This window comes from Hypanus sabinus, chromosome 3 (assembly GCF_030144855.1).
Source record: "Hypanus sabinus isolate sHypSab1 chromosome 3, sHypSab1.hap1, whole genome shotgun sequence".
Classification (NCBI taxonomy): Eukaryota; Metazoa; Chordata; class Chondrichthyes; order Myliobatiformes; family Dasyatidae; genus Hypanus; species Hypanus sabinus.
In genome coordinates this window covers 4,259,581-4,330,563 of record NC_082708.1, presented here as the reverse complement: position 1 = coordinate 4,330,563, position 70,983 = coordinate 4,259,581, and the positions used below count along the sequence as shown (strand labels likewise).

The window sequence follows — 70,983 nt, the reverse complement described above, 5'->3', positions numbered from 1 at the left end:
ATATCGGAAGATCCCCACATGCTCCATGGAGTTCATAATAGCTTTAGTAGATATATTTATTTCTTTCCCCAAATAACCAATAATATTATCTTCGGAGCACCTATATATTTAATCCTATCTTTTGTAAAGAAGGGCGCCAAATTTTCAGAAATATTTCTTATTTATCTCTTAAATTATAAGTAATTTTTTCAAATGGAATGCAGCTAAAAGCTATATCTATTTTCATTTTCTTAATGTATGTTAAAATTCTTTTTCTTTTCACCGGTCCATTAAGCCCATTAACATTAAAACTTTAAAAATTCAGTAAATTAGACATTATTTTTAACAGGGTTACTCCAGTCTATAGTAATACCTAACTTTTCAACTTTCGTAGTACCTTGGGGAATCTTTTTAAAATTCTCTGTGTTGCTATGTGTCTTCCCCCCCCCACCCCCCTGATTGTCCAGGCAAAGAAAGAAAGATTGAAGAAAAATAGATTATAAAGAAAAAAAATAACAAAATACCCCCCTACTAATGTTGTGAATAAAAAAAACACAACATTACCCCCCTCTGTTGTATGGGTCTTGGCAATCGCCATGATTATACACGTGAGTCCTGTAGCAATCGCTCCAAAGTTCCCCAGCTCCCCTGTAACATAAAATATAAGAGAAGAAAAAATAGTATCACTACTCTTGATTAATATTTCTCAAATTTTTACCTTTCTCCCCCTGTATCATATAATTAAGAATATATTTAAATATTCTTCTGTCCTTAAACATCCATCAACTCCATTCACTGTCCCTGTTTTCATCTTTAATCCGTTTCACTTTTAAATCTTTGGCTGTGGTTAGCGAATATTTGTGAGTTCTTGTGCAAATTCTTCCCTATTCCGATAATCAATAAAAGATCTTCTTTTTCCGTCATCCAAAAAAATTATCAGGGTTGCCGGGTGGCGCAATATAAATTTATAACCCTTTTCCCATAAAACTTTTTTCGCTGGGTTAAATTCCTTCTTTCTCTTCAAAAGGTCATAACTTATATCAGGGTAGAAAAGAACTGTTTTCCCTTCTATCATCAATGGCCCATTTCTCTTTCTGGCATGTTGGGCAGCCATCTTCAGGATCTTTTCTTTATCTTGATATCTTAAGCATTTTATCAAGATTGATCGTGGGTTTTGATCAACTTGAGGTCTTGATCTTAAGGCTCCGTGAGCCCTTTCAATTTCAATTAACTGGGTTCCTTCTTCCATCTCCAAAATTTCCAGAATCCATTTTTGAAAAAAATTTATTGGATCCTCTCCCTCTATACCTTCTTTAAGTCCAACAATCTTAATATTATCTCGTCTGTTAAAATTTTCAAGTACATCTACTTTTTCCAACAACCATTTTCTTTCTGATGTCCAGGCAGAAATAGTATCTTCCATTTTATTCACTCTATCAATGGTGTCTCCCGTTGTTTCTTCCAAGTTTTTAATTTTCTTGTCCATTTTGTCCTGTCTTTTCATCATTTTATCAAACATAATCTTCATATTTTTATTATCTTTTTTATTATTTTTAATGCTTTTAATTCATGCATTATTTGCACCAAAGATTTTTTTATGTCTCCAATATCACCTCCAACCTCTTCCTGTTGCTCTTCTTTGTTTCTTCATCTTCGTCTGATTTATCCAGAGAATCTGATTCCACCTCATTTTCACTTTCACTTTCAGTTCCAATCATAGCTGGGAATTGTAGTTTGGGTTGCTCGTGTTTGCGCATGCCCCTTCCTTCACGCATGCGCAATTCCTATTGCTCTTTTTTTTTGGAAACGGTTGATGTTGCCGCGGTTTCCTGTTCTGTATCGCCGGAGGTAAAATGCACTTGAGCCCGAGGCTCTTTCATGGCTGCCGGCCTTGATTCTTTTCCAACCTGTGTTGTCTTCAAAGTAGTAGTTTTCTTCTGCTTCTGTTTAGGAGACATATCTTAAGACAATCCTGAGTAGTTTATAAGTAATTTTTAAAAAGTATTTACTAACTTTTCTTCACTTAAACACTATTTTACTGTTTTTTTACGGGAGAGCTGGATTTCCACATCTCGATCCTACGTCATCACGTGATGTTCCCCTGATGGTGGGATCCTTAATGATGAATGCTGCTTTCTTGTGACTGTGTTCGGTATGGATGTGCTCAGTGGTGAGGAGGGTATTGTCTGTGGTGGCTGAGGCTGTATCCACCACTTTTTCTGTTCCTGGGTATTGGCATTTTCACACCAGGCCGTGATATAACTATTAGTATACTCTCCCTTGTATATCGTTTTCCATACCAGGCCATGAAACAACCAGTTAGTAGGTACTCTCGCTTGATCATCTTTTGAAGTTTTTCAAAGGTTTGGTGACATGCCGATATACCCAAACTTCTAAGGAAGTAGAGGCACTGCCATACCTTCTTAGTAATGGCATTTAAGTGCTCACCCAGGACAGATCTTCTGAATAATACCAAGGAATTTAAAAACACTGACCCTCTGCTCCTCTGATTCCCTTATCAGGACTGGCTCATTGACCTCAGTTTCTTCCTCCTGAAGTCAATAATCAGTTGCTTGGGCTTTTGGACATTGAGTGTGACACCACTCAGCCAGATTTTCAGTCTCCCTGCTATATGCTGATTTGTTACCACCCTTGATTCGGACTACAGACCCCCCCCCCCCCCCCCCACCGACCCTCAATAGCCACTGAGACATTGAGGAACAGACGTACGGGAGAGTAAGGAAAGATGTAAAAACAATAAGGTTGTTGTCATGGTGGACTTCCGTTTTCCTAATATTAACTGGAATTTCCTGTGTACAAGAGGTTTAGATGGAGCAGAGTTTGTTAGGTGGTTCCAGAAAGGTTTCCTAAATCAATAAGTAGATAGTCTAACAAGAGTAGAAGCCATGTTAGACCTGGTCTTGGGTAATGAGCTTGGCCAGGTGACTGACCTTTCAATGGGAGGTCTCAGGGAACAGAGACAACCTCTCCTTAAGTTTTAAGACAGCTGTCGTTAACTTGGGCCTCGTGGGTGAGTACTACATTAGAACAGGCTGAACTATGAGAGCATTGAAAAGAAACTAGGGAGAGTTAATTGGGAGCAAGTTTTGGGCAAGTCCACATCTGACCCGTGGAGGGTGTTTAAAGACCAACTACACAGAGTGCAGGACAGGTATGTTCCAGTCAGAGAGAAGGAAGAGGATGGCAAAGTCAGGGAACCCTGGATGTTGAGAGAGGCGGTGAAGTTAGTCAAGAAGAAAATGGAAATGTGCGCTGTTTAGGAGGCTAAGATCAAACAGACCTCGGGGATTATAAAAAGCTAGAAAGGAATCAGGAAAGCCAGAAGAGGCATTGAACAGTCACCGGCAAGTAGGGTTAAAGTGAATTCCAAGGCATTCAATACATACATCAAGAGCAAGAGGATTGGTGAGGAATTCAAAGGTCATGGGACAAAGACTGAGGCAGGGGTTGAGATGGGCATTCAATCAGCTGTGATGGAATGCTGGAGTAGATTTGATGGGCTGAATGGCCTAATTCTGCTCCTGTGTCGTTTGTTTTTTTACAAGTTTTTTACACGGATGTCTTGTGGAATTTGCTGCCAGGGCTGGAGGTGGAGGCAAATATGACAAGATGTTCAAGAGACTCTGAGATAGGCACATGATGTGGAGAGGATGTTTCCTATAGTGAGTGAGCCTCGGACCAGAGGACACAGCCTCAGAATAAAGGGACATCCATTTAGAACAGAGATAAGAAAGAATTTATTTATCCAGAGGGAAGTAAACTTGTGGAATTCATTTCTGCAGCTGGCTGTGGAGGCTAAGTCACTGGGTTTATTTAAAGCAGAGGCTGCTAGGTTCTAAATCAGAAAGGCATCAAAGATTATAGGGAGAAGGCAGGAGAAGGGGTTGAGAGGGATAATAAATCAGTCAGGATAGAATGGTGGAACATTTGATGGGCCGAATAGCCTAATACTGCTCTGATGCCTTATGGTGTTATGGAATGTGCAGCAAATGGAAGGATATGGACATAGTGTTGGCAGAAGGGAGTGATCTAGAGAGGTATTTGATTGGGCCGCTTCCTGTGTTCAGCTGTTTTATGTTATATAATGCCTTTGGTCTCACCTGCACTGTATTTGGTTCACAGGCTGCTGCCCACATTCCTCCCTGTGGACAAGGACCCTGGCTTACTGCGGCTGCGCTTCACCACCCTGGCCGTCGCCACGGTGACCTGCCCGCTCTTTGGTTTCCTGTTTTGCGTCGCCTGGTCTCTGCTGTTTAACTTTGAAGAGACAACGGCAACTCACTGTAGGGTGAGGACAGCATCGATGATCGGTGCAGACCCATTCTGCGGGGAGAAGTTTAGGCCAAACTCCCAAATATTCGGCCCATTGTTTTATATCCTCGTCCCTGAGCCTGTGTTATCCAATTGTCAGATGTACGAACAGGAGAGATATTCCCCTAAACCTGTGTTGCTGCTCTCTGTGATGAAGATTGAGAGGGCACAGCAAGTATTCAGATTGGGATTTATTTATCGTGCATACTTAGAGACATACAGTGAAATGCATTGTCGTGTTAACAAAAACACCCCCAAGGGTGTGCTGGGGGCAGCCCTTACACATTCCAACGCCAATAGCAGAACCACACTGAACATAACAAGTGGCAAAGCAACTACAGCAAAGCAAATCCCATTCCTCTCGCCCTCTCCCCCATCCCACCTGCCGGCCTACACACATACACCAGGACAGGCCGTCTCCAGTCTCCAGTCTCCCATTGATTTGCAGCCTCTCAGATACTGGGCCTTCACCTTCGCCAGCAGACTCGGGCGCTGGCCAATGAGGCCTCGACTTGACCCTCTAGCTTTGGAATTTTGTCTGGACTGCAGTGATTGAGTTGTAAGGAGAGGCTGGACAAGCTGGGACAGGTTTCCCCGGAGTGAAGAAGGCTGAGGGGTGACCTGATAGAGGTTTATAAAATCATGAGGAACGCTCATATGGTGAATGATCACGGGGTAGGGGAGTCTGAAACTGGAAGGTGAGAGGTGAAAGGATTAAGGGGTGTGAGGGGAAAGCGTTTCACACAGAGGGTGTGAGTGTATGGAATGAGCTGTCAGAGGAAGTGGTAGAGGTTGGTACAATATAATGTTGAAAAGACACTTGGGCAGGTACACGTAGCCAAGGTTTAGAGGGATATGGCCAAATGAGATTTAAAGATTGGCTTCATTTGTCACATGTACATCAAAGCATACAGTGAAATGTGTCATTTGCATTAATGACAGCACAGTCTGAGGATGTGCTGGGCATAGCCCACGAGTTTTGTTATGTTTGTGGGCCAACTTGGTTTGCCCACAACTTACTAACCCTAACCCAACTCCCCCCCCCCCCCCCGAGCTGTAATAGTGTCACACTGACCACTACACTAATATACTACTGTGGCACCCCAATAACCTATTCATTAACATACTAGCATCTTTGGAATATGGGAGGAAATCAGAGCACTCGGAGAAAACCCACATGGTCACAGGAAGGAATGTAAAAACTTCTTACTGCCAGCGCTGGAGTTGAGCTCTGAACTCTGGGCTGTAATAGTGCCGCACCATCTGTTACACTACTGTGGCGCTCTGCTAACCTATTCACTTACCTACTGACTCATCCTCTTGGGACGTAGGAGCCTGGAGCACCTGGAGGGGACCCACGTGGTCATGTTGGGGAAGAAAGGTGCAAGCACCTCATGGAAACTAGACAGGCTGGGAATCTGTTCTCCAGCATGAACGAGGCTGAGGTGGTGACCTTGTAATAGACAGTAGGTGCAGGAGTAGGCCATTCAGCCCTTCTAGCCAGCACCGCCATTCACTGTGATCATGGCTGATCATACACAATCAGTACCCCGTTCCTGCCCTCTCCCCATATCCCTTGACCCTGCTATCTATCAGAGCTCTATCTAACTCTCTCTTGAATGCATCCAGAGACTTGGCCTCCACTGCCTTCTGGGGCAGAGCATTCCACATATCCACCACTCTCTGGGTGAAAAAGTTTTTCCGTATTTCTGTTCTAAATGGCCTACCCCTTATTCTTAAACTGTGGCCTCTAGTTCTGGACTCACCCATCAGCGGGAACATGTTTCCTGCCTCTAGCGTGTCCAATCCCTTAATAATCTTATATGTTTCAATCAGATCCCCTCTCATCCTTCTAAATTCCAGTGTATACAAGCCCAGTCGCTCCAATCTTTCAACATATGACAGTCCCGCCATTCTGGGAATTAACCTTGTGAACCTACGCTGCACTCCCTCAATAGCAAGAATGTCCTTCCTCAAATTTGGAGACCAAAACTGCACACAATACTCCAGGTGTGGTCTCACTAGGGCCCTGTACAGCTGCAGAAGGACCTCTTTACTCCTATACTCAATTCCTCTTGTTATAAAAGCCACCATGCCATTAGTTTTCTTCACTGCCTGCTGTACCTGTGTGTTTGCTTTCATTGACTGATGTACAGGAACACCTAGATCTTGTTGTACATCCCCTTTTCCTAACTTGACTCCATTTAGATAGTAATCTGCCTTCCTGTTCTTGCCACCAAAGTGGATAACCTCACATTTATCCACATTAATCTGCATCTGCCATACATTTGCCCATTCACCCAACCTGTCCAAGTCACCCTGCATTCTCATAACATCCTCCCGACATTTCACACTGCCACCCAGCTTTGTGTCATCAGCAAATTTGCTAATATTACTTTTAATCACTTCATCTAAATCATTAATGTATATCATAAACAGCTGCAGTCCCAGCACCGAACCTTGCGGTACTCCACTGGTCACAGCCCGCCATTCCAAATTTTTAAAATCATGAGGGGCTCAGATAAGGTCACAGTTTTCCCTAGGGTAGAGAAATCTAAAACTAGAGGGCAGAGGTTTAAGGTGAGAAGGAAAAGATTTAAAGTGGACCTCAGGGATAGGTTTTTCACCCTCGGGTGGGAATGTGAAATGAGCTGCTGGAGGAAGGTACGTCTGATTGCTCCTGATTTCTGTGCTGGTGGAGGTGATGAACATGTGGAGTTTTCACCAAGAGTGGGGATAAAACTGCTGAAAGTTGGGGGTGTGGGAATAGATTTCTAGGTGCAAGTGGTATTTGGAGATTGTGGACATGTACCATTGAGGTAAGTGATCTGGCACAGTCTGACGTGTAGCATAGCGGTTAATACGACACTATTACAGCTCGGGGTGTCGGAGTTCGGAGTTCAATCCCTGTGCCGGCAGTAAGGAATTTGTGCGTCTTCTCCGGGTGCTCCAGATTCCTCCCACTGGTCAGTAGGTTAATTGGACAGTTTAAATTGTCCTTTCATTGGGCTGGGGTGAAATAGGTGGTTGCTGGATGGTGAGGCTCATTGGGCTGGAAAGGTCTGTTCCGTGCTGTATCTTTAAATAAATAAAATAGTCACACAGGCCATTCGACTCATCAAGCCCTTTCCAGCCACTTCCACTGATCTATTCTCCCACTCTCCCCACACACCAATCACTCACCCACACACTCAGGGCGACTTATATCAGCCAGTTAACCACCAACCTGCGCATCTTGGGGATGTAGCAGGAAACTCCCAACAACGGAGGCATATAGACCGTGTGCATTAGTATAACTTGGCATTGTATTCAGTACTGACAGTAACAGGGAAAGATTGAGTGGACACGGAGAGAATGTCTCCTCTCTAGGATCAGAGGGCACAGCCTCAGAATAGAGGGACAATCATTTAGAACAGATGAAGAGGAATTTCTTTAGCTGGAGGAACCTGTGGAATTCAATGGCATGGACAGCTGTGGAGGCCAAGTCATTCGGTATATTTAAAGCAGAGGCTGACAGGTTCTTGGTAAGGGCGTCAAAGATTATGGTGAGAAGGCTGGACAATGGGGTTGAGAGGAATGGCAGAACAGACTCGATGGGCTGAATGACCGGACTTCCTAATACTTACGGAAAACATGCATGCACCACTCTCACAGACAGCGGCAGAGGTTGGGATTGACCCTGGGTCTTGTGAGCTGTGAGACAGTGGCACTACCTGCTGCACCAAAGTCAACGACCAGTTTATTGTCAGATCACAAGTCTGACAGGTGTCAGGAAAATCTTACTTGCAACAGCGTCACAGGCACAGAGCATCATATAAGTGGCATTCAGAAGAAAAACATGCTGTTTCTCAATGCCTCTGTGACCATTCTCAAATCCACCCTCTCTTAAATTCCAGCCTCCTAGTTTGTCCCCTGTACCTACTTCTCCAAACACCACCCCTCTCCCTATATGCTGTGTGGGGATGGGAGCTGAACTGAGGTTCCTCGCTGATGGCAGCAACGAGAAGAGGACGTGTCCTGGGTGATGGGGTCCATAATGGTGGATGCCTCCTTCTGAAGATGTCCTCGATGGAGCTGAGTGAGTTTACAACTTTCTGTAGCTTTTTCTGATCCTGTGCAGTGGCACCTCCAGACCAGATAGTGATGCAACCAGTTAGAATGCTCTCTGCGGTACATCTGTAGCTATTATACAAGAAAGATGCTTATACGGTTAGTGCGATGCTGTTACAGCTGGGGGCTTTGGAGTTCAGAGTTGAATCCCAGCATCCACTGTAAGGAGTTTGTTCTTCCTGTGACCATGTGGGTTTCCTCCAGGTACTGCCAAAGTCCAAACATGTACCAGTTAGTACTGTAGGTTATTTGGTCATTCTGATTCGGTGAAGGTAAATTGGGGGTAGTTGTGGGTTGCTGGGTGTCAAGGATCGAAGGGTGGAAGGGCCTGCTCTGTGCTGTATCTCTAAATAAATAAAGAACACAATTAGAATTTTAAAAAATCCAAGCCCATTGCAAGTGCAAAGTGTCACGGTGTTGCTGTACTGAGATACAGATTGATGTTGTGCCAGTTGCTTCAGGAACCTTATGACTGAAGGGAAGTAGTTGTTCTGAACCTCGTACAGCAAGCAGCATCTATAGAGGGGGATAAATGTTTTGAGCTGAGACTCTTTACCGAAACATCAACTGTTTATTCCTCGCTATAGATGCTGCCTGACCTGCTGAGTTCCCCTAGCAGTTTGTGTGCTTTGTTCAAGAGTTCCAGCATCTGCAGAATCTCTTGTGCTCCTAAACCCAGTGGTGTGCGACCTCGGGCTTTGTTACTCCTGCCCAATGGTGGCTGTGAGAAGACGGCATGGCCCAGTTGGGGGGGGGGATCTTTGATGATTGAAGTTGCCTACCTGAGGCATCAGTGTATTGATGGCGACAACAGCTGCATTTCATTCAGAGTTAGAGGAGATTTGATATGTCTGCAAAGACACTCACAAATTTCTATAGATGTACTGTGGAGGGCATTCTAACTGGTTGCACCACCGTCTGGTCTGGAGGGGCCACTGCACAGGATTGGCAAAAGCTGCAGAAAGCTGTAAACTCAGCCAGCTCCATCATGGGCACTGGCCTGCCCGGCATCAAGGACATCTTCAGAAGGAGGCGTCCATCCTCAACGACACCCATCACCCAGGACATGTCCTATTCTCATTGCTACCATCAGGCGGAGGTACGGGAGCCTGAAGACACACACTCAGTATTTTTGGAACACTTTTTCCTCTCCACCATCAGATTTCTGAATGGACATTGAACTCTTGAACACTACCTCAGTATTTTTTTCTCTTATTGTAAATTTTTACTTAATTTTTATGTATGTTTCTTAACATAATATGTAAATATTTTAAATTATTATCAGTGGCAATGCACTGTTGCCACAAAACAATAAATTTCACGATATATAGCTGTGATACTAAACCTGATTCTGACCCCTGTAGATACTACCTGTAGTGGAGAGGGATGTGCCCGTGATAGGCAGAGTGCTAGGAAAATATAGAATAAGTTGGAAGGCTTGAATGGCCAGTTCCTGTTGTGTGCATTTCGAATGAGTACCTCCAGCACTCTGTGCTGAGACAAGACTTCGATGGATTGATGGGGGTTTGGGGAAGCACCTCTCCCTGACCCTCACCACTCTTCCCTTTCCTGCAGGTGCCCAACTACCTGCCGTCGATCAGCGCTGCCATCGGTGGGGAGACACCCCAGCGCTATGTGTGGAGGTTCTGCATTGGACTGCACTCAGCTCCCCGGCTGCTTGTGGCCCTGGCTTACTGGAGCCACTACTGCCGGTCCTGTGCGCCCACGGTCTGGTACGGCTCCCTCTGCCTCATCAACCTCGCCTCCAACCTGCTGGAGAACCTGGCACTGCTGCTGCTAACTTACGTCTCATCCAGCGAGAATCACTGTAAGTGTCGTCTCCCCCACCCCACTCCGCAAGGCTCCATCTTCTAATCTCAGGGAATCTAGCCTATTACCCAAGGAATTCCAGGGAATTTCTGGGATTTCTCAAGCACCTCTCAACTGATCAGGGTGGAAATGGCTAACATAAGGGGGCATAATTTTAATGTGATTGGAGGGATACCAGTGGTAAGTTTTTTCTGACAGAGACAGTGGTGGGTGTGTGAAACACCCTGTCAGGGGTGGTGGTAGAGGCCGATACATTAGGGACTTCTGCCTTAGATAGGCAAAAGATGATGGGAAGAATGGAGAGCTATGTGGGAGGGAAGGGGAAGGTAGATCTTAGATTAAAAAATGGGCATGCGAGTTCCATGATCCCCTTCTTTGCTGCTGGGGCATTGGTCAGACCACACATGGAATATTGTGAGCACTTTGAGTCTCCTTATCTAAGAAAGGATGTGCTGACATTGGAGAGGGTTCAGAGGAGATTCACAGGAATTGTTCCAGGAATGAAAGAGTTAATGTCTGAGGAGTGTTCAGTGGATCTGGGTCTGTACTAACTGGAGTTTAGAAGATTGGGGGGTGGAAATCCTATTGAATGTTGGAAGTTGAGTGGATGTGGAGAGGATGTTTCCCATTGTGGTGGAGTCTAGGACCAGAGCGTGCAGTCTCAGGATAAAAGGACGTCCCTTTCGAACAGAGATGCGGAGGAATTTCTTTAACCAGAGGGTGGTGAATCTGTGGAATTCACTGCCATAGACGGCTGTGGAGGCCGAGTCATTGAGTATATTGAAAGTGGAGGTTGATAGATTCTTGATTAGTCAGGACGTCAAAGGTTACTGGGAGAAAGCAGGAAAATGGAGTTGAGAGGGTTAATAAATCAGCCGTGGTGAAGGACACTCGATGGACAGAATGGTCCAATTCTGCTCCTGTGTCTTATGGTCTCATTAGTGAGGATAGTGGAGAATTCCAGGGTTAGTGGAGTAGAGATCCAATGCCCAGGATTAACAGGAAAGATAATTAATCCTTGGAATTTGTGAGGATGAACTCTGATTCCCAGGATCAGTGGGGAGCGCTTTGATTCCTGGGATTAGTGAGGATTAGGTCTCATTCCCAGAATAAGTGGGGAGAAGTCTCATTGCAGGGTTTGGAGAGCTTTCATTCCCAGGATTAGTGGGGACGGACTCTGATTCCCAGGATTATTAGCTGAACAGTTTAATTCCTGTGGTTAACGAGGAAGAGATCTGATTGGTCGGTTTAGTGGGAGAAGTTTGATTCCCAGGATGAATGAGGGAGAGATCTGGTACCCGGGATTATTGCGTTGAGTGCTGATATCCAGGAGCAGTGGGGCGGGAGAGAGAGATCTCATTCCTGGGATTGGGAAGGGGAGAGTTCTGATTCCCAGGATCAGTGAGTAAAAGGGATCTCGTTCCCGGGATCAGTGAGGGGAGAGGTTCAGGTTCAGTGGGGGAAAAGCTCTGAATCCCGAGATCAGTGGGGATTGGGTCTCATTCGTGGGATTAGTGGGGTAATATCCTCGGAGTTGGTTTCAAAGCTCAGTCCCCTCTCTGCACCTTGTCTCCTTGCAGGGGTTCATGAGAAAGCTTTCATCACCTTCATGGCATCGTCCATGCTGCACATGTTCCTCACGTGCCTCATCTGGCACCACAGCAAGAAAAGCACAGTAAGTCCTGAGGTAATGCCCCCCTCCGTTCCTCCACATCTGTCTGTCCCCACACCTGGCACCACAGCAAGAAAAGCACAGTAAGTCCTGAGGTAATGCCCCCCTCCGTTCCTCCACATCTGTCTGTCCCCACACCTGGCACCACAGCAAGGAAAGCACAGTAAGTCCTGAGGTAATCCCTCCCTCCGTTCCTCCACATCTGGCACCACAGCAAGGAAAGCACAGTAAGTCCCAAGGTAATCCCCCCCCTCCGTTCCTCCACATCTGTCTGTCCCCACATCTGGCACCACAGCAAGGAAAGCACAGTAAGTCCTGAGGTAATCCCTCCCTCCGTTCCTCCACATCTGGCACCACAGCAAGGAAAGCACAGTAAGTCCCAAGGTAATCCCCCCCCCTCCGTTCCTCCACATCTGTCTGTCCCCACATCTGGCACCACAGCAAGGAAAGCACAGTAAGTCCTGAGGTAATCCCCCCCTCCGTTCCTCCACATCTGTCTGTCCCCACGTCTGGCACCACAGCAAGGAAAGCACAGTAAGTCCTGAGGTAATCCCTCCCTCCGTTCCTCCACATCTGGCACCACAGCAAGGAAAGCACAGTAAGTCCCAAGGTAATCCCCCCCCTCCGTTCCTCCACATCTGTCTGTCCCCACATCTGGCACCACAGCAAGGAAAGCACAGTAAGTCCTGAGGTAATGCCCCCCTTCCTTCACTTCATTGTGAAGATACACACCATTGGGACCATTTATTAAATCATGAAAGCCTATCCCCGCTACCCAAGCCTCAGCTCTGACAACACTAAGGAACCAGAGCAGGGTTAGGGTGTGTACATTAGTCCTGTATCACTCTACACACCCATTAAAAGGTTGTTTAGAGCGATTAGCAGCCTAAATCCAAGCAGCTGGGCTGAATTCGCTGGCTGCTTCACGTACTGCACTTCCCCCCCATGGGCATCAGGTGGCAGCACTGAGCCACTGTGGGAGGAGGGCAGAGCTGGGGAGATCCCTCCCCTCAGCTCCCGTGGGGCGAGTGTGGGTCTGCAGGGCCGAGCCTCTGCTCCTCCAGCTCCGAGGCGGAGGCCTGAGTCTCCCTCCTTCCTCTTTCGGCCCAGGTTTAGGGGCAGAGAGGGAGTGAGTAATGAGAACACAGGAGTCTGTGATCGGCACTGCAGGCCTCATTATCCTACAGTGAGGACAGCCTTGCATTTCCCCACATTATACGCCATGAACCCATGGATTGTACACCCCCTCACTGTCTTTTTACTTGCTCTACTTTTTTAACTTAATAATTAAAATATATTTCTTAATGTAATTTATAGTTTTTTATTATTATGTATTGTAATGTACTGCTGCCACAAACCAACACATTTTATGAAGTATGCCAGTGATATTAAATCTGGTTCTGATTCTAATTTCCACATGAACACAATGTTGGTCAGACCCCTCATGGAGTATTATGTTCAGTTCTGTTGCCTCATTTTAGGAAGGATAAGGAAGTTTTAGAGGGTGCAGAGGAGATTCACCAGGATGCTGCCTGGATTAGAGAGGGTGCAGAGGAGATTCACCAGGATGCTGCCTGGATTAGAGAGGGTGCAGAGGAGATTCACCAGGATGCTGCCTGAATTAGAGAGGGTGCAGAGGAGATTCACCAGGATGCTGCCTGAATTAGAGAGGGTGCAGAGGAGATTCACCAGGATGTTGCCTGGATTAGAGAGGGTGCAAAGGAGATTCACCAGGATGCTGCCTGAATTAGAGAGGGTGCAGAGGAGATTCACCAGGATGCTGCCTGGATTAGAGAGGGTGCAGAGGAGATTTACCAGGATGCTGCCTGGATTAGAGAGGGTGCAGAGGAGATTCACCAGGATGCTGCCTGGATTAGAGAGGGCGCAGAGGAGATTTACCAGGATGCTGCCTGGATTAGAGAGGGTGCAGAGGAGATTCACCAGGACGCTGCCTGGATTAGAGAGGGTGCAGAGGAGATTTACCAGGATGCAGCCTGGATACGAGAGGGAACTAGGGCTTTTTGCTTTAGAATGAAGGAGGGTTAGAGGTGTGCAGGCTGATAAGAGGCATTGATAAAGTGGACAGTCAGAGACTTTTCCCCAGGGCAGAAATGGCTAATACAAGGCAGTGCGTTCCAGATACCCACCACTCAGTGTAAAAAGCCTACCTCAGACATCCCCCCCCCCCCCCACCCCTCGCCCCATACTTTCCTCCAATCACCTTAATGTTCTGTTGTCTTGTATTAGCTATTTCCACCCTGGAGAAAAAGAAATGTTTGGTTGTCCACTCAGTCTATGCCTCTTATCATCCTGTACACCTCTATCAAGTCACCTCTTGTCCTCCTTCACTCCAAAGAGAAAAGCCCTAGCCCACCTAACCTGTCCTCAGAAGAGATATTCTGTAATCCAGGTGAATCTCCCCTGCATCCTTTCTAAAGCTTCTACATACTAACTCTGATTCTAAATGGCTAGGTCACCATGGATCCCTTGCCATTTAATTTTCTGATCCACCACCAGCGGACAGGAGATACAGGAGTCTCAGGTCTCAAGAACACTTATTACACCTGACATCATTATTACATCAGCCTCCTGAACTGGTGTGGATAACTTCACTCACTTCGAATCTGAACTGATTCCACAACCTAGAGACTCATATTCAAGGCCTCTACAATTCCTGTTGTCAGTAGTGTTTTTTATTATTTGCACGATTTGTTGTCTTTTGCAGATTGGTTGTTGGTTCAGTCTTCGATTATGTGTAGTTTTTTCATAAATTCCACTGTATTTCTTTATTTTTCCAGTGAGTGCCCACAAATCTCAGGGTTGTGTACAGTGACGTATTGTTACTTGGATAATAAATTGATTTTGACTTTGACCTGCCCACAATGAGGAAGTTTGCCAGCCTGCAGACTGAAGTCCATGGATTAACCTCCACTGCCATATGTTGTATATGTTGTTGGGATTTGTGAAATGAATGACCCCTGATCTCTGTCTCTTCTCGCCCCTCCTATTCATTTCCCTCCCTCCCTGCTCCTCCGGTCAGGAGCGGACGTCATTCCAGTGGAAAATCAGACTCTTTGTCTTCAACCTGTTCTCATTCCTTCTGGCGGTCGGCTGTTACCTGCGACACAATGCTTACTGTGAGAGCGGAGGTGAGTGTGACATTGGACTGCCCGTTCCTGACGACCTTCCCAACCTCTCTGAAATTTAGCACTCATTCCCCACCAACCTCCAGACCCTGAGGGACACTGCCCTGGAGTTCTGAGTGGATGATACTACACCTTCTACGCCAGTAAACCTCATCTGAAGCCCCTGATGATCTATGCCCTTTGACCTGCATATTTGCCCTCGAGTGACCTTTACAACCTTTACCCCAATCCTGAACTGTGCCCTCTGACATATGCATTTGCCCTGACCTATGCCCTTGCTGTCTCTTGCAGTTTACACTGTCTTCTCCTTCCTGGAGTACCTGGTGGTTCTGTCGAACATAGCCTTCCATATGACAGCTTACTGGGACTTCGGGAACAAGGAGCTGCTGATCGGGACCCTCCCTGCGGACAAAAGAGTCTAAGCGAGGCCTAGGATCCTGGCTGGGGGTTGGGCACATAGGCCAATCCGAGTCACCACACAGGCATCATCTCCGTGTGTCGGGAGGTTCACCCGTTAGCAGCGGGGTGAGTGGGGAGGGGAGGTTACCCGTCACAGGGACCCTCACCCCTGTCGACTGAGGGTGAATGGACACCCAGTGTGTGAACACAACCTTTGGCAGAGGACAGCTGGCTGCGTCCATCCCAGGCACAACCAGGCGTGGGTGGTTGCCTCTCAGTCTGCCCGCGATGTGGCTTCTATGTTAACTGTGAACACTGTGTTGAATTGATGTTTTGTACATTGTCGCTGCTGGCATCTGTCCAGCAATCCAACTTTCAAGGACACTGGAGATTCTGTGGCTGAAGTTTTTAGAGTGTTACACAGACTTCAGGAATTGAAGAACTGCTGGTTCTTGTAACAACTAGTGTGATGTCAACATTTAATGATACTGAGAGGATTTGTAATTAGAGAAATCATGTTTCAAGATTCAAGATTGTTTAATGGCATTTTTAGCACATATAACCCGCAGGTTTGGCAGGCTGCATTAGTCTAGTTGCTGCCCCCGCCAGACTGGTGAAATCTCATTTGTGTGGATGCTGCGTGATGTGTTTCCCTTGTTACAAATCAGTACTAAGAAATAACAAACCATACACAATTAAATGATTTAACTTTATAATTTTTAATTTGACTAGGGGTTTAGTAAAAAAAAAACAAAAAGAAAAGGGCCCATGTTAATGAAACAGTCGAATGTGCACATTGGAGCTCACCGTTTCCCATCTGTTCGTTCCCCATCGGTTTCTCCCAGGTGGCGTTGACTTCCGACCCCATTCCAGGTCCATTCCATCCCGCAGTCTATGACCTGTCCATTCTGACATCTTCTCGCTCCATCTTCCGTCAAACAAAAGCCCATGAATCCCTCGCTCTCGGGCAAACATGAAAGAAGAACACTTCTCTCATTGGACAGCACACATTCCAAAGCCCCCGTTATCTCTAGTCATTACCCAAACACTGCACTAGAGAGAAACCATTACAAAAACAGTGAAACTTTTCCCAGGCCATTACACACACGAGTGCAAAGGAGAACAAAATACAGTGGATTCTAGTTTATTCAAACACTTTGGGACTGATATAATGTGATTTTTATAAATGACCTGGTTGAGGAAGTGGAGGGATGAGTTAGTAAGTTTGCAGATGACACAAAGGTTGGGGGTGTTGTAGGTAGTTTGGAAGGTTGTCAGAGGTTACAGTGGAGCATTGATAGGATGCAAAACTGGGCTGAGAAGTGGCAGATGGAGTTCAACCCAGATAAGTGTGAAGTGGTTTATTTGGTTGGTCAAATATGATGACAGAATATAGTATTAATGGTAAGACTCTCAGCAGTGTGGAGGGTCAGAGGGATCTTGAGGTCCGTGTCATAGGACACTCAAAAGCTGTGGCATAAGTTGATTCTGTGGTTAAGAAGGCATACGGTGCATTAGCCTTCATCAACCAAGAGGTAATGTTGCAGCTATATAGGACCCTGGTCAGACCCCACTTGGAGTACTGTGCTCAGTTCCGGTCACCTCACTACAGGAAGGATGTAGAAACTACAGAAAGGGTGCAGAGGAGATTTACAAGGATGTTGCCTGGATTGGGGAGCATGCCTTATGAGAACAGGTTGAATAAACGGCTTTGGAGAGGTGGAGGATGAGAAGCATTGATCATGTGTATAGTCAGAGGCTTTTTCCCAGGGTTGAAATGGCTAACACGAGAGGGCACAGTTCTAAGGTGCTTGGACGTAGGTACAGAGGAGATGTCAGAGGTATGTTTTTTGCACAGAAAGTGGTGAATGCGTGGAATGGGTTGCTGACGATGGTGGTGGAGGCAGCTATGATAGGATCTTTTAAGAGACTCCTGGATAGGTACATGGAGTTTAGAAAAATAGAGCGCTATGGGTAACCCTAAAGTAAGTACATGTTCAGCACAGCCTTGTGGGCTGAAGGGCCTGTATTGTGCTGTAGGTTTTCTATGTTGCTATGATTAATTTTGGCTGCCCCAATTAGCCAAAGTTTCATGGAAACAGTTAAAAAATGTATTAAAAAAAAGACAAACTACTGTTTAACTGAGTAGCAAATTAAATGAAATAGAACAAATTAGAACATACCAATACCACTACAGTAATATAATCATCTGTGTATTAGTTCCTAATAGTTATCAATGGAGGAATTCATCCAGTGACTGTAAATGAATAAGATCAGCGCAGACACCTAGGGTAAATAATGACTGCCTTCATACAGTGCTTTCAATGATTGCCTCCTCCAAAGCTTCATTTTCGTTGTATCATTCAAGATGATTGTTGATACCTTCAAATTCTTCATTATTCCAACATTGTTGAAGTATGGAAATCATTTCATTATCACTCTTGACCGTTTCTGGCATCTCCAATCCTGATTGCTTGAAACGACGGTGAGCAAAACAGTCCTGGATTGTCTTACAGCTTATTTCTCACCATTATTAGTGACAAAAATCACTGCTTTTTGCTTTGCAAGCACACAACTGACACTACTTAAAAACTGTTCTAAGCATGCTATAACATTTAACAGCCACACAAGTGCAGGCAACTGACGCTAGTTAGAAACTATTCAGTAAGTTTCCTGGTTCAAATAAGGGGCGTAATGTCCCAAGTAAACAAAGGTAATCCAGACTACTTTCTCAATTAGCTTTAGTTCTTTAAGACTTGTCCAAAATAAGCAGCTGCCCTGATTAACCAGTAGCCCAATTAACCAGAATTCATTGTAATTGTTACTCCAGATCCCATGCAGCACAAAAAAAAAGCACAATGAGATTAAAGAACACCATAACAGAAATAAATACCATGACTATAAATAGTTAGGATATTTTATATATGTAGATTGTACATCCAGTGACACCAGGCACAGGAATGTCTGTACAAAAGGTGACTGACAGGAAATGCTAAAGTAGTGGTGGTTGGGGTGTGGAGGGGTGGGTTAGTGGGTGGAGGTGATGATCAGCCTCACTGCTTGGAGAAAGTAACAGATTTTTGAGTCTGGTGGTCCTGGTGTGGATGGTACGTAACCTCCTCTCTGATGGGAGTGGGACAGACAGTCCATGAGCAGGGTGGCTGGGATCATTCATGATGTTACTAATCTATAAGTTCTCCAGAGACGTGACCAGTGGATTAGAAAGGGGTTGGTACGATGACATAGCAATTGGTGCAATGCTTTACTGCACCAGTGACCTGGGTTCAATTCCCACCGCTGTCTGTAAGGAGTTTGCACGCTCACCCTGTAACTGCGTGGGCTTCCTCTGGGTGCTCCAGTTTCTCCTCCATTCTGTCGGTTTAGTAGGCACAGGGCATCCTCCGACAGTGTTGGTTGTTTGATGCAAGCGACACATTTCATTGCGTGTTTTGATGTTTTAGACCATAAGACATGGGAACAGAATAAAGCCATTTGGCACATTGAGTCTGCTCCACCATTCCATCATGGCTGTATATTATCCCTTCCAACCCCATTCTCCTGTCTTTTCCCCATTACCTTTGACACTCTGACGAATCAAGAACCTATCAAATATACCCAGTGACTTGGCCATGAACAAATAAAGCTAATCTTTAAGATAGATAGATACTTTATTGATCCCAAAGGAAATTAGTGTTGCAGTAGCATTACAAGTGTACAGATATCGAAGCAAGAGGTGGAGAGGGAAGGAGTAAAGGCATCTCGGAGAGAAGCTGTTTTTTTTAACTGATCGGGGAAAAGAGGCTAGACTGCGCAGGCGCGTGACATAGCATGCCAAAGGTTTCCAAAAAAAGACTGCCATATACAACGGCCATCGTCGGAGTGGACTGAGGCAGAGTGGGATGGCTTTGGCTCAACGGGCTTCAACGTGAACAGGTAGAGGGGAGGTTGAACAGGGCACGACTGCGCAAGCACGTGAAAGTCGGCCTCTGAGATCAGCAGGAGAATTTAAAAAGCGAGCAGAGGCTGAGGACGAGCTTCACTCCAGGTGAGGTAAGGCCGGGTAAGTTCCTTTAATTAATCTAATTACCTTAGGAGTAGGTAATGGAGGCAGCAGTTAGGGCAGTTGAGTGCTCCGTTTGCACTTTGTGGGAAGTCAGGACGAACACAATTGTCCCTGATGACTACACCTGCAAAAGGTGCATCCAGCTGCAGCTCCTGACAAACTGAGTTAGGGAGTTGGAGCTGGAGCTGGATGAACTTCGGATCATTCGGGAGGCAGAGGCAGAAATAAACAGGAGTTACAGGGGGGATAGTCACCCTTGAGAGTCAGGAGACAGGTAGCTGGGTGACTGTCAGGAGAGGGAAGGGGAATAGACAGGAAGAGCAGAGCACCCCTGTGGCCGTTCCTATCAACAATCAGTATACCGTTTTAGATACTATTGGTGGGGACGACCTACCAGGGACAAGTTGCAGTGGTTGCATCTCTGGCACTGAGACTGGACCCTCAGCTCAGAAGGGAAGGAGGGAAAAGAGGAGAGCAGTAATGGTAGGGGAATTGATAGTTAGGGGGGCAGATAGGAGGTTCTGTGGAAGAGATCGAGAATCCCGGATAGTCTGTTGCCTCTCTGGTGCCAGGGTCCACGATATCTCGGATCGAGTTCTCTGTATTCTCAAGAGGGAGGGTGAGCAGCCGGATGTCGTGGTCCATGTAGGGACCAATGACGTGGATAGGAAGAGTGAGAAGGTCCTGAAAGGTGAGTTTAGGGAGCTAGGCGCCAAGTTAAAGGACAGGACCTCCAGGATAGCAATCTCAGGATTGCTACCAGTGCCACGTGCAGGTGGGTTTAGAAATAGTAAGATAGCACAGATCAACACTTGTTGAAGACATGGTGCAGGAGGGAGTGCTTCAGATCTATAGATAATTGGGCAATTTTCCAGGGAAGGTGGGACCTGTTCCGGCAGGACGGTTTACATCTGAACTGGAGGGGGACAAATATTCTTGCAGGTAGGTTTGCTAGAGAGGTTCCAATGGATTTAAACTAGATATAAGAGGGGAGGGGAACCAGAGTGTATTAACAGATGTATGGGAGAAGGCAGAAAAAGAAGATAGTAAAGTTGTTTGCACTGTTAGAGATAATCAGAGAGGAAGAGGTGGAGAATTTCTTAAATGCATTTATTTTAATGCTAGGAGCATTGTAAGGAAGGTGGATGAGCTTAGAGCATGGATTGATACCTGGAAATATGATGTTGTAGCTATTAGTGAAATATGGTTGCAGGAGGGGTGTGATTTGGCAACTAAATATTCCTGGATTTTGTTGGCTTCAGGTGTGATAGAATTGGAGGGACAAGAGGGGGAGGTGTTGCATTTCTTGTTAGAGAAAATATTACAGCAGTGCTTTGGCAGGATAGATTAGAGGGCTCATCTAGGGAGACTATTGGGGTGGAATTGAGAAATGGGAAAGGTGTAGTAACACTTATAGGGGTGTATTATAGACCACCCAATGGGGAGCGAGAACTGGAGGAGCAAATTTGTAAGGAGAAAGCAGATGTTTGTAGTAAGCACAGGGTTGTGATTGTGAGAGATTTTAATTTTCCACACATAGACTGGGAAGCCCATACTGTAAAAGGGCTGGATGGTTTGGAGTTCGTAAAATGTGCAGGATAGTGTTTTGCAGCAATACATAGAGGTACCAACTAGAGAAGGGGCAGTGTTGGATCTGTTAGGGAATGAGATAGGTCAGGTGACGGAGGTATGTGTTGGGGAGCACTTCAGGTCCAGTGATCACAATGCCATTAGTTTCAATATAATTATGGAGAAGGATAGGAGTGGACCCAGGGTTGAGATTTCTGATTGGAGAAAGACTAACTTTGAGGAGATGCGAAAGGATTTAGAAGGAGTGGATTGGGACAATTTGTTTTATGGGAAGGATGTAAGAGAGAAATGGAGATCATGTAAAGGTGAAATTTTGAGGGTACAGAATCTTTATGTTCCTGTTAGGTTAAAAGGAAAGGTTAAAAGTTTGAGAGAGCCATGGTTTTCAAGGGATATTGGAAACTTGGTTCGGAAAAAGAGGGAGATCTATAATAAATATAGGCAGCATGGAGTAAATGAGGTGCTCGAGGAATATAAAGAATGTAAGAAGAATCTTAAGAAAGAAATTAGAAAAGCTAGAAGAAAGTACAAGGTTGCTTTGGCAAGTAAGGTGAATTGGTCTCTTAGAGAATCAGAGTGGACAGCTATGTGTGGAGCCAAAAGAGATGAGGGAGATTTTGAACAATTTCTTCGGTATTCACTAAGAAGAAGGATATTGAATTGTGTAAGGTAAGGGAAACAAGGAGGGAAGTTATGGACACTATGATGATTAAAGAGGAGGAAGTGCTGGAGCTTTTAGGGAATATAAAAGTGAATAAATCTCTGGGTCCTGACAGGATATTTCCCTAGGACCTTGAGGGAAGTTAGTGTAGAAACCGCAGGGGGTCTGACAGGAATATTTCAAATATCATTAGAAATGGGGATGGTGCCGGAGGATTGGTGTAATGCTCAAGTGGTTCCATTGTTTAAAAAGGGTTCTAAGAGTAAACCTAGCAATTATTGGCCTGTAAGTTTGACGTCAGTGGTGGGTGAATTAATGGAAAGTATTCTTAGAGATCATATATATAATTATCTGGATAGACAGGGTCTGATTAGGAATAGTCAGCATGGATTTGTGCGTAGAAAGTCATGTTTGACAAATCTTAATGAATTTTTTGAAGAGGTTACTAGGAAAGTTAACAAGGGTAAAGCAGTGGATGTTGTCTATATGGACTTCAGTAAGGCCTTTGACAAGGTTCCGCACGGAAGGTTAGTTAGGAAGGTTCAATCTTTAGGTGTTAATATTGAAGTAATAAAATGGTTTCAACAGTGGCTGGATGGGAGATGCCAGAGAGTAGTGGTGGATAACTGTTTGTCAGGTTGGAGGCCGGTGACCAGTGGTCTGCCTCAGGGATCTGTACTGGGTCCAATGTAGTTTGTCATAAACATTAATGATCTGGATGATGGGGTGGTAAATTGGATTAGTAAGTATGCAGATGATACTAAAATAGGTGGCATTCTGGATAATGAAGTAGGTTTTCAAAGCTTGCAGAGAGATTTAGGCCAGTTCGAAGCGTGGGCTGAAAGATGGCAGATGGAGTTTAATGCTGATAAGTGTGAGGTGCTACAATTTGGTAGGACTAATCAAAATAGGACATATATGGTAAATGGTAGGGCATTGAGGAATGCAGTAGAACAGAGTGATCTAGGAATAATGGTGCATAGTTCCCTGAAGGTGGAATTTCATGTGGATAAAGTGGTGAAGAAAGCTTTTGGTATGCTGACCTTTACAAATCAGAGCATTGAGTATAGGAGTTGGGATGTAATGTTAAAATTGTACAAGGCATTGGTAAGACCAAATTTGGAGTATTATGTACAGTTCTGGTCACCGAATTATAGGAAAGATGTCATCAAAATAGAGAGAGTACAGAGGAGATTTACTAGAATGTTACCTGTGTTTCAGCACCTAAGTTACAGAGAAAGGTTGAACAAGTTAGGTCTTTATTCTTTGTAGCGTAGAAGGTTGAGGGGGGACTTGATAGAGGTATTTAAAATTATGAGAGGGATAGATAGAGTTGACATTGATAGGTTTTTTTCATTGAGAGTAGGGGAGATTCAAACAAGAGGACATGAGTTGAGAGGGGACAAAAGTTTAAGGACAACATGATGGGGAATTTCTTTACTCAGAGAGTGGTAGCTGTGTGGAATGAGCTTCCAGTAGAAGTGGTAGAGGCAGGTTTGATACTGTCATTTAAAATAAAATTGGATAGGTATATGGACAGGAAAGGAATGGAGGGTTATGGGCTGAGTGCAGGTAGGTGGGACTAGGTGAGAGTAAGCGTTTGGCCTGTTTCCGTGCTGTAATTGTTTTATGGTTATATACAAATAATAGAAGTAGGAAAGAATAGAAAATAAGTCACCACAATCAGTCTAACAGGAGAGTGCCATCACTGGCTATAGTTCAACTCATTATAGAGCCTAGTGGCCGAGGGTAAGAATGAGGTCATTACACATTCTTTGGAGCATCGCAGTTGTCTTAGTCTATGACTAAAAGTGCCCCTCTGTTCAGCCAAGATGGCATGCAGAGGGTGACAAACATTGTCCAGAATTGCCAGGATTTTCCGGAGGGTCCTTTGTTCTACCATGGCCTCCAGTTTGTCCAGTTTGACTCCTATAACAGAGCTGGCGTTTCTAATCAGTTTATTGAGCTTGTTGGCATCATCTGTGTTGATGCCATTGCCTCAGTCGTCCACTGCATAGAAGATTGTACTGGTGACAACAGACTGGACAACATGTCACAGACAACATGTGAAAGAGAGGCCTGCATACTCCAAAGGACCTCAGCCTCCTCAAGAAGTAGAGGAAACTCTGGCTCTTTGTGTACATAGCCTCTATGTTGGTGCTTCACTCAAAGTCATCTAGGTGCACCCCCAGGTACTTGTAGGTCCTCACCATATTCAAGTCCTCACCATCAATTGTAACGGAGCAGTACAGGCTTAGTCTTCCTAAAGTCCATCATCAACTCCTTTGTCTGACTGATGTTGAGCTGCACATGATTCAGCTTGCACCATTTGACAAAGTCCTCCACTGGGACCCTGTGTTCATCCTGCCATCCTCCCTTAAGAAGATGTTTAAAGGTTTTGGATTTTGAGAAGGTGTTTGTGGTTGATAAATAAGTTTAGACTACTGGTTTGGAGTACTTTACAGACAAGCTAGAAAGAGGGAATAAAGTGGTTAATGGTGAGACTGAGGGAGCCACAGAGCATCTTCAAATCCACCAATGACACAAAATGAAGCGGAAATGGGGATGCAAAGAGGTTTCAAGGGGTATCAATGGAGTTGTGAGGGGGAGGCTGTAGGTATGGCAGATGGATATAACATGGAAAAACAGAACCTCGTTCAATTTGCTATGGAAATCTTGCCGGAGGATGTTTGTGTTTGGTGCATTAGCAGCACTGAGCTGACGGACCGCACTGTCACCTTCTGATTGGGAATTATCAGAGCAGCAACTCTGAACAAACCCCCTCCAACTATCCTCCTCCCACCTCCCTCATCCCTCTGCCCCTTATTATGTTTTGTAACTCCAAAACTAATTGAAAAGATAAACATGGAGCTGGGAGAAACTGTACTGTGCATTCAGTTTTACTTGTCTTGCTGGAAAACAGATCTCCCAAGTCGCAGTTCTCTTACAGACTGCATCAGGTTTTCCTCCAGGTTTCCCTGTATTTTGCTACATTCATTTTACCCTCTCCCTTCACAAGCCTTCCAGGGTCTGCACAGTGAAGCATCCCCACAGCATGATGCAGCCACCACCGTGCTTCACGGTAGGGATGGTGTGTTTTTGATGACGTGTGGTGTTTGGCTTACACCAAACATACCATTTAGTCTGATGGCCAAAAAGCTCAATTTTGGTTTCATCAGATCATATTACCTTCTTCCAACTGACTTCAGAATCTCCCACAGGCCTTCTGGCAAACTCTAACCAAGATTTCCTGTGAGGTTTTCTCAACAATGGCTTCCTTTTGCCACTCTCCCATAAAGCTGTGACTGGTGAAGCACCCGGGCAACAGTTGTATGCACAGTCTCTCCATCTCAGCCACTGAAGCTTGTAACTTCTCCAGAGTTGTCATAGGTTTTTTAGTGGCCTCCTTCACTAGTCCCCAGCGCACGGTCACTCAGTTTTTGAGGACAGCCTACTCTCGGCAGATTTAGTGCTGTACCATATTTCCATTTTTTGGTGATTGACTTAATTGTACTCCAAGGGATATTTAGTGACTTGGAAATTTTCTTGTATCCGTCTCCTGACTTGTGCTTTTCAATAACCTTTTCGTGGAGTTGTTTGGAGTGTTCTTTTGTCTTCATGGTGTAGCTTTTGCCAGGATACTGACTCACCAGCAGTTGGACCTTCCAGATACAGGTGTATTTTTACTACAATCAGTTGAAGTACCCCAGCCGCACACAGGTCTCCAAAAACAGATCTCCGTTTAACTAATTACGTTACGTCTAAAACCAATTGGCTGCACCAGTGATGATTTGGCATATCATATTAAAGGTGGTGAACACTAATACAATCAATTATTTTGTGTTTTATATTTGTAATTAACTTAGATCACTTTGTGGAGATCTGTTTTCACATTGACACTGAAGTGTCTTTTTCTGTTGATCAGTGTGAAAAAAAAGCCAAATTAAATCTTCTGTGAATCAATGTTGTAAAACAATAAAACATGAAAACTTCCAAAGGTGGGGAATACTTTTTAGAGAGAGTGTGTGTGTGTGTGTGTACATGCTATGATATATTACAACTACTATATAGACATCTACAGAGTAACATAGTAAGTTTTAAATGGTCCCATTCAGGCCTAAAGATTTAATCACCGTGGAGGATTTCTTACTCTTGTGGGATAATGTTTTTCCTGACAAGGAGGTGAGACTTGTGGCTTTGAAAGAGTCTCCAGTTCTGGAGGCTCCTCTGTGGTGGTTGTAGGAGTTGACTCTGGGACTGCAGTTCTGACACTCTGGGTACCTTTCTCCTCTTTTCTCCAAAGTGGCCCATCAGTATTTCCATTATTAGTCATCCTCCTGAATTTGACCTTGTACTGGTGTCCCCCAAGATGCAGCCCATCTCTGCATTTGGGCTGCTGCTGTTAGTGGAACACCTTTCTGTGGAGTGAAAATGGACACCAGTGGTTGTTGATCAGCAATGAGTGTAAACTCTTTCCCGTACAAGTGCTGGGGAAACATTATACACTCCAAACCAGGCTGTGTAGTGGTAAGGGAAGGCTATGGGACATTCACTTCCATCACACATAACATGACATGACTGGACCAATACTCTAGGGTGAAGTATCACAGGCAAGTTTCACTGGATGATTCAGAATTGAATTGAATTGACTTTATTACTTACATCCTTCACATACATGAGTAAAAATCTTTACGTTGCCTCTCCGTCTAAATGTGCAATTTTAGTAATTTGTAATAAAAAGTATGCACAACAGGACAGTCAGTATAACATAGAAGTACAGTTGTGTCAGCGTGAATTAATCAGTCTGATGGCCTTTTGGTCTGGGCTTTATGCTGTGGTACCGTTTCCTGGATGGTTGCACCTGGAACAGTTTGTGTTTGGGGTGACTCGGGTCCCCAATGATCCTTCAGGCCCTTTTTACACACCTGTCTTTGTAAATGTCCTGAATGGTGTGAAGTTCACATCTACAGATGTGCTGGGCTGTCCGCACCACTCTCTGCAGAGTCCTGATGATTGAGGGAAGTACAGTTCCCATACCAGGCAGTGATGCAGCCAGTCAGGATGCTCTCAATTGTGCCCCTGTAGAAAGTCCTTAAGATTTGGGGACATGCCAAGTTTCTTCAACCGTTTGAGGTGAAAGAGGTGCTGTTGTGCTTTTTTCACCACACAGCCAGTACGTACAGACCACGCGAGATCCTCGGTGGTGTGTATGCTGAGGAACTTAAAGCTGTTCACCCTCTCAACCCCAGATCCATTGATGTCAATAGGGGTGAGCCTGTCTCCATTCCTCCTGTAGTCCATAACCAGCTCCTTTGTTTTAGTGACACTGAGGGCGAGGTTGTTTTCTTGACACCACTGTGTCAGGGTGATGACTTCTTCTCTGTAGGCAGCCTCATTATTATTTGAGGTGAGGCCAATCAATTTAGTGTTAGCAGCAAATTTAATTAGCAATTTCCCACATTCCCACATCTGACAGGAGAAGCATTCCATCCTGACTACTCTGTGCCAAAAAGGAAAAAGGCTTGCCTCTTCTTAGCTGTGCCTTCACCTATTCATGCCAAAACCTGTTAAGCCAAAGTCTTCTACCTGGACTATACCTCTTCCCACCCTGTTATTTGTAAAAAATACCAACCTCCTTCCCCCAATTTTCTGGGCTGCCCAGCATTCCGCTCATTGAGTTGATTTGACACAAATGACATTTCACTGGGTGTTTCAGTGTATATGTGACATATAAAGCTAATTTCTCAATTTCTCTGTCTCTGCCACATCTGCTCTCAGGATGAGGCTTTTTATTCCAGAACAAAGGAGATTTCTCCTCCTCCAAAGAAAGGGGCTTCCCTTCCTCCACCATCAACACTGCCCTCATCCACATCTCTTCCATTTTGTGCACATCTGCCCTTACCCCATCCTTCTGCCACCCCACCAGGGATAGGGTTCCTCTTGTCCTCACCTACCACCCCACCAACCTCCGCATCCAGCACATAATTCTCCAAAGCTTCCATCATCTCCAATGGGGTCCCACCACCTAGCATATCCTCTCCCCACCCCACCAAACTTTCAGCTTTCAGCAGAGATCAGTCCCTATGTCCATTCTTCCCTCCTCACTGATCTCCCTCCTGGCGCTTATCCTTGCAAACGGAACAAGTACAACACCTGCCCCTACGCCTCCTCCCTCACTACCTTTCAGGGCCCAAAACAGTCCTTCCAGGTGAGGCAATATTTTACCTGAGAGTTTGCTGAGGTTATCTACTGTATCTAGTGCTCCTGGTGCGGTCAGTCCTGACGTAGATTGGAAGACCACTTAGCTGAACACCTGCTCGCTGTCCACTAGAAAAAGCAGGATTTCCCGGTGGCCACCCATTTTAATTCTACCTCCCATTCCCATTCCAATATGTCTGTCCATGGCTTCCTCTACTGCTGTGATGAAGCCACACTCAGGTGGGAGGAACAACACCTTGTATTCCGTTTGGGTAGCCTCCAACCTGACGGCATGGACATTGATTTCTCAAACTTTGTCTCCACAGCCGCTTGTGGCAACAAATTCCACAGATTCACCATTCTCTGACTAAAGAAATTCCTCTTCCTCTCCATTCTAAAAGGATGCCCCTCTATTGTGAGGCTGTGTCCTCTGGTCTTAAACTCACCCACCAGAGGAAGCATCCTCTCCACATCCTCTCTATCAAGGCCTTTCACCATTCAATAGGTTTCAACGAGGTCACTAATCACTCTTCTGAATTCCAGTAAACACAGGCTCCGAGCGATCGACCACTCTTCATACGACAAGCTGGTCAATCCTGGAACCATTTTCGTGAACGAGAAAATTTGCAGACGCTGGAAATCCGAGCGACACACAGATTGCTGGAGGAACTCAGCAGGCCAGGCAGCATCTGGGAAAAGAGTACAGTCAATGTTTTAGGCTGAAACCCTTTGGCAGGACTGGAGAAAAAATGCTGAGTAGATTTAAAAGGTGGGGGGAGAGGAGAGAGAAACACAAGGTGATAGGTGAAACCTGGAGGGGGAGGGATGAAATAAAAAGATCGGAAGTTGATTGATGAAAGACAGGAGGCCATGGAAGAAAGAAAAAGGGAGAGGAGCACCAAAACGAGGTGAAAGGTGGGCAAGGAGATGAGGTGAGAGAGGGAAAAGGCAAAGGAGGGGATGTGGGGGGCATTACCGGAAGTTTGAGTAATCTATATTCGTTCCATCAAGTTGGACACTACTTAAACGGAATATAAGGTGTTGTTCCTTCAACCTAAGCACGGCCTCATCAGGACAGCAAAGGAGGCATTTCGGAATGGGAGGTGGAATTAAGATGGGTGACCACTGGGAATCCGGCTTCTTCTGGTGGACAGGGTGTAGATGCTTGGTGAAGCGGTCTCCCAATCTACATCAGGTCTCACTGATGTACAGGAGGCCACAGCGGGTGCACTGAACACTATCAGACTCACAGGTGAAGTGTCACCTCACCTGGAAGGACTGTTTGGGGCCCTGAATGGTCGGTGTAGGGGCAGGTGTAGCTCTTGTTTCGTGAACCTCCCTTGAACCCTCGTCAGTCTCAGCAATGACCTCCAAATCTTCCAAGTCTTCCTGGCTCTTCTTTTGTGAGGTCATCGAGGAGGATCTGTTTATTCAGATCACAAGTATCTCTCTCTCACTTCAATCCGGTGCATCTGAACTGAACTTTTCTTACACACCATCGTAAAACCGTAACTCTTGCCACCCGAGCTTGAATAAGTTTGGGAACTTTATTTACACCTATATACGCATAACACTGTTAACTCTTGATTTGCCTGGTGGAACACAGCAGGCCAGGCAGCATCTATAAGGAGAAGCGCTGTTGACATTTCGGGTCGAGACCTTTCATCAGGACTAACGAAGTCAGTCAGTGCTTGTGATCTGAATAAACAGGTGTCGTCGATCCTCCTCGATGACCTCCAAGTCAGCCAAATGTGACCAACCTAAGAGCACCGTCTTCAAGTGATAACCTACCGACCCAGGCACACCGGTCACCCGAGAGCCACAGGAAACGGGGCTGCGGCCTGTAGATCCCACAGGGTCGCCCTTTACACACACTAATAGTCGCGGATCGATTCCTTCTAAATCGATCCTCAGCCCCACCCTTGAAGTTCAGTGGCAGTTTCATCCACCAGCCTTCGTGCATCTGTGTCCTGTGAAACAAGCAGTCACGCTCGTCGAAATATCATTGAGCTGCAAACCAGCTGTCCATCATGTACCTCGTCCTCTCTCTTTCGGAAACAAGCTGCTGGTGCTGTCTGTCAGTCTCTCTCTCTGTCTTACAGACATGGTTCTTAAAGGCACAGTCCGTAACAAATAAAACTTACGATTCCATCACATAAGTGATATCTACAACTGATGTCATCCCAAAGTCACTACACAATAGCATTAAATAATTAGAGCTACGCAGTGATATTTATGTAAATCTCCAGAAAGCCACAATACTAAATATCACTGGAATAGTCCAAAAGTTCCCAGCAATTGACAAATGAGCATGCTTGGCTATGCCTGTACCTCACGTTTTACCAGCCTGAGCTGAGAGAAAAATAAATAGATAGATAACATTTTGAGTGTGTTGTTTGAATTTCCAGCATCTGCAGATTTCCTCGTGTTAACTCTTGATTTACCTAGTTTAAGTTACTATCTGATGTAGTTACTAATAAAACAGTGTTTTGTTAACAGCCAAACCAGTCTCCAGGTGTCTTATGTTGCTGCTGATACTTTTACAGGGTTGTGTGAATGTGACATTTACTATGTTTTCTTATTTCCATGGCCTGTCTTTGCCCATCTTGTGTGTGGTCTTTGAATCTAATGTGTTTCTTCGTATTTACCGTGAATACGTGCAAGGAAATGAAGTTAAGTGTTCTATACAGTGACATACATGTACTTTGATAATGAATCTACTCTGATTTTTGAAGCAGTGTCTGATCACCTGAGATCCCATTCAATGGCTTGAGTGTAGCCCTGTCCTGGGGATGCCATATTCTGGGCATGAGATACAGGGTTAGGGGCAAATCGCAACTCCGCACTGGGGACGAGGCTCCAAGGAGCCACTGTATGCTGGGGATGGTATGCTACCATGAGGCTTCATGCTGGGGATGGTGCTTCATCATGCAGCTCCACCTTGGCGACTGGGCTCCACGGTGCAGCTCCACCTTAGGGACTGGGCTCCATGGTGCGGCTCCACCTTAAGGATGGGGCTCCACGGTGCAGCTCCGCCTTGGGGATGAGACTCGACGGTGCGGCTCCGCCTTGGGGACGGGACTAAACGGTGCGGGTCCGCCTTGGGGACGAGGATCCACGGTGCGGCTCCGCCCTGGGGACTGGGCTCCACGATGCGGCTCCGCCCTGGGGACCGCCTCCTACAGGCCGCAGCCCCGTTTCCTATGGCTCTCGGGTGACCGGCGGAAAGTGTCCCGGAACCGAGTATCAGGGCCCGGTCTGGGGCATCCGTCTGTTTCCGCAAGCAGCGGCCAAGCCGGCAGGCCCGAGCCTCGGACTCCCGCACGCCCACAGCCCCGTGGAGGGCTTCCCCGATGCAGTGGCACCGCTCCTGCAGGTGAGAAGGGAGTGGAGCAAGCCTGAGGGTGGAGTAGGGGAGGGAGAGATTCGTTTTCTTGCCCCTCCGGTATAAGGAGTGATCGTGGGAGGGGGAACTCCGGGGGTAAGGAGGGTTCAGGGGGAAGGAAACTCCTGGGGTGAGGGGGTTCAGGAGGGGACACTGGGGGTAAAGAGGGGTCAGGGTGGAGGGAACCGGGGTAAAGAGGGTTCAGGGTGGAGAGAACTCCGTGGATAAGAAGGATTCAGGCTGGAGGGGTCTCTGGGGGTAAGGAGGGGTCAGGGTGGATGGGACGGGGTAAAAGGCAGGGTTAGGATGGATCTCGGGGTAAGGAGGGTTTGGGGGGAACTGGGGGTAAGAAGGGGTCAGGAGGGAACTCGGGTTGAGGGGTCAGGAGGGAACTCTGGGTGTAAAGAGAGGTCAGGGTGGAGGGAACTCCGGGGGTAAGGAGGGTTCAGGGAGAGAGAGTGACTCCAAGGCATAAGGTGGATTTCGGGGGGAGAGGTGCCTGGATAAAGAGGGTTTAAGGGGGAGAGAGAGTGACTCCACAGTGTGGCAGTTAGCACAATTGCTTTACAGCGCCCTCGCTCACTGATCGGAGTTCATTTCTCTCTGTGAATGCTTGGGTTTCCTCCGAGTGCTCCAGTTCCCTCCCACTTTCCAAAGTCGTACAGGTTAGGGTTCAGACAGTTGTGGGCATGCTATGTTGGCATGGAAACATGACGACATTTTGTGGGCTGCCCAGCATTCCACTGGTTGAGTTGATTTGACACAAAGGACATTTAACTGTATGTTTCGATGTACATGTGGCAAATAAAGCTCATCTTTCTTTTCTTCCTCTTTATGGGCAGTTCAGCACAGACATTTTGAATATTGAATGCCCCAGATACATTGGATGTGCAGAGGATGTTTCCCTTAATAGAGGAGTTGAGGACCAAGGGGCACAAGCTCAGGATAGAGCAATATCCGTTTAGAACAGAGTTAAGGAGGAACTTCTTTAGCTAGGGCGTGGTGAATCTGTGGAATTCATTGGGTTTATTTAAAGTGGAGGTTGATAGGTTTTTAATTGGTTGGGGTATTAAAGGTTATGGGAAGGAGAATGGTGTTGAGAGGAATAATAAATCAGACATGGTGGAGCAGATTAGATGAGCTGAATGGCCTAATTGTGCTCCTGTGTCTTATCGTCCGGATGGGCTGAAGTGCAAGTTCCTCTGTAGTTCTCTCTGACTCTGACCCTAACAATCGCAATAGAAATGTCTCTCACTTTGCTAGCCGTTTCTCATCAGCCATCCAGCCCATTCCACCTCACTGAAAGCCTAAAGAAAAGGCAGCCAATACTGTACAACTGACTCTGGATGTGGTGTTAGCAAAGCCCTGCAGAGCTGAAACATTAGGGTTTATCATCACTATGTGTACTGAGAAACAGTGATTTTTTATAAATGACTTGGATAGGCAAGAATGGATTAGTAAATTTGCAGATGATACAAAATTTGGTGGTGCTAGAGGGTTGTCGTAGGGAAATTGACAGGATGCAGACCTGGGCTGAGAAGTGGCAGATGGAGTTCAACCTGGAAAAGTGTGAAGTGATTCACTTTGGGAAGTCAAACTTGAAGACAGAATACAGGATTAATGACAAGATCCTTAGTGGTTTGGAGGGACAGAGGGATCTTGGGGTCCACATTCATAGATCCCTGGAAGCTGCCGTGCAAGTTGATAGGGGGGTTGTGAAGGCGTATGGCGTGCTGATCTTCGTTAGCTGGGGGATTGAGTTCAAGAGCCATGAGGTAATGTTGCAGGTCAATAAAAAGCAAACACGAGGAAATTGTGTCCTGATGAAGGGTCTCGGCCCGAAACGTCAACAGCGCTTCTCCCTATAAATGCTGCCTGGCCTGCTGTGTGTGTTATTGTTAGATCAATGAAAACTCTGGTTAGGCCACACATGGAGAACTGTGTTCAATTCTAGTCACCTCATTATAGGAAGGATCTGGAAGCTTTAGAGAGGGTGCCGAGGAGACTTACCAGAACGCTGTCTGGTTAAACAGAACGTCTTATGAGGATGGTTTGAGCGAGCCAGAAGTTTTCTCTCTGGAGGGAATGAGGATGAGAGATGGCTTGATGGAAGTGTGTAAAATGATAAGAGGCATAGATTGAGTGGACTGTCAGAGACCTTTCCCAGCATGGAAATGGTTAATACAAGTGGACATAGTTTTAAGGTGATTGGGGGAAAGTATAGGGGATGTCAGAGGTATGTTTTACACAGAGGGTGGTGGGTGTGTGGAACGTGCTGCCAGGGGTGGTGGTAGAGGAAGATTCAGCCATACACACATATACTGCCAACAAAACAACATCCCTCCAGACTACAGTACGTACACTTCACACACACAACACAAAGTAACTCAAAGAAATTAACAAATGAAATATATTCCAGAAGATTGACACTTAGCTTGAGGTGTTTGTGCAACACAAATCCAGAAGTAAACAGCATAACGCTGCTGGAGTTTCCTACGTGATGAGACCCAGGTGGTGGCAGAGAGTTCAGTAGTCATGGCCCAGGGGGAGAAGCTGTTTCCCATCCCAACAGCTCTTGTCCTGATGCTGTGGTACCTCCTGCCTGATTGGTGGGGGTCATAGAGATGGTGGAATGGATAGGAGGGATCATTGACAATGCTACGCCGCGCTCCTGATAAATATCTCAGATGGGTATAAGAGGTAACTCTTAGCAGCCCTTGCCGGAATAACAGAGCATGTCTTATGAGGATAGGTTGAGCGGGCTAGGGCTTTTTTCTTTGGAGCGGAGGAGGATGAGAGGTGACTTGCTTTTGTAGGGTCTTGCAAATCCCACACCAGATGGTAATGCAGCTGGTGAGGGCACTCGATGGTGCTTTTGTAAGAATTGTTTAGGGGGGGGGGGGTGAGGGATGGAGCCTGGCCTATGCAGAGCCTCAATCTCCTCAGGAAGAGGAGACGCTGCTCTGTTTTCTTGACTAAAAAGGTGACGTTGAAGGACTTGGTGAGATTGTCCATTTTGTGCACTCCCAGAAACTTGGTGCTCCTGCCTCTCTCCACGGAGGAGATGTTTCTGTGCAGTGAGGAGGGGCAGTTTGCACCTTCCTTAGCACGATCTAATAGACTCTTAGATGGGCACATGGATGATTGAAAATTGGAATGCTATGTGAGAGGAAGGTTTAAAGCTTGGATGATGTCACGTGCCGAAAGGCTGGTACAGGGCTGGAATATTCTGTATGTACTGGGATACAGTGAAGAGCTTTTGTCTGTAACCACTCAGACAGACAAAAAGTAAAATGTGTTAGTTACAGAGAATCAGAACCCGGTTAAATTCACTGGCATGTGTCATGAAATTCGTTAACTTTGCAGCAGCAGTACAATGCAATAAATAATAATAGAGACATAATAAACTGTGTATAACAATAAGTATATTTATTAAATAGTTAAAAATAGTGAAGTAGCGTTCCTGAGTTCAATGTCCATTCTGAAATCGGATGGCAGAGGGGAAGAAACTGTTCCTGAATTGCAGAGTGTGTGTCTTCAGGCTCCTGTATCTCCCCTCTGATGGTAGCAATGAGAAGAGGGCATGTCCTGGGTGATGGGGGTCCTTGTTGATGGGGGTGACACCTTTTTGAGGCATCACTGCTTGAAGGTGACCTGGATACTATGTAATGATAAAGCTGACTAATTTTACCACCCCCTGCAGCCTACTTCGACCCTGTGCTACAGCTCCCTACCCCTGCACACCAGACGGTGGCACAACCTGTCAGAACGCTCACCATGTAGAAATTTGTGACATACCAAATCCACTCAAACTCCTAATGAAACATAGCTGCTGTCTTCTTTACTTTATAGCTGTGTTGATATGTTGTGTCCCGGTCAGGTCCACAGAGATCTTGACACCCAGGAACATGAAATCACTCACTTTCTCCACTTCTGATCCCTCTTTGAGAACTGGTGTGTATTCCCTCATCTTACCCTGTCTGAAGTCCACCATCAGTTCTTTGGTTCTTTGCAAGGACCACAGCAAGGTAAATTGGGAAATCAGGAATTTACGATTTAGCTTAAGAGAGGTCCATTCAAGAGTTTGACAAGAGCAGGTTTGAAGCTGTCCTTGATCTTGGTGGGACGGGCTTTCAAGCCAACTATTCTTTCTTCTCCCTTCTGGCAAAAGATACAGAAGCTTTCCTGACTGATTCCTGAAAACTCAGCCAGCTCCATCATGGGTTCTAGCCTCCCCAGCATCCAGGACATCTTCAAGAAGCAATGCCATTAAGAGGCGGCATCCATCATTAAGGACCCCCATCACCCAGAACATGCCCTGTACCTTCGGGGAGGAGGTACTCAACATATCAGTGACAGCTTCTTCCCCTCTGCCATCAGATTTCTGAATGGACTTTGAACTCAAGAACACTACACCACTGCTTTTTTTCCCTCTTTCTGCACTACTTATTTAATTTAATGTTTTAATATACATATACTTAGTATAATTTACAGTTTTAATTATATATTGCTGTCACAAAACAAAACTTTCACATTTGCCGGTGAAAGTAAGCCTGATTGCGAGTTTGACCTGCTGATTATTTAGTCCCATCACCCCTGTCGGGACAGAGGCCAGCAGCCCGCCAGAGACCTCTGTCCTGGGCCAATCCTTCACATTGTCTTCAAGTGTAGCCAGCCCCTCTTCTTGATGAATCCTTCCTCTCCCAAGGATGACGGCTTTGGAGCTTCTGTTGGTGTTTCTCTAGCTCTGGGTTTTTGTGGGATGGGGTTACTAGCCCCAGGCCCAACCCTCCTCCTTTCAGAGCCTGGCTTGGAACTGTCCATACCGGAGTTCAGTCCTTCCTCTGCCCGGGATCAGCTCTTTGGGGCTTTTGTTGGTCTTTCTGTGGGCTCTGGGTTTTTACGGGATGGGGTTACTGGCCCCATGTACAACCCTCCTCCTTTCACAGCTGGACTTGGGATGGTCCTTGGCAGAGTTTAACCGACTGTCTGCTTTCAACCAACCAATGTCATCTGTGCCAACCCATTCCCCTCTACACTAGCTGGCACACTATCAATTCCTTCTGGAAATTTAAGTTCACCTCTATCCACACCACATGTTATTTCTTCAAAGAACTCCAATTAACTGCTTAAACATATTTTCTCCTTGACTTTTTTAATGAGTCCTTGCTATAGTTTCTTATTTAGTAACAGTTATCATTTCCCCCCCCCACCCCCAAACCAGTGTTGAACTCACTGGTCCCTGCGTTTTCCTGTTTGCGCTGTTCCATACTGTTGCTGTTGTCCAATTAATGGAACCAGCTTCCAATTTGGGGAATTTTGCACTGAGGGTGGGGACTGGTGTAGTGTATTTAAGTTTGCTGCTGACATTAAATTGAACATAGAACATTACTGCGCAGTACAGGGCCTTTGGCCCATGTTATTGGGCAAACTTTTGAAATTGGTCTAAGAAGTATCTTACACTTCCCTCCATTTTCCTATCATCCATATATCTATCGAAGAGCCTCTTAAAAGTCCCTAATGTATCTGCCTCTACCCACCACCCCTGGCCCTACACACCCACCACTCTCTGTGTAATCCCTCTGACACCCCCTATCCTCAGACCTATCTCTAATTACCTTAAACTGGTGCCCTCTTACATTAGCCATTTGTAAAAGCAAATTGCACAAAGGGTGTGCAGAGTCTGCAGAGAGATATAGATAGGTGCAATGAGAGGTCAAGAATCTGGCAGACAGAGTACAAAGTCTTCCTCTTGGAAGGAAAAATAGAAGATCAGTTTATTTGTTAAATGATGAAAGATTGCAGAATGCTGTTGAGCAAAGGGACTCGGGATTGGTGGTGTGTGTACAGTCAACATCTGAATCATCTTAACATTCCACCGTATTGAATAAGCTACCGACTCCCATCGCATGTCCCAGATCAGGATCTGTACGGACTAGACACAGAGTAACTCCCTCCCAATCTACAGGATACACTCTCACAGGGCCAGGTCTGCAGGTACAGAGTAAAGCTCCCTCCCCTCTCTACAGTCTCATGCTCCCAGGGCAGGGACAGCACAGGGTAGATATGGAGTTAAGCTCCTTGCTTATTAGGTCACAGAACGTCTAATACATTGCAGTTCAAAATTCAAAGTAAATTTATTATCAGTATATTTATGTCACCATATACAACCCTGAGATTCATTTTCTGTGGTGGGCATTCACAGTAAGTAGAGGAATTACAATAGGATCAATGAAAAACTGCACCCAACAGGACAGACAAACAAACTGTGCAAGTACAAAAGGAAAGAAAAGAAATAATGATAAATAAGCAGTAAATATTGAAGAACATGAGACGAGGAGTGGATAGGCTGTGGGAACGTTTCAGTGCTGGCGTGGGTGAGAAGAGGCTGCTTTTCCCTCTGCCTGGCTTGGCTGATTCATGCACTGTGTGCTCACCTCGCCCTGCCCCGTTCTCAGGCAGACCTGTGCTGCTGCACAGGCAAGCACAGGCACATGACAGAGATTCAGGCAGCATCTTCTTCCAACTGTTAAAACCTTCACTGGAAATACCAATGTATTCCACGTGATCAAACTCAGAGAATCTCAACTTCCCTTCTCTTGAGTTCGGTCCTTTCGAGTCACAGAGGGCTACAGCACTGAAACAGGTCCTTCAGCCCATCTAGTCTGTGCCAAGCCCATTCTGCCTAGCCCCATCATCCTACACCCAGATCACAGACCTCCACACCCCTCCCACCCAGATACCTATCCAAATTTCTCTCACTTCCTGAAATCCAACCCACATCTACCACTTACTTATTCCACACTCTCACCACCCTCTGAGTGAAGAAGTTTCCCCTTAAACATTTCACCTTTCACCCTTAATTCATGACCTCTAGTTCTAGTCCCACCCAACCTCAGTGAAACATGTTTGCTTGCATTTACCCTATCACTTGAATGCTCATTGAAGACGTCTGGCCCAGAGGCGGAAAGGCACAGCTGATCCTCACACAGAATGGCTGGAGGGTGGAGAGTCGTCTGGCAGAGGCTGGAGCAGTTGTTTCTCTCTCCCTGCACAGTCCTTACATGTTTGTTTGTTCTCTCTCTCCTTCGCCCTCTCCCTCTCTCCTTCCACACCCTCGCCAGAATCAACAGACTCAAAAAAGAATTACTTTCCCCAAGCAGTCAGGCTGATCAACATCTCCACCCACTAACCCCACCACCACTACTTTATTGCTTCCTGTTAGAGTCACCATATGTACAGACACTCCTGTGCCTAGTGTCACTTTATGGATATACTATCAATCCACATTTGTAAGTTATACTATGTTTTTAAATTTATTGCTTTTTTGTTATTGTGTTATTGTTTTTTTGGGCTGCATTAGATCTGGAGTAACAATTATTTTGTTTTTCTTTATACTTGTGTACTGGAAATGATATTAAACAATCTCTCTCTCCCCTACCCCCCCTCATTCACTGTCCCCCTCTCCCCCTCTCATTCTCCCTCTCTCATTCTCTCTCTCCCTCACCACCCACATTCTCTGTCTTCCCCTCTCCCCTTTATTCTCTCTCCCCTCTCCCTCCCCCCTCATTCTCTTATTCTCCTTCTCCCCCTCTCCCTCCCCCTCATTCTCTTATTCTCTCTCTCTCCACCCTCTCACTCTCCCTCTCTCTCTCTCCCCTTCTCCCTCTCCCCCTCTCCCTCTCTCGTTCTCTCTCTCCAGCAGTTCCCAGATGCCGTGAGGCAGAGCTGCAGCTGCTGTGGAGCAGTGCGAGGGTCCAGGATTGGGCTCCACTGGGGGCCTGGCACTGGGTTCCAGCTTGGACCCCGGGGTGCAGCATGCGTGAGGAGCGTCGGTGGGAGTGCGGACCGGACTGAGCGATGACTGAGAGCCCGCTGCGGGGGAAGACGTTCTACTGCCGGGAGTGGGCCCTGCATAAGCTGCAGCACCACCTGGATGCCTGCTCCAGTGGCCAGAGCAGGGGGGTTCTCATTACCGGTGGTCCTGGCAGCGGCAAGACAGCGCTCTGCACCGAGGTGCTGTGGCCGGAGTCCGAGCACGGCCAGCGGTCTGAGCTGTCCACCAGGGTCCTGGCCCACCACTTCTGTCAGGCCCAGGATGTCAGGACCCTGTCGGTCAGCGGCTTCGTGCTGAGCCTGGTGCGACAGATCGAGAGGTGCTCGCTGCTGCAGGGCTACCGGGACAGGCTGGAGGACAGCGGCGTGCGGACTGCACTGGAGCCCAGCGAGTGTGAGAGGAATCCCGACGAGACCTTCAAACGGTGAGGCAGGAATAGTTCCCACATCACACTCTCTCTCTTCCTCCCCAGTTCCCACATTCCCCCTCTCCTTTTACAGCCCCATTCTCTCTCTCCCTCCGTTCCCAGATCTCTTGCCTCTTTCCCCCACCCCTGTTCCCCCCTCACCCTCTCTGCCTCTTCCCTCAAATCATCCTGCAAGTATGCCCTAAACCTACGTATCCTTTCAAAATTAAAGTCATACTTTACGGCAATCATTGCAGCATTGTCAATCGCAGTGAAAATTTCGGGCCGTTTGCTACTGCGTTTGGTTTCATTTGTAATCCATTCCTCTTGCAATTGCATCAGCTCTTCATAAGAAAGCTTATGGGGTGTTAGCTTTCATAAGTCGAGGGATAGAGTTTAAGAGATGCGATGTAATGATGCAGCTCTATAAAACTCTGGTTAGGCCACAGTTGGAGTACTGTATCCAGTTCTGGTTGCCTCAGTATAGGAAGGATGTGGAAGCATTGGAAAGGGTACAGAGGAGATTTACCAGGATGCTGACAGGTTTAGAGAGTATGGATTATGATCAGAGATTAAGGGAGCAAGGGCTTTACTCTTTGGAGAGAAGGAGGATGAGAGGAGACATGATAGAGGTGTACAAGATATTAAGAGGAATAGACAGAGTGGACAGCCAGTGACTCTTCCCCAGGGCACCACTGCTCAGTACAAGAGGACACGACTTTAAGGTAAGGGGAGGGAAGTTCAAGGGGGATATTGGAGGAAGGTTTTTCACTCAGAGAGTGGTTGGTGCGTGGAATGCACTGCCTGAGTCAGTGGTGGAGGCAGATACACTAGAGAAGTTTAAGAGACCACTAGACAGGTATATGGAGGAATTTAGGTTGGGGGGGTTATATGGGAGGCAGGGTTTGAGGGTCGGCACAACATTGTGGGCCAAAGGGCCTGTAATGTGCTGTACTATTCTATGTTCTATGTTCATCTGTCAGTTCTTGGTCATGGGATGCCAAAACCTCTTCAGCATCATCTTCGTTAACTTCCACAAACCCAGCCTCCTTAGCCAAACTCACTGTGTACTTACTTCTTTCACCATGATCGAAACGCTTAATTATGTCCAGTTTTATACTAAGTGTAGCACCCTTATGAGCTCTTTTGGGCTTTTCCGATACCTTAGAACTCATCTTGCTAACGGAAGCACAAAATAAATCGACATAAAGCACAGGCACGTGTTTAAGCAATGTCAGCTAGAATGCAGTTCCGTGCACAACTTTTTCCGTGAGCTGCCTTTTCTTGTAACAGTGAAAACACCTTCTGTTAGTGAAAGCAGGTAAGTAATCTAGGTCTTCTGTAACAGCGAAGTGTTGTAAGGCGAACGTTCGAGAAACAAGGGCCACCTGTAGATTGTGAGGTCAAGAGCACACCTTATCGTACTAGGAAACCGTTCAATAGTCGTAAAACAGCGGGACTGACGCTGTCCTGAGCCTGGTGGGACGTGTTTTCAGGCTTTTGTATCTTCTGCCCGATGGGAGGGGGGAGACGAGAGAATGTGGGTGGGGGCTTTCATTTTGCCCGCTGCTTTACTGAGGCAGTGAGAAGCGTAGACAGAGTCCAGGGAGAGAAGGCTGGTTTCCGTGATGTACTGAGCTGTGTCCACAACTTCCTGCAGTTCCTTGTGTTCACGTGCTGATCAGTTGCTCCAGACAGGGAGAGAGAGAGGGAGTCAGTAAGAGAGAGAGTGAGACAGTGAGTAAGGGAGAGAGGGAGGGAGAGAGATCAGTGCCAAGTCAGACTCTGTGTGTACAGGGTGTAGTTTCAAAGCTTGCTGATGAGAGAAGCCTGGCAGTTAACAAGGCAGGAGGAATGTGTATGGTCATGCACGTTGGTAAAACGAATGTAGGCGTAAGGAGAAAGTTCAACCATCAGAAATGCAAAGGGACTTGCGGGTCCTTGTGCAGATATCCTGAAGGTTAATCTGCAGGTTGAGTCAGTGGTGAGGAGGCAAGTGCAATGTTATCATACATTAGATATATTCATTGAGCACTAGAATATTAAAGCAAGGATGTAATGCTGATGCACGTGGAGTGTTGTGAACAGATGTGAGCCCCATATCTAAGTAAAGATCTGCTGTCTTTGGAGGAGGTTCAGTAGAATGAATCCAGGAACGGAAGGGTCAGTGTATGAGGAGCGTTTGACTTCTCTGAGCCTGTACTCACCGGAGTTTAGAATGAGGGGCGATCTCATTGAAACCTATCGAATATGAAAGGCCTTGATAGAGTGGATGTGGAGAGGATGTTTCCTGTGGTGGGAGAGTCTAAGACAAGAGGACACAGCCTCAGAATAGAGGGACATCTATTTAGAACAGAGGTGAGGAGGAATTTCTTTAGCCAGAAGGTGGGGAATCTGTGAAATTCATTGCTACATATGGCTGTAGAGGCCAAATCATTGGGTATATTTAAATTGGAGTTTGATAGGTTCTTGATTTGTAAGAGTGTCAAAGTTTACAGGAATAAGGCAGGAGAATGGGGTTGAGAGGGATAATAAATCAGCTGTGATGGAATGGTGGAACAGACTCAATGGGCCAAATGGCCTAATGCTGCTCCTACATCCTATGACTTTATAAAACTTTGAGGTAAGGCTGTGTTGGAATGTGGAAACAAGGCAGTACGTGTGGTGAGTAAGATGTAAAGCAGGGAGTGGTGGTGAGAGAAGGTGCAGAGGGAATATCTGCTGTGGTCCTGGGGAACAGGAGACAGCTGGGGTCTGTGACGTTCCAGAGAACTCTGGTTGAAGTGGTGACTGAGGAAGTAAAATCACTCTCTTTTTGGCATTAACGTTGATTTATCTAACTTCAAGTAATTTCTCCCCCTTCCCCTTCTCTCTTTTCCCATTCCCCCTTCCAGCTCCCCTCCCACCGCTTCTGTTCTCCTCACCTGCTGATCATTTCCCCCGGTTCCCCTCCTCCTTCCCTTTCTCCCAGGGCCACTCTCCTCTCTGATCCTTTTTATCTTTTACTTGGAGACAAATAAAACAGTGTGGAACAGACCCTTTGGCTCACTGAGCTGCACTACCCAGCAACCCATTGATTTAACCCTGGCCCAATCACAGGACAATTCACAGTCACCATTTAGCCTACGTCTTTGGAGTGTGGGAGGATCCTGGAGAATCAAAGAAAACCCATGCAGTCACGGGGAAAACGTACAAACTTGCTCGCAGAGGATGCCAGAACTGAACTTCTCCAGCGCTTTACCTCTTCCACCCATCCCCTGTCAGCTTACTTCATCCACCCTTCGTTCCCACCTACTCCTCACCTGGTCCCACCCATCCCCTTACTTCATCCTCCCTTCGTACCCACCTGCTCCTCACCTGGTCCCACCCATCCCCTTACTTCATCCTCCCTTCGTACCCACCTACTCCTCACCTGGTCCCACCCATCCCCTGTCAGCTTGTACTCCTCCCTTCGTTCCCACCTACTCCTCACCTGGTCCCACCCATCCCCTTACTTCATCCTCCCTTCGTACCCACCTACTCCTCACCTGGTCCCACCCATCCCCTTACTTCATCCACCCTTTGTACCCACCTACTCCTCACCTGGTCCCACCCATCCCCTTACTTCATCCACCCTTTGTACCCACCTACTCCTCACCTGGTCCCACCCATCCCCTTACTTCATCCTCCCTTCGTACCCACCTACTCCTCACCTGGTCCCACCCATCCCCTGTCAGCTTGTACTCCTCCCTTTGTACCCACCTACTCCTCACCTGGTCCCACCCATCCCCTGTCAGCTTGTACTCCTCCCTTCGTACCCACCTACTCCTCACCTGGTCCCACCCATCCCCTGTCAGCTTGTACTCCACCCTTTGTACCCACCTACTCCTCACCTGGTCCCACCCATCCCCTTACTTCATCCTCCCTTCGTACCCACCTGCTCCTCACCTGGTCCCACCCATCCCCTTACTTCATCCTCCCTTCGTACCCACCTACTCCTCACCTGGTCCCACCCATCCCCTGTCAGCTTGTACTCCTCCCTTTCACCACCTTCTTTTTCTGGTTCTTCCACCCTCCCTTCCAGTCCTGATAGAGGGTCTCAGCCTAAAATACTGTCTGTTTATTCCTCTCCATGGATGCTGCCTGACTGCTGAGTTCCTCTGGCATTGTGTGTGTGAGTGTCTGTTTGTGTGCATGTGTATCTGTGTGTGTGTCTGCGTGAGTGTCTCTTTGTGTGTGTGTGTGTGTCTGAGTGAGTGTCTCTTTGTGTGTGTGTGTGTGTGCGTGTGTGTGTGTCTGCGTGAGTGTTTCTTTGTGTATCCGTGTGTCTGCATGAATGTCTCTTTGTGTGTGTCTGGAGGTTTCACTACACTCACTATTCACAGTGACAGAGACTGAGTTCGCTGGTGCAGAGGGTCAACATGTGTTCTGCTCAGTGTTAGGCTGATAGCCGTGACCGAGGTGGCGGGGAGCACGCAGGGGGCAAGGACAAGGAGCGGAAAGGTTCTGGCTGCACCAGGCAGCGTAGCGGCTAACACGAAGCTATGACAGCTCGGGATGTCAGAGTTCAGAGGTCAATTCCAGCGACCTCTGTAGGGAGTTCCCCCTGTGACCACGTGGATTTCCTCCGGGTGCTCTGGTGTCCTCCCACAGTCCAAAGATGGACCAGTGGGTAGGTTAGTTGTTCATTTGTCTGTGATTAGGTTAGGGTTAAATCGGTGGTATGGCTCGTTGGGCTGGAAGGGCCAGTTCCATTCCGTATCTCTAAATAAATAATATTTACACTGTCACCTGCAGTGGGTGTGACCCACCAAGCTGGAATAACCTGTCCACGTGCCCACAGATTCCTGCATGAGCCGGACACGGTGTGCACACTGCACGTGCGTTGGTGGTAAGGTTGTGTCAGTCATTGAACTCTCCCTGTGGCTCAGTGCGAGGGACAGGGTCAACAATTACCCCACCCTCTGCTCCCATTGCCCCCTTTCTCTCTCGTTCACTGGTTTATCAGATAGACACACCCCACGTGGGGCGACATCCAGGTGGGGGGTGGTACTGTGGGAGCTCTCTCTCCTAAAGTTAGAATTTGCAGTAAAATTTGCAAAGTAACGGTTTTGGAGACCACTACAGGACTTTGGGAGTGTGAAATATCACCTTGGTATCGACTGAAACAGATTCTTTGCCTGGGAGGATTTGTTCTGGCAAGTTTTTCTCGGCGCTGAGCGGTGAGTGTGGCTGGTAGTTTGCCAAAGTGCGAGTCTGACCTTGCCAGGAGCAGGGACGGATTTATTCATTTTGTAACAGCGGAATACCTCTCCTGTTGGGGGTGCCTAGCCCATGGCGGCTTGGTGAAGAGGACTTTGGACTTTCGAGCGGTGAACAGGCCAGGGAAAAGTTTCATCTCTTCGCGACTGCTACGCAGACAGCGCTGAGGTTTCTTTGAACACTGCACGGACTTCCCTGCCTATCCACTTCTTTCCCCTTGTGTCTCATCCAGTTTCGTCTTGAACCGTATTGTTGACTGTTGGGTGTAGACTGTGTTTCCCACCACCCCCCTGCGGTACTGTTTGAACTGTGTCATGGCTGGGTGCGGGTGCAAGATGGCGCGTCCTACGTGCAAGCTGCTGGCTCGGGCGGCAGGTGGCGAAGAGGAGCACCCGTTCAAATTCCTGACTTTAAAGAATGCTGTACAGTGTACTGTGCCTACTTCAGTCCGTAGGAATGCCACCATAAAGGCCATGGCGGAGTCTTGGAGGCTGTGAGGGCATTGTTGCGGTAGTGGTTTTGAATGGGTAAACTACTTTCTATTTGAAGTCACCGTGGGGTGTGGTTTTGGCCCCGAGTTAAGGGTGGGAAGGGTTTTTATGTAGGTGGAGCCCCATGCAGATGGTAATACTCCCTGACGTCCACCCCCATCTCCCTGACAAGGCCCTATTCCCCTATCTGCGCTCCATCCACGAGGTATGTTCAAAAATAACCCCAATATGGTATAGGGCACCTCCGTGGGGTTATGAGCACCTATTCTCATTCCAGCACCGTCTGCTTATGCAGCTGGAGCAGGGTAGGGAAGCCCCCTTTTACCTGCCCGACATGATCAAGGTCCAAGAACTCATGCCAGGCTGTCTGCTTCCCCTCACCGTGCATCAGGATGATGTAGCAATGCACTTTGTCAATGTGTACGCCCGAGCTTGGGCTGATGCAGGCGTGTCTGTTCCGAGAGGTGTCTGCGTTGTTGGGGTCCATAGATCAGAGCTAGTGTGTAATCATGGAGCATGATCCCTCGTGGAAAGGGACCGTACTGGCCCAGAGAGTAGCCGAGCATCGATGAGGTTGCTCCGGGAGCTGGTCGTGTCATTGGACTTGGTCGATGTCTGGCGGAGCCTTCACCCTGACTCGTGTGCTTTCTTAAGGAGGCTCGCGGATTGAAAACTCTATATCTCTAGATATACATCTAGAGATATACATCTAGAGATATACATCTCCTGGGTGTTCGCCATCTCCATGTGTCCAGTTGTGGGCTTGGACCACCACCTGGTGTGGATGAAGCTGAATGTGCTGCCTGTACGGGTGGGGTCGTGTACTGGCATTTCAACAACCAGCTGCTGGAGGATGGCCGGTTCCAGGATTCCGGCTGTTCTGGGAGTCCTGAATGCAGAGTGGGGAGTTTCCCCTCCCTGAGGCTCCTGAGATGCGGGCGAAGCTCACGTCCGACTGTTCTGCAGGGAATACGCAGGTGGCTTGACCAAGCAGCGGATGTCCAGGATCGATCGGCTCGAGAAGGAGCTGGTTGACCTGGACTTCCGGCTGAGGCTGACCGATGGGGACCAGCCCCTCTGGGATGAGTACCAGCGGAGGAAGGAGGCATTGAGGCACCGGCAAGCTCGAGAGGTCCCGAGGCGCTTACATGAGGTCACGGGTCCAGATGCTGCAGGATCCGGACCACGCCTCGCCTTTCTATTCTCTCCAGAGGGGGAGGGGTGTCCTCATGCAGCTGGTGGAGTTGCTGGCAGAGGATGGCTCCTCCTTCATGGATATGGCGAGAATTGTTGCGGAAGTCCATTCCTTTTATGAGGCTCTAATCTCACCGGACCCGTGCAGTGAGGATGCACACAGGGCTCTGTGGGAGGACTTGCCGAGCGTCAGCACTGGGGGTGCTGATCGGCTCGACGCACTGCTAATCTTTGGTGGAGCTGACCAGTGCTCTCAACCAGCTGCAGAGAGGCAAGTCTCCGGGACTAGATGTGTTCATGGTGGAGTTTCTCCAGGCCTTCTGGGGCATCCTAGGGACTGATTATGCAGGGGTATTAGGGGAGAGCATGCGACGGGTGAGATGCCCCTTTGAGGGCACAAAGCAGTCGTGGCCCTGCTGCCAAAGAAGGGGGATCTCTGTATCCTGCGGAGTTGGCACCCAGTATCCCTCCTCAGCGCAGAGTACAAGGTCTTTGCCCGGGTGATGGCCAATGTCTGGGCTCAGTGCTGGTGGAAGTTGTCAACCCTGACCAGTCCTACACGGACCTGGGGCGGTCGATCCAGGACAATATCTACCTCGTACAGGATCTACCAGATGAACTCAACTTTCTATGCCCACTTTGAAAAGGATAATATAACTACAGCTGTGAAGATGCCTGCTGCACCTGGTGACCCTGTGATCTCTGTCTCAGAGGCCGATGTTAGACTGTCTTTAAAGAGAGTGAATGCTCACAAGGCGGAATGTCCTGATGGAGTACCTGGTAAAGCTCTGAAAACCTGTGCCAACCAACTGGCAGGAGTATTCAAGGACATTTTCAACCTTTCACTGCTACGGGTGGAAGTTCCCACTTGCTTCAGAAAGGCAACAATTATGCCAGTGCCAAAGAAGAATAGTGAGCTGCCTTAAAGACTATCGCCCGGTAGCACTCACGTCAACAGTGATGAAATGCTTCGAGAGGTTGGTCATGACTAGAATGAACTCCTGCCTCAGCAAGGACCAAGACCCATTGCAATTCTGCCTATCATCACAATAAGTCAACGGCAGATGAAATCCAATGGCTCTTCACACAGCTTTAGACCACTTGGACAACACAAACACCCATGTCAGGATGCTGTTCATCAACTATAGCTCAGCATTTAATACCAGCATTCCAAGAATCCTGATTGAGAAGTTGCAGAACCTGGGTCTCTGTACTTCCCTCTGCAATTGGATCCTCAACTTCCTAACCTTAAGACCACAGTCAGTGCAGATTGGTGATAACATCTCCTCCTCACTGATTATCAACACTGGTGCACCTCAAGGGTGTGTACTTAGCCCACTGCTCTACTCTCTCTATATCCATGACTGTGTAGCTAGGTATCACTCAAGTACCATCTATAAATTTGCTGACGATACAACCATTGTTGATAGAATCTCAGGTGGTGACGTGAGTGTACAGGACTGAGATATGCCAACTAGTGGAGTGGTGTCGCAGCAACAACCTGGCACTCAACGTCAGTAAGATGAAAGAGCTGATGGTGGACTTCAGGAAGGATAAGAAAGGAATACATACCAATCGTCATAGAGGGATCAGAAGTGGTGAGAGTGAACAGCTTCAAGTTCTTGGGTGTCAAGATCTCTGAGGATCTAACCTGGTCCCAACATATCAATGCAGTTATAAAAAAGGCAAGACAGCGACTATACTAGTCATGTCAACAAATACTCTCAAAAATTTCTATAGATGTACCATGGACAACTTCTATAGTTGTACTGTGGAGAGCATTCTGACAGCCTGCATCGCTGTCTCATATGGGGGGGTGGGGGCAGCTACTGCACAGGACTGAAAGAAGCTGCAGAGGGTTGTAAATCTAGTCAGCTCCATCTTGGGTACTAGCCTACAAAGTACGCAGGACATCTTTAGGGAGCGGTATCTGAGAAAGGCAACGTCCATTATTAAGGACCCCCAGCACCCAGGACATGCCCTTTTCTCACTGTTACCATCAGGTAGGAGGTACAGAAGCCTGAAGACACACACTCAGCGATTCAGAAACAGCTTCTTCCCCTCTGCCAACCGATTCCAAAATAGACTTTGAATCTTTGGAAACTACTTCACTTTTTTATATATATTATTTCTGATTTTGCACTATTTTAATCTATTCAATATATGTATACTGTAACTGATTTACTTATGTTTTATAGATTATGTATCGCATTGAACTGCTGTGGCTGAGTTAACAAATTTCACGGCACAAGCTGGTGATGATAAGCCGGATTCTGATCTGATTTACCTGTGCCAGGAGGCTGGTCTGTCAGACACTTTTCTCTCTCTTGACCTAGAGAAGGCACTTGACAGGGTGGACCACGAGTGCCTTTCTGTGTTCCAGCTCTGGCCTGCGTCCGACTGCTGTGGAGTGCCTTGTTAAGGTCAATGGGTCCTCAACAGCCCCCTTGTGCTTTGGGAGCGGGTGCGTCAGGGGCGCCCCATGTCGGAGCGGTTGTACTCAGTTTTCCATTCCTGTTCCCCCTCCGTACGTGGTTAATGGGCTCGGTTCTCCACGAATCGGACACGGAGGTTGTCCTGTTGGCTTGCGCTGATCATGTCTCCTGATTGTCACCCACCTGGTTGACTTGCAGAGGAAGTGAGACCGTCAGCAGGTCCCCTCGGCCACATCCTCTGCAAGGGTCAACTGGGAAAAGTGTGCGGGCCTCTTGGTGGGTCAGTGGCAGGTGGACCCCCTACCGGAGGGGTTGAGGGCATTTGCGTGGAGCACCACACCCCTAGGAGGCCTGTCTGGTGAACTGGTGGGATTGGAGACAGAGATCTTTGCCTGGCTGATCAGCTGGTCACCTCCATGGTGTGGTACCGGCTGATTACTTTCGTCCAACCCCCTGCTTTGGTCTCCAGGAGCCAGGAAAGGCAGGTGGACTTCTTCTGGGGCAATCAGACGCATTGGGATTCTGCCGAGGTCCCGAGTCTTTCGATGGTGGAGGGCAGTCCGTCATCGGTGTGCGTGCATACCCAGCTGGTGGCTACAGAGATACTTGTACTGTGACCACCCTCCCAGATGGCACGTGTTGGCGATGCACTTTCTCCACTGGGGGCACTACCTGCAAGAGGGCACGCGGTTCCTGGCAGACAGTGTCGGCTGCACTGCACTGGGGGAACTGCCCCACTTCTACTGGGAACTGGAGGGTACGGGGCCTAGTCTCATCCAGACAGGGTGCTCGGTACTCTAGCTGTGAGAGGGAACTGGAGGGTACGGGGCCTGGTCTCATCCAGACAGGGTGCTCCCGTGCCGGTGGGGCTCGGTACTCTAGCTGTGAGAGGGAACTGGAGGGTACGGGGCCTAGTCTCATCCAGACAGGGTGCTCCCGTGCCGGTGGGGCTCGGTACTCCAGCTATGAGAGGGAACTGGAGGGTACGGGGCCTAGTCTCATCCAGACAGGGTGCTCCCGTGCCGGTGGGGCTCGGTACTCCAGCTGCGAGAGGGAACTGGAGGGTACGGGGCCTGGTCTGATCCAGACAGGGTGCTCCTGTGCCGGTGGGGCTCGGTACTCTAGCTGCGAGAGGGAACTGGAGGGTACGGGGTCTGGTCTCATCCAGACAGGGTGCTCCCGTGCCGGTGGGGCTCGGTACTCTAGCTGTGAGAGGGAACTGGAGGGTACGGGGCCTAGTCTCATCCAGACAGGGTGCTCCCGTGCCGGTGGGGCTCGGTACTCTAGCTGTGAGAGGGAACTGGAGGGTACAGGGCCTAGTCTCATCCAGACAGGGTGCTCCCGTGCCGGTGGGGCTCGGTACTCTAGCTGTGAGAGGGAACTGGAGGGTACGGGGCCTGGTCTCATCCAGACAGGGTGCTCCCGTGCCGGTGGGGCTCGGTACTCTAGCTGTGAGAGGGAACTGGAGGGTACGGGGCCTGGTCTCATCCAGACAGGGTGCTCCAGTGCCGGTGGGGCTCGGTACTCTAGCTGGGAGAGGGAACTGGAGGGTACGGGGCCTGGTCTCATCCAGACAGGGTGCTCCCGTGCCGGTGGGGCTCGGTACTCTAGCTGCGAGAGGGAACTGGAGGGTACGGGGTCTGGTCTCATCCAGACAGGGTGCTCCCGTGCAGGTGGGGCTCGGTACTCTAGCTGGGAGAGGGAACTGGAGGGTCCAGGGCCTAGTCTCATCCAGACAGGGTGCTCCCGTGCCGGTGGGGCTCGGTACTCCAGCTGCGAGAGGGAACTGGAGGGTACGGGGCCTGGTCTCATCCAGACAGGGTGCTCCCGTGCCGGTGGGGCTCGGTACTCCAGCTGCGAGAGGGAACTGGACGGTACGGGGCCTGGTCTCATCCAGACAGGGTGCTCCCGTGCCGGTGGGGCTCGGTACTCCAGCTGGGAGAGGGAACTGGAGGGTACGGGGCCTGGTCTCATCCAGACAGGGTGCTCCCGTGCTGGTGGGGCTCGGTACTCCAGCTGTGAGAGGGAACTGGAGGGTACGGGGCCTGGTCTCATCCAGACAGGGTGCTCCCGTGCTGGTGGGGCTCGGTACTCCAGCTGCGAGAGGGAACTGGAGGGTACGGGGCCTGGTCTCATCCAGACAGGGTGCTCCCGTGCCGGTGGGGCTCGGTACTCCAGCTGCGAGAGGGAACTGGAGGGTACGGGGCCTAGTCTCATCCAGACAGGGTGCTCCCGTGCTGGTGGGGCTCGGTACTCCAGCTGCGAGAGGGAACTGGAGGGTACGGGGCCTAGTCTCATCCAGACAGGGTGCTCCCGTGCTGGTGGGGCTCGGTACTCCAGCTGCGAGAGGGAACTGGAGGGTACGGGGCCTAGTCTCATCCAGACAGGGTGCTCCCGTGCCGGTGGGGCTCGGTACTCTAGCTGTGAGAGGGAACTGGAGGGTACGGGGCCTGGTCTCATCCAGACAGGGTGCTCCCGTGCCGGTGGGGCTCGGTACTCCAGCTGTGAGAGGGAACTGGTCCAGTGCTATCATGGTGGGTGTTGAGGAGGCTTGTGGGGTTCCGGCTGCACCACCACCTGATGGGCCGGAAGTGCTTGTCGGACGCAGGCCTCGGGATACCAGGTGGGAGAGGGTCCCACACAACGTGAGCCGTCTCACGGGGATGCCCACGATGTCTTTCAGTGACGTTCTGAAGCGTCTCTTGTGCGGGCTGCCCCTGCTCACCTTTCACTTCCTCACCTTCGTCTGCCGACCGGACTCACCCTGGCGATCCACGTTACCGTCAGGCAGCAGAGGAGGTCCCCGGTCGAAATCTCTTCATGCAGGGGTGCTTCCCCGTACACTGGGGACCTGGGGTGGAAGGTGTTGCATTGGGCAGTCCCGTACAACAGGTTCACTGACACCCCGTCCATCTGTCCATTCTGTGGCCGGGAGGCGTCGGTGTGCCACGCGTACACGGAATGTGAGAGGTTTCAGCCCCTGTCTGAGTTTCTCAGGGTGCTGCTGCCGAAGTTCTGGCTGCACTTTAGTCCCACGTTCCTCATATACCTGCACCCGGTACAGAAGGGTCAGGTCATGGGGAGAATCTCCTGGTGGGCTTGCTCCTGGGCCTGGCCAAGATGACCATTGACGGGTCTGGGTGGTGGAAAGTGAAGGCTCTGCCCAGGCCGACTGCCTGCTCCTTGGGGAGGGCGCACGTGGTTGCAATGGGCACATGGGGGACTTCTGGTCCCCCACCTCCGGGGTATTAACTGTTTTATAATCGGTAGTAACCATATTTTAATCTGAGTATACTTACTGTCTTGTAAATAATGAAGGTCTGTAGCTTGTGTGATTGTTAAGTAAATACACTTTTAGTTAAAAGAGACAGTATCGCATTTCCTCCCGTCTTGTTTACCCCACCCTCCCGCTCCACTTGTAACTCCCCCACCCTGTCCCCTCCCTCCAACCCGTCCCCTCATTCCACCCCGTCCTCTACCCTACTCCCACCTCCACCCCACTCCTCCCTCCATCCTGCCCCCTCGCTTCACCCCATTCCCTCCATCCTGCCCCCTCCCTGCACCCCAGGCTGGATGCCGGGTACTGACTGCACTCTGTGGGGGGTTTATGTTACTTTTGAGTTTGAGAACAGGTCCTTTAGCCCAACGAGCACCGATCTGCCAGCGAGTTCTCCACTCCGCACTGCCAGAGGCAACCACTCTGACCAATGGAGGGCCTCAAATAGCAGGAGAATTTACAATGACCAGCGTGTTTGGAGTGTGGGTGGAGACCACGTTGTCACGGAGAGCATGTACGCACTCCTTACGGACAGTGAGGGATTTGAAACTGCTGCCCTGGGTGGTGTCAGTGCTACTCTGTCGTGCCACCCAATGGGTGAGGCTGCCCACCGCTTGGCACTGACTGCCTGTCCTGCCATGACAGGGCTGTTCTCCTGCCGCTGTTGGACCTGCAGCCACCGAGCCAGGGTCTGCTGTTGCTGGTGGACTCCATCGATGAGGGCGAGACTGGTCGTGAGGGTGAGTGGAAAGCGTGTGAGCACAGCTGCAGCATCGGTGACCTCCTGTCCCAACACCGGCAGCTCCTCCCCACCTGGTTACTGCTGGTCTGCACCGCCCGCAGGCTCGGCCCCACCGCCAGCCACCACTTCCCAGGTCAGTGCGAGGGCAACGGGGCTGGAGGAGGGTTATATTGGTGTGAGGCAACGGGGCTGGAGGAGGATTATATCGGTGTGAGGCAACGGGGCTGGAGGAGGGTTATATCAGGGTGTGAGGCAACGGGGCTGGTGGAGGGTTATATCGGTGTGAGGCAATGGGGCTGGAGGAGGGTTATATCGGTGTGAGGCATCGGAGCTGGAGGAGGGTTATATCAGTGTGAGGCAACGGGGCTGGAGGAGGGTTATAGCGGTGTGAGGCAACGGGGCTGGAGGAGGGTTATATCGGTGTGAGGCAACGGGGTTAGAGGAGGGTTATATCAGGGTGTGAGGCAACGGGGCTGGAGGAGGGTTATATCGGTGTGAGGCAACGGGGCTGGAGGAGGGTTATATCAGGGTGTGAGGCAACGGGGCTGGAGGAGGGTTATATCAGGGTGTGAGGCAACGGGGCTGGAGGAGGGTTATATTGGTGTGAGGCAATGGGGCTGGAGGAGGGTTATATTGGTGTGAGGCAATGGGGCTGGAGGAGGGTTATATTGGTGTGAGGCAATGGGGCTGGAGGAGGGTTATATTGGTGTGAGGCAACGGGGCTGGAGGAGGGTTATATTGGTGTGAGGCAATGGGGCTGGAGGAGGGTTATATCGGTGTGAGGCAACGGGGCTGGAGGAGGGTTATATCGGTGTGAGGCAACGGGGCTGGAGGAGGGTTATATTGGTGTGAGGCAACGGGGCTGGAGGAGGATTATATCGGTGTGAGGCAACGGGGCTGGAGGAGGGTTATATCGGGGTGTGAGGCAACGGGGCTGGAGGAGGGTTATATCGGGGTGTGAGGCAACGGGGCTGGAGGAGGGTTATATCGGTGTGAGGCAACGGGGTTAGAGGAGGGTTATATCGTTGTGAGGGCAACGGGGTTAGAGGAGGGTTATATCGGTGTGAGGGCAACGGGGCTGGAGGAGGGTTATATCAGGGTGTGAGGCAACGGGGCTGGAGGAGGGTTATATCGGTGTGAGGCAACAGGGCAGGAGGAGGGTTATATCGGTGTGAGGCAACGGGGCTGGAGGAGGGTTATATTGGTGTGAGGGCAACGGGGCTGGAGGAGGGTTATATTGGGGTGTGGGGCAGTCGGGTTAGAGGAGGGTTATATTGGGGTGTGGGGCAACGGGGCTGGAGGTGGGTTATTTCAGGGTGTGAGGCAGTGGGGTTAGAGGAGGGTTATATTGGGCTGTGGGGCAATGGGGCTGGAGGAGGGTTATATTGGGGTGTGGGGCAACGGGGCTGGAGGAGGGTTATATTGGGGTGTGAGGCAACGGGGCTGGAGGAGGGTTATATCGGGGTGTGAGGCAACGGGGCTGGAGGAGGGTTATATCGGTGTGAGGCAACGGGGCTGGAGGAGGGTTATATCGGTGTGAGGCAACGGGGCTGGAGGAGGGTTATATCGGTGTGAGGCAACGGGGCTGGAGGAGGGTTATATCGGTGTGTGGCAACGGGGCTGGAGGAGGGTTATGTCAGGGTGTGAGGCAACGGAGCTGGTGGAGGGTTATATTGGTGTGAGGCAACGGGGCTGGAGGAGAGTTATATCGGTGTGAGGCAACGGGGTTAGAGGAGGGTTATATCGGTGTGAGGCAACGGGGTTAGAGGAGGGTTATATCGGTGTGAGGCAACGGGGTTAGAGGAGGGTTATATCGGTGTGAGGCAACGGGGTTAGAGGAGGGTTATATCGGTGTGAGGCAACAGGGTTAGAGGAGGGTTATATCGGTGTGAGGCAACCGGGTTAGAGGAGGGTTATATCGGTGTGAGGCAACGGGGCTGGAGGAGGGTTATATCGGTGTGAGGCAACGGGGCTGGAGGAGGGTTATAGCGGTGTGAGGCAACGGGGCTGGAGGAGGGTTATATCGGTGTGAGGCAACGGGGCTGGAGGAGGGTTATATCGGTTTGAGGCAACGGGGTTAGAGGAGGGTTATATCGGTTTGAGGCAACGGGGTTAGAGGAGGGTTATATCGGTGTGAGGCAACGGGGTTAGAGGAGGGTTATATCGGTGTGAGGCAATGGGGCTGGAGGAGGGTTATATCGGTGTGAGGCAACGGTGTTAGAGGAGGGTTATATCGGTGTGAGGCAACGGGGTTAGAGGAGGGTTATATCGGTGTGAGGCAACCGGGTTAGAAGAGGGTTATATCGGTGTGAGGCAACGGGGTTAGAGGAGGGTTATATCGGTGTGAGGCAACGGGGTTAGAGGAGGGTTATATCGGTGCGAGGCAACGGGGCTGGAGGAGGGTTATATCGGTGTGAGGCAAAAGGGCTGGAGGAGGGTTATATCTGTGTGAGGCAACCGGGTTAGAGGAGGGTTATATCAGTGTGAGGCAACGGGGCTGGAGGAGGGTTATATCGGTGTGAGGCAACGGGGCTGGAAGAGGGTTATATCGGGGTGTGAGGCAACGGGGCTGGAGGAGGGTTATATCGATGTGAGGCAACGGGGCTGGAGGAGGGTTATATCGGTGTGAGGCAACGGGGCTGGAGGAGGGTTATATCGGTGTGAGGCAACGGGGCTGGAGGAGGGTTATATCGGTGTGAGGCAACGGGGCTGGAGGAGGGTTATATCGGTGTGTGGCAACGGGGCTGGAGGAGGGTTATGTCAGTGTGAGAGCAACGGGGCTGGTTGAGGGTTATATCGGTGTGAGAGCAACGGGGCTGGTGGAGGGTTATATCAGTGTGAGGCAACGGGGTTAGAGGAGGGTTATATCGGTGTGAGGCAACCGGGTTAGAGGAGGGTTATATCAGTGTGAGGCAACGGGGCTGGAGGAGGGTTATATCGGTGTGAGGCAACGGGGCTGGAGGAGGGTTATGTTGGTGTGAGGCAACGGGGTTAGAGGAGGGTTATATCGGTGTGAGAGCAGTCGGGTTAGAGGAGGGTTATATTGGGGTGTGGGGCAGTCGGGTTAGAGGAGGGTTATATTGGGGTGTGGGGCAACGGGGCTGGAGGAGGGTTATATTAGGTTGTGGGGCAGTGGGGTTAGAGGAGGGTTATATTGGGGTGTGGGGCAACGGGGCTGGAGGTGGGTTATTTCAGGGTGTGAGGCAGTGGGGTTAGAGGAAGGTTATATTGGGCTGTGGGGCAATGGGGCTGGAGGAGGGTTATATCGGTGTGAGGCAACGGGGCTGGAGGAGGGTTTTATCGGTGTGAGGCAACGGGGCTGGAGGAGGGTTATATCAGTGTGAGGCAACGGGGCTGGAGGAGGGTTATATCGGTGTGAGGCAACGGGGTTAGAGGAGGGTTATATCGGGGTGTGGGGCAACGGGGCTGAAGGAGGGTTATATTGGGGTGTGAGGCAACGGGGCTAGAGGAGGGTTATGTTGGGGCAGTGGGGTTGGTGGAGTGTTATATTCGGCTGTGGAGCAATGTTGGGGGAGATGGGCGGGTGAATGGGGTTCAGGGGAGATGGGTAATTGGGGTTTGGGGAGGCAGGTGGATGATTGGGGTTCAGGGGAGACGGGTGGGTGATTGGGGTTCAGGGGGAGATGGGTGGGTGATTGGGGTTCAGGGGGAGATGGGTGGGTGATTGGGGTTCAGGGGGAGATGGGTGGGTGATTGGGGTTCGGGGAGACGGGTGGGTGTTTGGGTTTCAGGGGGAGACGGGTGGGTGATTGGGGTTCAGGGGGAGAAGGGTGGTTGATTGGGGAGGGGGATATCTAGGTGCGTGACTGTAGTGGTCATGGAGAGTGTTGGAGAAATGGAGTGTGAGAAATCTGTGAGAGGCTACTGGTGGGTGAGCGGGCAGCAACTGAGAAGGGGGCTGGAGGGAGAAGGTTAGGGATTGGAGTGTGGAGGGGTGTGAGTTGCTGTTGGGGAGGGGAGGCTGTAATGCTGGGGGAAAGGGTGGCATTTTTCTGGGGAAAGGATGTGGCAGAGGTTGCAGAGGTGGCAGAGGGTGTGATGGGGTGCAGTGGAGGGGAGACAGGTGCAGTAATGAGGGGACGGATCAGATCGTCATCAGTGGTGTGGGCTGCAGTGGAGAAACGACGCAAATTGCGACTGAGTGAGGTTGAGGGCCTTAGGTCCGGGGGAGAGTGTGGGTGCTGTGACAGCGTGGAGGAGATGGCAGGGCATTGCTTAGCTCAATGGGTAGAGAGGGAGGGGCTCAGATCAAGAGTGGAGGAGTTTGTGGTTTAGATGGAGGTGTGAAGCCATTGGGGCACCAGGTTAATGATGTGGAGAGGAGGTGGCAGAAAGAATGGATGGGACCAGGGTGAGGACCGAGAGAGAGAGAGATGGGGGGTGTGGAGTGAAGGTGGGGCCCAGTAGGATGAAGGAAGGGCTTAGTGGACAGAGAAAGGACTAAAATATAAAAGCAAAGACGTAAAGCTGTGGCTTTATAAGGCATTGTGAGCAGTTTGGGGCCTGTTATATTAGGAAAAATGTACTCACATTTCCCTGAAGGTGGAGTCTCATGTAGATAGGGTGGTGAAGAGGGCTTTTGGAACGCTGGCCTTTATAAATCAAAGCATTGAGTACAGAAGTTGGGATGTAATGTTAAAATTGTACAAGGCATTGGTAAGGCCAAATTTGGAATATTGTGTGCAGTTCTGGTCACCGAATTATAGGAAAGATAACAATAAATTAGAGTGCAGAGACGATTTACTAGGATGTTACCTGGGTTTCAGCACTTAAGTTACAGAGAAAGATTGAACAAGTTAGGTCTCTGTTCATTGGAACGTAGAAGGTTGAGGGGGGATTTGATCGAGGTATTTAAAATTTTGAGAGGGATAGATAGAGTTGACGTGAATAGGCTGTTTCCATTGAGAGTAGGGGAGATTCAAATGAGAGGACATGATTTGAGAGTTAGGGGGCAGAAGTTTAAGGGAAACACGAGGGGGTATTTCTTTACTCAGAGAGTGATAGCTGTGTGGAATGAGCTTCCTGTAGAAGTAGCAGAGGCCAGTTCAGTTGTGTCATTTAAGGTAAAATTGGATAGGTATATGGACAGGAAAGGAGTGGAAGGTTATGGGCTGAGTGCGGGTAGGTGGGCCTAAGTGAGATTAAGAGTTCGGCACGGACTAGGAGGGCCAAGATGGCCTGTTTCCGTGCTGTGATTGTTATATGGTTATATTAGTGACAGTTGAGAGGAGGTTCATGAGGATGATTTTGGGAAAGAAAAGGGTTAATGTACGAGGAGTGTTTGATGGCTGTTGTACCAGAGGGGCTAACTTCACCCACTGTATAGTGAGACTGGCAAGGACAGGGCTTTGGGACTGTACCTGTTCGTTTTTAGAAGAATGAGGGGGGATCTCATTGAAACCTATCGAATATGGAAAGGTCTGGATAGAGTGGACGTGGAGAGGATGTTTCCTATAGTCAGTGTCTGAGTCAATGGTGGAGGCAGATACACTAGTGAAATTTAAGAGACTACTGGACAGGTATATGGAGGAATTTAAGGTGGAGGGTTATATGGGAGGCAGGGTGTAAGGGATGGCACAGCATTGTGGGCCGAAGGGCCTGTGCTGTGTTGTTCTATGTTCTATAGTGGGGGTGTCTAGCAACAGAGAGCACGGCTTCAGAGTAGAGGGATGTTCAGTTAGAACAGAGATGGGGGAAGAATTTCTTTAGCCAGAGGCTGGTGAATCTGTGGAATTTATTGCCCCAGACGGCTGTGGAGGCCAGGCACTGAGTATATTTAACGAGGAGGTTGAAAGATCTTTGATTACTATGGGGTTGAGAGGGGTAATATATCAGCCATGTGAGGCATCTCGATGGGCTAACGGCCTGATTCTGCTCTGCTGTCTTGTGGCCTTGCGATTGAAGAGCTGGGTATGGGTGGCAGCGGTCCCGGGGGGAAGCAGGACACCATCACCACCTCCAACTGACCCTCTGCCTCCGCCCACTCACCCACAGGCTTTCGCAAGTTGTGCCTGGACGACCTGCGGCGGTCACACGTGGTGCGAGACGTGCAGCAGTACATCCTGAGCCGGCTGGACCGCGAGGAGACCCTGCGCCGCCACCTCAGCCGCGACACGGCCGAGATGCTGAACCAGCTGCACATCAAGAGCACCGGCTGCTTCCTGTACCTGGAGCGGGTGCTGAACGGCGTCCTGGACGGCTTCATCGCCCTGCGGGAGATCCGCCACATCCCCGGCACCCTGTACGGCCTGTATCTCTGGATTTGTCAGCGCCTCTTCACCCGCAAGCTCTTCGCCCGCGTCCAGCCGATTCTCAACGTGCTGCTGGCAGCCCGCCGGCCGCTCACTCCGCGCCAGCTCTTTGAGGCGGTGTGGAGCCACTATGGCAGCCTGACGGCGGCGGAGTTCGATCAGCGGCTGGAGGCCGTGGCACGGCTGTTGCGGGCCGGGCCGAACGACACCCGCCTTCTCTTCCACCACAGCTTCGCCGAGTGGCTCCTGGACGTGAAGCACTGCACGCAGCGGTTCCTGTGCGACGCGGCGCAGGGTCACGCTATGCTGGCCATGGGCCTGAGCCTGCAGGCCCGAGGTCTCGGCCCGGCCGAGGTGCTGGAACTGGCTCTTCACCTGGTGCGCTCGAGGCTGCTGGCCGAGCCCTGGGGCCTGGCCCTGTGGATGGTGTGGTGCGGGGTGCCGGTGGGCCGGGAAGCGCTGGCTTGCGGCCCGCCTGTCGAACAGGAGGTGATCCAGTTGCTGTTGAAGGCTGGCGTGTATGGGGGCGAGCCCGAGCCGGGGCCGGCGCTCCTGCACCGAGCGCTGGAGCGGGAGGACTCGCTGCGTGCGCTGTTGGAGAGCGGGGCCAGCGTGCACCATCGGGACGCTGGCGGCCGCACACTGCTGGCCAGCGCCGCGCACACAGGTAACCTGGAAGTCGTTCAGCTCCTGCTGGCGCGCCAGGCCGAGCTGGAGACACAGGACGACCGCGGCCGGTCGCCCCTCATCACTGCTGCCCGCATGGGCCACGCCCGGGTGCTGCACTGCCTGATGGCGCACGGCGCCGACGTAAACCACGCCGACCGAGAGGGCTGGACGGCGCTGCGGGCCGCTGCCTGGGGTGGGCACGCGGAGGCGGTGAGCGCGCTCCTGGAGGCGAGCAGCGCACAGGTGGACAGCGCGGACGCTGAGGGCCGGACCGCGCTCCGGGCCGCCGCCTGGGGTGGCCACGAAGACATCGCGCTGGCATTGCTGCAGCACGGAGCCGACGTGAACCGCGCCGACCGCGAGGGCCGCACGCCGCTCATCGCTGCCGCCTACATGGGCCACCGGCAGATGGCGGAGATCTTGCTGCAGCACGGCGCCCGCGTCAACCACCGCGACTGTGATGGGCGCTCGGCCCTCTCGGTGGCCGCCCTCTGCGTGCCCGCCTCCCGCGGCTACGCCGGCGTGGTGGGCCTGCTGCTGGACTGGGGCGCCGAGGTGGGGCAGCGTGACCGCGATGGGCTCAGCCCGCTGCTGCTGGCCGCGCTCGAGGGCCACGCCGACGTGGTGGAGCTGCTGCTGGAGGCCGGCGCCGATGTGGAGGACACAGACAGCGCCGGGCGCTCGCCGCTGCTGGCCGCGGCCTCTGCGGGCCACGTCGCCACGGTCAGCGCGCTGCTGCTGTGGGGCGCGGAGGTGGACGCGGTGGACGGGGAGGGCCGGACGGCGCTGGGCGTGGCGGCCTCCCAGGGCAGCGCCCGGGTGGTGCGGGCGCTGCTGGACCGGGGCCTGGACGAGAACCACCGGGACCATCTGGGCTGGACGCCCCTGCACTCGGCCTGCTTCGAGGGCCACCACGCCGCCTGCCGGGCGCTGCTGGAGCAGGGCGCCCGCGTGTCCGAGCTGGACAGCGAAGGGAGGGTGCCGGCCATCCTGGCCGCCCAGGAGGGTCACGGGGATTGCCTGCGGCTGCTGCTGGAGTACGGGTCGCCATTGGAGGCGCGGGGTTACGACGGCCGCAACACCCTGTGGGCGGCGGCTCTGGCTGGGCACGGCGACCTGGTCCGGCTGCTGCTGGCCAAGGGGGGGAGCGCGGGGGGGAGCGACGCGGACGGCCGGCCGCTGCTCTACCTGCTGGCGCTCGACGACCGGCTGGAGATGGTGCGGCTGCTTCTGGAAGCGGCACGGCCCGAGCTGGAGGCGCGGGACGCGGAGGGGCGCACGGTGCTGCACGTGGCCTGCTGGCAGGGGCAGCTGGAACAGGTGCGGCTGCTCCTGAGCGCCGGCGCGCGGGTGGACGCGCTGGACAAGGAAAGGCGCTCGGCGCTGCACTCGGCCGCCTGGCGAGGCCATGCCGGTGTCGCCGAGCTGCTACTGGAAAACGGAGCAGCGGTCGATCACGCCTGCAACCAGGGCGCCACTGGCCTCTGCATCGCGGCGCAGGAGGGCCACGCGGGCGTGGTGCGGCTCCTGCTGGATAAGGGCGCCCACCCTAACCACGCAGACTGCTACGGCCGCACTCCCATGCGGGTGGCCGCGCGGCGCGGGCATACGGACATTATGCGGCTGCTCGAGAGCTACGGCGCACCGGCCTTCAATGGGTACCTGGAGCCGGAGCCGGGGCCGGGGCCCGGGCCCAGGGTTCCCAGCTCCCACAGCTCGCCCTCCGGCTCACCCAGCTCCACGGTGGGGCCCCGCCACTCGCCGGCCTCCAGCAGCTCGCAGGCCTCGTCCACCGGCCACTCGCTCGCTACCGCCCAGACCGTCCCGATCGACAGGCTCAGCTTCACCCAGCAGATCCAGCAGCACTCGCTGCCGCGGAGCCGGGGCCGACGCCCGTCCCTCGCTTCACCCGACTCCACCCTCCCCGGCTACGGACCTACGACACTCTCCCCACAGCCGGAGGTAGCACCGTCCCCCGGCACAGCGCCAGTGTCGGAGGAGAAGTGCAACGGGACGTATGGCAGCAGCCCGGTCTACTCCCCACGGAAAGGGGGACTGGCGCCCCAGGTCCGGCCAGAGCCACTAATCGACATCACCACGCTGGACCCCGAGCTGAACCTGAAGCAGGCCGTCAAACTGCGCTTCGAGGGCCCGAGCAGCGGACTCATCTGCAAGAAGGAGACCCCGTTGTGATGGGTGAGTCCCGGGGGGGGGGGGGGGTGGTTGTGGAGGTGGGGCAGGTAAGGGAGGGAGAGGAGGAGGGTGAGGTGACAGTTTGGCGAGGAACTGGCAGGAATGGGAAAGATGTGGCTGGGTTGGAGTCCAAGGAGGGGTGAACCTGAATCCCCCTCTTCCCACTTCCTTCCTCTCACATTAAATGTGCCTGTTCGTTTAGGACCCCCACCCCGCACTGTCTCAGTCATAACATGAACAGCACAGAAGGAGGCCCTTCAGCCCGGGTGGTTGCTGCTGACCAAGTTACCTACCTGAGCTGGTTCCGTTTGTACATCAGACAGTAGTGGCCCAATGTTGTGCTGACCCTTTAACCAGCTCCAAAGTCAGTCTAACCTTCACTCCATTTTTCTGTCATCCTCGTGCCCATCTAAAGAACCTCTGAAATGTTTCTGATGTTTCTGCCTCTGCCACCATCCTGGCAGTTGCATTCCACTAACCCACCCCTCTCTGTGTTTAGAGAACTACCTCTGACATCCCCCCGATTTCCTCCAGTCCCCTCGTGTTAGGCATTTTTGCCTCTGACTGTCCACTCGATTGGCATTTTCTTTAATTATTTATTTACAGAAAAGTGCCCTTCGGCATAACAAGCCGTACTGCCCAGCAACTCACCCACTGTATTTAACGCCAGCCTAATCAGGGGACAAGTTAACCCAGTAATCGTCTGTCTGGGCTGAGGGGGGAAACCGGTCATGGGAGAGTGTACAGCGGTGGAACTGAACTGCGAACTCTGGAATTCCGAAGCGTAATAGCTTTGCGCTCACCGCTACACTAGCGTGGCGCCCCGTTCGGACATGGGAGTGGGAGTTGAGTGCTCAGCTGTCGGGCGGTGATGCAGGAATGGCAGCAGACTCTGAGCCGTGTCCGTGCTTCTTTCTGTCAGGCTGCAGGTCGGTGGGCTCCGGCCGGACGAGGGCCGTTTTCTCCTGCCTCGGGCTGCTGCTGCTCATGCCCTGCGTGAGACAGTCGTTTCCTGCACTGAATCACGGACAGTCCTCCGAGGAAAAACACTACGCAGTTCAGGAACCTGAGGAACTCACTCAGTAATCTGCTTTCGAGATGTATAGTGTAATATATATGGCAAACTGTGGTATGTTTAACACCGGTGTGTGGTGTTAAACAGTCCGTAAAAGTATTCAGGGCTTCTCCTGATATAATCAGGATGCAATTTTTAACTTTATTTCTTTTGAAACACTCCCAAGAAGTGAATATAAAGTATTGAGCTGGGGTCACGCCCCTGGTAACGGTCAGCCTCGCAGGACATGGGGGGCCGGTGCAGTGTGGTATCGAAGGCCCTTTCCCGTGGCCATCATCAGTGACAGTTCCCCGGCAGAGCCACGTACGGTCCAGTACGACAGGCCAGTGTCTGGGTCAATGAGATCAGTTGTTCGGTTCGGGAGGATGTTTTATCTTCAAGGGGAAGTGCTGCGTTTTGCAGGGATGGACTGTGGTAAAGAGATGTTTGTTGAAGGGTATGTGTGAAGACAGGGTTACGTCTGTGGGAACAGTCTGTATTTAGAAGGCTGGCTGTGTATGTACAGGGGCTTCCCCACTGGGTTTGGGCAATCATAGTACGTTATAACCAAGTCTTCCAGTACCACTTTCCCCCAGACCCTTCGGCAATTACCCCACTCACTCACATCACGAGATGGGTGGGCAATAAACTGCAGTGGGAGAAGGACTGTTATGGTCACACAGGACAGCTGTGATCCTTGCCCACCACCCCTCACCCTGCACCCCACCCCTCACCCTGCCCAACACCCGTCATCCTGCCCACCACCCCTCACCCTGCACCCCATCCCTCACCCTGCACCCACCCCTCACCCTGCCCACCACCCCTCACCCTGCACCCCACCCCTCACCCTGCACCCCACCCCTCACCCTGCCCACCACCCCTCACCCTGCACCCCACCCCTCACCCTGCACCCCATCCCTCGCCCTGCACCCCACCCCTCACCCTGCACCCCACCCCTCACCCTGCCCACCACCCCTCACCCTGCCCAACACCCGTCACCCTGCACCCCACCCCTCACCCTGCACCCCACCCCTCACCCTGCCCACCACTCCACACCCTGCACCCCACCCCTCACCCTGCCCAACACCCGTCATCCTGCCCACCACCCCTCACCCTGCACCCCACCCGTCACCCTGCACCCCACCCCTCACCCTGCCCACCACCCCTCACCCTGCCCAACACCCGTCACCCTGCACCCCACCCCTCACCCTGCCCAACACCCCTCACCCTGCACCCCACCCCTCACCCTGCCCAACACCCCTCACCCTGCACCCCACCCCTCACCCTGCCCACCACCCCTCACCCTGCACCCCACCCTTCACCCTGCATCCACCCCTCACCCTGCCCACCACCCCTCACCCTGCACCCCACCCCTCACCCTGCACCCCACCCCTCACCCTGCCCACCACCCCTCACCCTGCCCACCACCCCTCACCCTGCACCCCCCCTCACCCTGCACCCCACCCCTCACCCTGCCCACCACCCCTCACCCTGCACCCCACACATCACCCTGCCCACCACCCCCACCCTGCACACCACCCCTCACCCTGCCCACCACCCCTCACCCTGCACCCCACCCCTCACCCTGCACCCCACCCGTCACCCTGTCCACCACCCGTCACCCTGCCCACCACCCCTCACCCTGCCCACCACCCCTCACCCTGCACCCCACCCCCACCCTGCACACCACCTGTCACCCTGTCCACCACCCGTCACTCTGCCCACCACCCCTCACCCTGCCCACCACCCCTCACCCTGCACCCCACCCCTCACCCTGCCCACCACCCGTCACCCTGCCCACCACCCCCACCCTGCACACCACCCGTCACCCTGTCCACCACCCGTCACCCTGAACACCACCCCTCACCCTGCCCACCACCCCTCACCCTGCCCACCACCCGTCACCCTGCACACCACCCCCACCCTGCACATCACCCCTCACCCTGCCCACCACCCATCACCCTGCCCAGCACTCGTCACCCTGAACACCACCCATCACCCTGAACACCACACGTCACCCTGCCCAGCACCCGTCACCCTGAACACCACCCCTCACCCTGAACACCACCCGTCACCCTGAACACCACCCGTCACCCTGAACACCACCCGTCACCCTGAACACCACCCCTCACCCTGCCCAACACCCGTCACCCTGCCCACCACCCGTCACCCTGCCCACCACCCGTCACCCTGAACACCACCCCTCACCCTGAACACCACCCGTCACCCTGAACACCACCCGTCACCCTGCCCAGCACCCGTCACCCTGAACACCACCCCTCACCCTGCCCAGCACCCGTCACCCTGCCCACCACCCCTCACCCTGCCCACCACCCCTCACCCTGCCCACCACCCCCACCCTGCACACCACCTGTCACCCTGTCCACCACCCGTCACCCTGCCCACCACCCCTCACCCTGAACACCACCCGTCACCCTGAACACCACCCGTCACCCTGCCCACCACCCCTCACCCTGAACACCACCCGTCACCCTGAACACCACCCGTCACCCTGAACACCACCCCACACCCTGCACCCCACCCCCACCCTGCACACCACCTGTCACCCTGAACACCACCCCTCACCCTGCACCCCACCCCCACCCTGCACACCACCTGTCACCCTGAACACCACCCCTCACCCTGCCCAGCACCCGTCACCCTGCCCAGCACCCGTCACCCTGAACACCACGCCTCACCCTGCCCAGCACCCGTCACCCTGAACACCACCCGTCACCCTGCCCACCACCCGTCACCCTGCCCAGCACCCGTCACCCTGTCCACCACCCCTCACCCTGCCCACCACCCCTCACCCTGCACCCCACCCCCACCCTGCCCACCACCTGTCACCCTGCCCACCACCCCTCACCCTGCCCAACACCCGTCACCCTGCCCACCACCCCTCACCCTGCCCAGCACCCGTCACCCTGCCCACCACCCGTCACCCTGAACACCACCCGTCACCCTGCCCACCACCCGTCACCCTGCCCACCACCCGTCACCCTGCCCAGCACCCGTCACCCTGAACACCACCCGTCACCCTGAACACCACCCCTCACCCTGCCCAGCACCCGTCACCCTGAACACCACCCGTCACCCTGAACACCACCCCTCACCCTGCCCAGCACCCGTCACCCTGAACACCACCCGTCACCCTGAACACCACCCATCACCCTGAACACCACACGTCACCCTGCCCAGCACCCGTCACCCTGCCCACCACCCGTCACCCTGAACACCACCCGTCACCCTGCCCACCACCCGTCACCCTGCCCACCACCCGTCACCCTGCCCAGCACCCGTCACCCTGAACACCACCCGTCACCCTGAACACCACCCCTCACCCTGCCCAGCACCCGTCACCCTGAACACCACCCATCACCCCTCACCCTGCCCACCACCCATCACCCTGCCCAGCACTCGTCACCCTGAACACCACCCATCACCCTGAACACCACACGTCACCCTGCCCAGCACCCGTCACCCTGAACACCACCCCTCACCCTGAACACCACCCGTCACCCTGAACACCACCCATCACCCTGAACACCACCCCTCACCCTGCCCAACACCCGTCACCCTGCCCACCACCCGTCACCCTGCCCACCACCCGTCACCCTGAACACCACCCCTCACCCTGAACACCACCCGTCACCCTGAACACCACCCGTCACCCTGCCCAGCACCCGTCACCCTGAACACCACCCCTCACCCTGCCCAGCACCCGTCACCCTGCCCACCACCCCTCACCCTGCCCACCACCCCCACCCTGCACACCACCTGTCACCCTGTCCACCACCCGTCACCCTGCCCACCACCCCTCACCCTGAACACCACCCGTCACCCTGAACACCACCCGTCACCCTGCCCACCACCCCTCACCCTGAACACCACCCGTCACCCTGAACACCACCCCTCACCCTGCACCCCACCCCCACCCTGCACACCACCTGTCACCCTGAACACCACCCCTCACCCTGCACCCCACCCCCACCCTGCACACCACCTGTCACCCTGAACACCACCCCTCACCCTGCCCAGCACCCGTCACCCTGCCCAGCACCCGTCACCCTGAACACCACCCCTCACCCTGCCCAGCACCCGTCACCCTGAACACCACCCGTCACCCTGCCCACCACCCGTCACCCTGCCCAGCACCCGTCACCCTGTCCACCACCCCTCACCCTGCCCACCACCCCTCACCCTGCACCCCACCCCCACCCTGCCCACCACCTGTCACCCTGCCCACCACCCCTCACCCTGCCCAACACCCGTCACCCTGCCCACCACCCCTCACCCTGCCCAGCACCCGTCACCCTGCCCACCACCCGTCACCCTGAACACCACCCGTCACCCTGCCCACCACCCGTCACCCTGCCCACCACCCGTCACCCTGCCCAGCACCCGTCACCCTGAACACCACCCGTCACCCTGAACACCACCCCTCACCCTGCCCAGCACCCGTCACCCTGAACACCACCCGTCACCCTGAACACCACCCCTCACCCTGCCCAGCACCCGTCACCCTGAACACCACCCGTCACCCTGCCCAGCACCCGTCACCCTGAACACCACCCGTCACCCTGCCCAGCACCCGTCACCCTGCACACCACCCCTCACCCTGCCCAGCACCCGTCACCCTGCCCACCACCCGTCACCCTGAACACCACCCGTCACCCTGCCCACCACCCGTCACCCTGCCCAGCACCCGTCACCCTGCACACCACCCCTCACCCTGAACACCACCCGTCACCCTGCCCAGCACCCGTCACCCTGAACACCACCCCTCACCCTGCCCAGCACCCGTCACCCTGAACACCACCCCTCACCCTGCCCAGCACCCGTCACCCTGAACACCACCCCTCACCCTGCCCAGCACCCGTCACCCTGCCCACCACCCCTCACCCTGCACCCCACCCGTCACCCTGAACACCACCCCTCACCCTGCCCAGCACCCGTCACCCTGCCCAGCACCCGTCACCCTGCCCACCACCCCTCACCCTGACTGGACGGAGGGCGGTTAAATTCTGGGGTGGGACCCTGCTGACAGTGTGCGCCACACCTCTGAGTGGGCTGCATCTCTCAGGGATCCTGTCTGGGTCCACTGGTGCAGCCGTCCCATGTGTGCTGAGTTCTCACTGGTCCATTAGTTGTATGACGTAGGAACCATTCAGCCCATCGAGTCTGCTCCACCGTTCCATCATGGCTGATTTATGATCCCTCTCAACCCGTCTGCTTTGACACCCTTACTAATCAAGAAAACTAACAACCCACTGACCTGACCTCCACAGGCGTCTGCCACATGAAAAATCACACAGATTCACCTCACTCTGGCTGAGGGAATTCCTCCTCCTCGCTGCTGGAGGATGAGGAGGGGTTTGGGGCAGTGTGTGTGTGGGTATCATACAGCTTTGTAATCACTGGGATGGGGGGTTGGGGAAATTCCAGGGAGCCTGTTGACCGACAAGAAGACCCTGTGGGGACTGACGAGTGAGGGTCCTTGTGGTGATAGGGTGGGCTGGGGGGGTGGGGATGCACTGTCCAGAGATGTGCCAGTTCACTGTGAACAACTGCCCGGGCCCCAGGCCCCAGCCCCGGCCTCGGCCCCAGGGGTACTTTCCTGACCTATGGCGAGCCATGGTTTTCCTGTGCCCTCGAACATTCCTGACCATATTCTGTGAGAAGGATGGGAGAGATTTAATAAAAAAACTTTGGTGCTGTTGTTTTATATGGGGGGGGGGGGTTCTGACACAGTGGTAACGGCCGAATATGCCCTGTGGTGCCTTGTTCTGGTTTTGATACATGTAATTGCATTGGACTAAACTTCCTTCTCGAGGCTGTTTCTCCCCCTCAGACAAATACAAAGGTTTTCCATATAACTGTGCCTCTTGTATTTTTGATCTGTACACTGTAAGACATAGGAGCAGAATTAGGCCATTCGGCCCATCGAGTCTGCTTCACCATTCCATCATGTCTGATTTATTATCCCTCTCAATCCCATTCTCCACCCTTCTCCCCGTAACCGTTGTTGCCCTGTCTAATCAACAACCCATCAAAGGACATCCTTCTGTCCTGAGGCTGTACCATCTGGTCCTAGACTCCCCCACTATAGGAAACATCCTCTCCACATCCACTCTATCTGTGTCCTCTGGTCCTAGACTCCCCCACTATAGGAAACATCCTCTCCACGTCCACTCTATCTGTGTCCTCTGGTCCTAGACTCCCCCACTATAGGAAACATCCTCTCCACATCCACTCTAGGCCTTTTAATATTCAATAGGTTTCAGTGAGATTCCCCTCATTCTTCTAAACTCCAGTGAGTACAGATCCAGAGCCTTCAAACACTCCTCATACATTAACCCTTTCATTCCTGGATTCAATCACATGAACCTCCTCTGGATCTTCTCCAATACCAGTACACCCTTTCTAAGATAAGGGGCCTAAAACTGCTCAAAATACTCCAAGTGAGGCCTCACCAGTGCCTAATAAAGCCTCAGCATCACTTCCTTTCTTTATATTCTAGTCCTCTCGAAATGAATATTTCCCACTCGAGGAGAGCGAGTGGCTGCTGGATGCATGCCAGTTTCTTGCTTTTGGCCCATCTTGATGTAGTGAGAAGGGACAGATGTCAGCACCATTTTGTCTCCCTATCCCCACCACCCCTGTGCAGAACTAAGGGACATTGCACAGCCTCATATTGCGTCTTGCCTGGGGAAAATTGGGGTTCTGTGCCCAAGGCATTGATAAGCTTTTTGGGTGTGATGTAAACTAATTGGGTACGCTAGTGTGATGTTCACATCTGGGGTGTTTCATTGGCCAGCGGTGTGCTAAGGTTGAAATTTACCCTCCCATTTCTCTCTGTTCCCATTCCCCATTCTGGTCCCCCTCTTGCCCCTTCTTCCCATCTGCCCCTGTCCTCCTTCCCTTTCTCCCATGGGCCACTCTCCTCTCCTATCAGATTCCTCCTCCTTCAGCCCTTTTCCTCTTCCACCAATCACCTCCCAGATTCTGACTTACCCCCTCACACGGTCTCACTTATCACTTGCCATCTTGTACTCCTTCCCTCCCCCTCCACACCTTATTCTGGCTTCTTCCCATTTCCTTTCCAGACCTGATGACGGGTCTTGGCCTGAAACGTCGACGGTTTATTTCACTCCATAGATGCTGCCTGACCCAAGTTCCTCCAGCGTTTTGCGTGTTGTGTGTGGTTTCACAGCTCGGCTCTCTAGCTGCTGTTGCCACCACGCTCTGCACGAAAGGTTCAAGCCTTGCACTTGCCCTTCCTGCTGTGTCTTTTCACACGTCTCTCACTGGTACAATTGTCGATGGTGATCCCGTGAGAAGCCTCCATGGACCAGGCGTTGATCAAAGATGTCACTTTTTCCCGGTGAGGTGTTGGAGTTCTCATTCCTAAAGGAGTGAGTGAGTGTGTGTGTGTATGGATGCAAGTCCACGCACATGTATGTGTGTTTGGGTGTGAACGCGTGTATGTGTGGGTGGGTGTGAATACGTGTATGTGTGTTTGAAGTGTGAATGTGTGTATGTATGTTTGGGTGTGAATGCGTGCATGTGTGTTTGGGTGTGAATGCGTGTGTGTGTTTGGGTGTGAATGTGTGTATGTGTGTTTGGGTGTGAATGCATGTATGTGTGAGTGTGAATGCGTGTGTGTGTTTGGGTGTGAATGCGTGTATGTGTGTTTGGGTGTGAATGCGTGTGTGTGTGTGTTTGGGTGTGAATGTGTGTGTGTTTGGGTGTGAATGTGTGTATGTGTGTTTGAGTGTGTATGCGTGTGTGTGTGTTTGAGTGT

General features: G+C 51.1%; 2 protein-coding genes across 6 annotated transcripts in view; both read left to right on the top strand.

The window, feature by feature from the left end:
* The window catches only part of pgap2 (post-GPI attachment to proteins 2), an 18,538-nt gene extending 2,539 nt beyond the window's left edge, over positions 1-15,999 (top strand). Inside the window, exons 2-6 of one of the 2 annotated variants that reach the window (XM_059963574.1) lie at positions 4,123-4,288; positions 9,997-10,249; positions 11,832-11,926; positions 14,964-15,072; positions 15,361-15,999. In XM_059963574.1, the coding sequence (XP_059819557.1) occupies positions 4,123-4,288; positions 9,997-10,249; positions 11,832-11,926; positions 14,964-15,072; positions 15,361-15,491 (754 nt within the window). In that variant the 3' untranslated portion in view covers positions 15,492-15,999. Of the gene's footprint in view, positions 1-4,122; positions 4,289-9,996; positions 10,250-11,831; positions 11,939-14,963; positions 15,073-15,360 lie in introns of both variants that reach the window. The other variant, XM_059963573.1, reaches the window with a different exon arrangement.
* Positions 16,000-31,063: 15,064 nt separating this feature from the next.
* On the top strand, positions 31,064-63,906 carry ankrd50l (ankyrin repeat domain 50-like). Of its 4 annotated transcripts, none has more exons than XM_059963554.1 (5): positions 31,064-31,356; positions 39,071-39,626; positions 52,892-53,121; positions 59,004-62,125; positions 63,045-63,906. In XM_059963554.1, exons 2-4 carry the CDS (start codon positions 39,226-39,228, stop codon positions 62,120-62,122), a joined length of 3,750 nt encoding a protein of 1,249 aa, XP_059819537.1. In that variant the 5' UTR covers positions 31,064-31,356; positions 39,071-39,225; the 3' UTR covers positions 62,123-62,125; positions 63,045-63,906. The 4 variants fall into 4 exon arrangements, with proteins under 4 accessions (XP_059819537.1, XP_059819539.1, XP_059819535.1 ...); XM_059963556.1 differs by having other exon boundaries at positions 39,068-39,626; positions 52,892-52,986; XM_059963552.1 differs by having other exon boundaries at positions 39,068-39,626.
* Positions 63,907-70,983: the final 7,077 nt, after the last annotated feature.

Excerpts from the sequence above, each read along its gene's own strand:
- ankrd50l (XM_059963554.1), top strand. The coding sequence starts at position 39,226 with ATGACTGAGAGCCCGCTGCGGGGGAAGACGTTCTACTGCCGGGAGTGG. Across the intron at positions 39,627-52,891 it reads CCCGACGAGACCTTCAAACG|GGCTGTTCTCCTGCCGCTGT; the intron begins GTGAGGCAGGAA and ends CTGCCATGACAG. Across the intron at positions 53,122-59,003 it reads CGCCAGCCACCACTTCCCAG|GCTTTCGCAAGTTGTGCCTG; the intron begins GTCAGTGCGAGG and ends ACTCACCCACAG.